Here is a 72,089-nt window from a genome sequence, read left to right on the forward strand (position 1 = left end):
ATTACAGAAATAACAAGTGTTTTTGGATAGGAGACTATCTCTTTGTTTTTTAAAATTATGATATGATGTATTTGAGATAAAACAAATAGATTGATTGAAAGATAAATAGATGATTGAAAAACATGTACATGATGCAACTGTTGGTGCAAAATACACAGCAACAAAATAAAATTTTGCAAATAAATGACAATCCAAACCATTCTTTCTTTCGCATTAATATTTTCCTCCAATTAGTTGTAATGGGGTTGTTCAACATTCTTTTCCAATTGGCTATAATGAGGTTGTTTGTTTTCCACGACTTTATTTTCTTTGGATCTTCTTGTTCGATTGTGATTAAGAAGAGAGCAATGGTGGCTAAAAATTTCTTAGATTCTTTTTGTATTTAAACGAAAAAGTGAATTAAGAAAAGATTTTTAAGTTTTTTGTTGATCCTGTGTTTTTTTTTTTACTAATGGGCATGTTGTGGTTAAGTGACAATATTTTATTTAAAATCCTTGACAATCTATCAATTACCCAAATCTATTAAACTACGAGGATGAAATGTATTCGCGTGAAACTTTAAGGATGAAATTACTCAAAATTATAAAATTACAAGGATGAAATATATTTTGCATGAAACTTTAAAGATGAAATTGGTTAACACCTTAAACATTAGGGATGAAAAGTGCATTTTTCCCTATTTTCTAATGACTATACTCTGTATTAAGTCTCTTAGTTGAATATTGGGATATGACTTTTATTCATATTATTCGTAGATAAAAATACATATAGTTTGATTAGAAATATGTTGAGGAGCAAGCTTAAAGAGCTTCGAAGGGTTAAACATTAAGAGTTCACCTACATAAAGCGATATTAAGAGTTCATCTATAAAAAACAACTGAAAAAATTACAAGCATTTCTAAGCGATAGAGATAAGTATGAAAATTTCTAAAATCAAGAAGATGGATCATTTTCTAGTTTATTTTTATTACTTAAGTCTTATGTCATTTAATATAAATTTTTTCAAATATTAATTAATAGCCTAGTTTATAAACTAATTAGAGATTTGATGCCTTAGCTATTATTGTCAGTACCAATTTCACGAGAAAATCTAGACACCAAAACATTAAAATTATATACGCTAAAGTAGTGAGTGGTTATGTTAAAAACTATTTTCCAGTAAATCTCTCCACATTTCAACATTTTTTGTAACTTCTACTTCACACTTTTATTTTTAAATCGTAAAATCACCGACCACTAAAAGTTTTCAAGAATTAGTTGTCATAATGGCTGGGTACCTCAATGGCAATTGCTTTATTAGATTGATTATTATAGATTAAGTGAAGGAAAATGATTTTCCATAAACAATATTTGACACCCTTTCTCTCCCCACTAAGATTTCCTTTTCTAGTCGCCCCTTTAGCCCCATTCTTACTTCTTACTAAAGATTCTACTTTTCCAATATACCAAAAGATATTCAATCTAGCCCATCTTCCAAAAGACACAGAAAAAGTGACAAAATTATGGTCTTGAACTAATGTAGTATTCAAATAAAAATAAACAAAAAAGGAGAGTTAATCATTTATCTTCAGGACGACGGTAAAATAGTTATCAATGCGCTATCATGAACACGTCAAGAATTGCATGATGTATTGATGGGCAGCCTTCATAATATATATATTTTTTACTACCAAATGGTGGAAATTATGCTATTTATGTAATTCTTACCAGATTTGGTGTGAAGTCATATGATTTGGTTTAATCTTTTTTTTTTGGGTCGCAAAGTTTGAGGCAAATACATCAAATTCTGGAAAGGAAAACTTGTGTTTGGATTGCAATTTTTTTAGATTTTTTGTAAAAAAATTACTGTAACGATTTGATATATGTGAGGTAAAAAGGTGATTGAGAAATGTGTTCACAGAAAACGTAACAATTTTTTTTTAAAAAAAAAATTGCTGTTCAAGCAAGGTACAATGATATCAAATCTTACAGGAATGATATTAACCTGATACAATTGTACCTGCTCTAATTCTCTTCTCCTACCCACCCATCTCAAACGAAGAAAATTATTCAAGTTCATAAAATCGATTTTTTTTTTTTTTGTAGAATTTACTAACGTGAAGAATTTTTTTGTGTTTTAATCCTCTGATCTCTTTCTACGTCCTTTCCACTGGGGTTGGTTCAGTGGTCAGTCAGGAAGAGTCAGGGAGGGATCAAGTTCAAGCGAAGAGCTTATCTCCAACAAGTAAAGCTGTGATTGTCTGCCATGTCGTTTAGAAGATGGTTGCAGAATTTTATTGTGGAAATGCAAAATTCATTGGATATGTCTCTTGATTCTTTAGCTGCCCAGACAGGATCCAATGTTTTGCAACGTTCAAAGCGCAATTAAGATCCAAGTTTAATGGATAGAAAAAGAAATATTGAGCAATCCAAGATCTTTATAGCAGAGGACATATATTTTATAGGGTTCTCCTAATTATGAATTACCAGCACCCATACACAAATAATTGTCCAACATATAAACAAAAGGAATTTCAAAGAAAACCGCAAGTTACGCTGCACTGCTCTAGTATTTGCAACATTGGCTTAAATGTTCTGTTTTATTTGCAAAGCTACACAAGCTTGTAAGTTGATTTTTGCTATCTTGTTTGAGCATAAATTTGAAATTTTTCACCCCGATTTAGTAATTAAGATTGAGATTCTAGAAATTAAAGACTCTGGATTCTAATCCTCCTACCTCCTTTCCACTTTTTAAATCCCACCCTTTCCCTATTAGATAGATAAATAAATAAAAAAAAAAAGTGAAATCTCAAATTTAAAGAATAATGAAATAAACTTTTCTTATGAAAAAAAGAATTGTTTAATTACTACATAGATGTGCAATTATTGATGAACAATTTGTCACTGTTAAAAGACATTGAACTAATTAAATTAAGATTAGCCTTAAACGTCTATATTTGAAAGAAAAATTATCTTAGCTCATAAATGCTCTCGAGCTAGGAATGGTGCATATAATTCCGTTAGAATATTTTTTCCTCACAATATCGTTTCCCTGTTTATAAGTAAACCTTTTTGTTTATAATCCAGGATAATTTGAGATTAAAATAACTTGGACTTCAATGATAGATCAATATGATATTCGGCCTATTACAAGATGCGCCCCTCAAAAAGTTTAGCTTATCACTTAGCCTTCTTCAATTGGATCTATTTTCTATTTAGCCTCTTCAATTTCTTCCAAGTTAACCATCGAGTTTTGGCTCAGTAGCCACCAAAAAGAGATTAAATTTCTCTTCGAATTGCAAGTTGAGAGTTCGAATGTCATCTGCAGTGAAAAAAATTCAAAAGAGATGTTATAACGCTCATTTGATCTTGTTGAGTTTGGATACTTGCTGATCTCTTATACAACCTCCTTTAAACTCTCTATTTAACTGTGCTATATGTGCATTGATGTGGGAAAAATTTTTATGGCATTCAAAAAATTTAAAGAAATCTTAAAAGTAAAGTAATTGGAGGGAACAAATTGAGAAAATTGTACTCTTTGATAAAAACATTGGCAATTAACCTCTATTATTATGAAGGGGAAGTCCCCATGACTTACAAGTATTAAAAAAGGGTAGTTTTGGGCAAAGCAGACAAAGGTATTTTTGGGAAAAAAAAAAGGTATTTTTGGGTCTGCAAACTCTGAGGTGATTTCACGTGAGCTGTAAGCCATGTGTCCGTGAGTGTTATGAGGAGCCAAAAGTTCGAAAAACGAGAGGAAAAGGAAAAATAAAGAAAGGACACGAGTGATTCAGTACCTGGCGCAGTTTCGGACTACAAAATAAGAAGAATTTATATATAATAATTTGAAATATTTTAATCTCACTTTACTTCTCGTTGACCGAACATTTATTATTATTTTTATTATATAATTTTTATGTATTAAATTATACGATGAAATAAATAATAGAAGTATAATTAATAAAAAGTAAAGTGTAATTAATATTTTTATTATAATTTATACTTCTGAAGTGTGTTCATGTCACACCCCTATTTCTTAGTTTTCTTTTTAAATTCCACGCTGTTTTTTACGTCCTTTCTTTTCACAACTTGCAGTTATAAGATTTAAACCCTAAATTTGACAATTCAGAAAATTCTAAAAGCTATGCCTTGACCATTGGGAGTTGGGACGACCCCAGTGGTTAATTTTTGTTAGTGATATACGTATGGTTTGTATATTGCATGAGAGCATAAATAAGTAAAGAAATGGAACTAAGAGTGACTACTTTTAACGGTGAAAGAAATATTTCTGGCAATACCATAAATAAGAAGGTCCCAATTCTTAACGGATGAGAGCATTACTGTTAATCGCTCTTTGGTGATGAGTGCCAACTATTCTTTGGATCTATCTATCAAATTATGTTTGCTTCATATTAAATTTGTCTTGTATTAATTGACTACAGTTGCTTGCTGGTGAAGTACGAGTTTAGAATTTAGAAGTAAAAGTAATATTGAATTATGGTCGTCATGAATAAACTTGAGTACGATAAGTTTGTGAAATAGTTAATGCCTGTTGCTTTTGTAACTTCTAGGGTGAAATATAGAAAAGTCCCTTGAGATTAAACGAGCGTACAAAAAAATCTCTATAGTTTTAAAGCATACATTTCGATATCTCATGATTTGAACCATTTTAAAAAAGCAACAGAAATCGTCTGAATTAATAGGTTTGAAATACATGCGCTTTTTTTTTTTAGAGTATTTGTATTGGAAACAAATAAATTGTTAGTTAATATACCTATTATACGCTTGGAGTTATAATACAGAAAAGTCCCTTATAGTTAAAGAAATTTAAAATTTTTTTAAATCATACAATTCAGTATCTCGTGGTTTGAACAAATGTGAAAAATTGACAAAAATCATTTATATTAACGAGTTTGAGGTTGTTTGACATGGAAAATAATTTTTTAAATCAACATTTTAGCTAATATACCTATTAAACCCCTTAGAACTCATAAAATTTTCAAAAACAACCCAAAACTCTCAAATATAACTCTCCTTATTTTTATACACAAAATAAGTAAATAAAAAATTTCAAATAAAACTCACATTATTTCTATACACAAAATAAATAAATAAAAACTTCTAAATATAACTTACTTTATTCCTATGCACAAAATAAATAAATAAAAGCAACATGTAACCATATGGGCCTTTTTCCGTGGGTTGCCTTAACCACAGGGAGTTTTTTTTGTAAATTTGCTTAATATGATCGTAATTAGAAAGTCTTTTATTGCTTATATATATATTAGGGTAATTATGTCATTTTGTCTGCCTTTGTTAGTTTTGACGATTTCCATTACTGCTTCAAATTAATTCAGATCATGATGGGTCAAAAATGTATGATTTAAAATCATAAAGGGTTTTTTCGCTAGTTAGCTTAACCACAGGATTTTTTTTTTTGTATTTTACCGTAACTTCTATAATAGGAAAGAAAATTCTATAATAGGAAAAAAGAGAGAAAGGAGTGTCTTCACCGTTATCAACTTTCTATAGTTGACTTACAAAAAGGCCTAAAAAAAAAAAACTTTAGTCGTGAATATTAAGGTTGAGCCATACCTAATTGATTCAAGTAAGATAAATTCATTAAAAGAATCCAACAATTGAGCAATCTCCTCAATTAATATCTTTCCTAAATATAGTGCACGTTCTACATAAAACATATATATATATATATCTCCTATCTTTTTATTTATTAAATTCCCTTAAAAGCCTATATAATAGTTTTTGAAATTAGAGAGTGATGTAACAATTCAAAATTTTGAACATTGTTGTGTAGATTTTTTAGCTCTCCAATAACATAAAATTGGAAAATGTAAAATGGCTAAAATAAAAGTGAATTTATCACATGCCTAACTGCCCATATACCATAACACATATTTTTGTTGCAACTAGTGTATTCTATAATTTATCTATATCACGTGTACCTGATAAACATTTGTTAGAAGACGTTTCACTTTTAGGAGTTAACTCCTTAAAAAAATAAAACTAAAAATAGAAAATTATAAGGAAAAATTATACCATTACGATGTATCACTTGTACGATAGAAACAAAATGAAAGATGACCCCCTCCTTTTATTGCAGGGATTTTCATGTCTGTATCTATCATTTTGTGATGTCGTAATCTTCAGTCTTCTTTATTAACTGGACCTTAATTATAAATACGTACATTCAAATACCAATTTGATATTCATTGAATGTATTATCCAGTGCTCAATACGTACCTATTGAAAAATAAAATATAGTTCAAGTGAACAGACAAGCACCATAAATTACAGCTATATTAACAGGGTATTGCCTTAGCAAGTTACAAGCAATTTAACACCGAGTACTTAGTACTCCTGAATCCAAAGAGTAATTGGAAACTTCACTTCTCCAGCAGCAAATGTTCATTGTTCTCTTTCCTTCTCAGTCTGTCACAATAGTCTCACTCTCACCGCTTCTGTCACGCTCTGTCCTGTACACTTTTGCCAGAATCAGAAGCAGCATTAGCTACTTCACTTCATGGTGTTTTCAATTCCTTCCACAGTGAGTAGATGCATTCCCATAAATTGCACCAGTGCTTAACTCGTGGCCCAAAATTAATTCCCTTCAACAAAAGGGGGAGAAATACCAAACCAACTGTTTTTGTCACGTTAATTTGGTCAAAACTCAGCCCCTGATAATGACACTACTAATTGGCGCCTTCCTCTTCACTTTATTGGCACCTTCTTCAGCCCCGACCCCAACCCCATACATTCTCAGTCCAGCACGCTCCATTTCTGCTTCTTCTGCTGCACTACTGTTTCTTGAATCTGCTTTCCCTAGATCTGAACTTTTTGGTATTGGTGATTCTCCACTTGATCATGGAAAATTCAAATCTAATCCCAAAAAGGGTCATGCCTCTTGGATCTTTTAGCTTCTCAGATTTGCTCGACAATCTTTTCCCCTGATGTTCAAGAACAAGAGCAGCCAGCAGTCAAAATGCAGTATTCATATGCCTCCATTTTCTCAAGGTACTCAGATTTTAACCTGTTGCTAATTTTCTTATCATTCCTCTCCCTTAGTTTTCTCCAAGCAAGATCAAGCGATGCTGAGGCGCTTTTGGCCTTAAAATCATCAATAGACCCAACCAACGTTCTTCAATGGGGTAGAGAATTTGTGCCTAATGTATGCTACTGGCAAGGAGTCAGAGAGTGCAAGAATGGGAGGGTCACGAAGCTGGTGGTGGAGAGGCTAAATTTAACAGGTATATTAGAAGAAAACAGCATGAACCAATTAGATCAGCTTCGAGTTTTAAGCTTCAAAGACAACTCCATTTCTGGCCAAATCCCAAATCTTTCCGGCCTAGTGAACCTCAAATCGTTGTACCTCAACAACAACAACTTTTCCGGCAGCTTCCCGTCCTCCCTATCGCTTCTGCACCGCCTCAAAGTGGTAGTTCTGGCCAACAACAAAATATCCGATAACATCCCGGAATCACTACTCAGACTTCCAAAATTGCATGTACTCTATTTAGAAAACAATCTCTTAACCGGTGAAATCCCTCCATTCAATCAAACTAGCTTGAAATTCTTTAACGTCTCAAACAACAATCTCTCCGGCGAAATCCCGGCTCACTCTTCCTTGGTTTATTTCAATGAGTCCTCATTTTCCAACAATGTTGATTTATGCGGCGAACAAATTCATAAACAATGTACTCCTTCCAATACTCCTGGTCCCTCCATTAGTCCTTCATACCCAATAATCCCAAAAAGTCAAGAAAACCATAGAAGGAAAAAGAAGCTTATTTTGATCCTTGTTCCCAGCATTCTTGGTGGGATTTTATTAGTCTGTATTAGTGTAGCAGCTTTGATTGTTTGTTTTAAGGGTAGAGCTAAGAAGACAAAGGACATCAAGAGTAAAAGCATGGACGAAGGGGAGGGAGAAGCAGGGGGCAATGGGGGTAGGGGTGATGATCATCATGATGATCTTGGAGGAGGGGGGAAACAAGGTGCATTTTCATGGGATCAGGGCGGTGAAGGACTAGGGACTCTGGTGTTCTGCGGACCAGGGGATCAGCAAATGAATTATAGCTTGGAGGATTTATTGAAGGCATCGGCGGAGACGTTGGGGAGAGGTACGATAGGAAGCACGTACAAAGCTGTGATGGAGTCCGGATACATCGTGACCGTTAAAAGGCTGAAGGAGGCTAGATATCCTAGGATTGAGGAGTTTCGGAGACACGTGGAAGTTATCGGACGGCTGAGGCACCCGAATCTGGTCCCGCTTAGAGCTTATTTCCAGGCTAAGGAGGAACGTCTGCTTGTATATGATTATTTCCCCAACGGCAGTCTCTTCTCGCTCATCCACGGTACGCAGTTTTCGTCGGTCACTAAACTTCCAGTATTAGAGTTCACTAATTATTTGACTAACTAATAATTAATTTATAGTTCATTAATTATTACTAATTATTGTGATAATTAATTATGATAGTCTTGTGAATGCATTAATCGCTTTTCGAATTTATATTGCAACATTTTGTCTTTTTTGGCTTGAAGTTGGTATATTGCGATATTTTAGTGCTTTTATGATAAATGGATTCTTGATTTGGTGATCTTTCAATATCAAGGTTCTGCCTACCGTTGTAGACATTAGTGCTAGATAGTCACTATTATGGAATTAATGTTTCATATGCTGTCTATATGAGGGGGTTTAGAAGTGCCATAAGTCATATTAATTTAGACCAGAACACGTGGCATGAATTTAGACCTGTTCGTGTAGAAAATGTATTTCATTGTCACTGGAAGGAGAATCAATATATTCAAATAACAACAAGAAAAGGAAGGAAAAATAAAGGAAAAAATCCACAATAATTTTTTTTGTGTAAGATATAAATTGTGTCTTGACATTTTTTATATATCTCAAAATCATAAATACTTCTATTTGGATTTTAAAATGAGTAAATCTTTCCTACATTGACGGTGTATATACTATCATCGTTGGATTCATGACATGTGTGCAAAAGTTGAATTTCAAATTCAAATTTTGCATAGTTGTTATTCATCCAACGCTGATAGTGTATACACTGTCAGTGTAGGAAAGATTAATCCTTTTAAAATTACATAGACTATTACTGTGAATTTTCTTTTTCCATTTTAGTACCTGGAACTATATAGGCCTCTCTCTCTTTGGATTTGCAAGGGTGAGTTTTGAGGGTTGAGCATCTCGTTACTATTTTCTCCAATTATCTGTTCATTTACTCATATATAAATAGAAAACAAATTTTGAAAATCACCAATTATGTCAATATTCAGTACTTAAGCATACTTAAAAATAATACCCATTTGAGAATGTTTTATCATTCAATTTGCAATGAAAGATTTTGATGGTGAAAAATATGGGTCATAGGTATCATGAATTGTTAATGATTCAACTAGTGGTAACACTTAATCAAATTTATTTCAATCTTTTGTATAACTTTTATAAGAAATCAAGCACATGATGAATTACTTTTGATAGTCACATATGGTTCAAAATCATTTCATTTGGGTGTAATTGAGAGCATTTTCTCCGATAAAATGGAGGGGAGTTTGGCCTGATTTTTTGAGGGTGCATCCCAAGATGGATAGCAACTTGGTAGGAGAGTGAACATTGACAAAAGGATCTTCTTGGTACATAATTTCATCTTTTAGTCTTTTACCCTTGAGCTATTTTAGTTCTTTAGGGCTTTTTTTTTTCTGAAACCACATTGATATATCAACAAAATTGTTCTTGTGTGCATATGTGTCATACATTGACAGGAAGACTTGATTTACTTACTGACCTTTTTCTTTTTAAAATCAAAAGTAGACTATGACCAGTGACTTAAATAGCTGCAATAACTGAATAATAGTGATTAAAGAGCAACAATCTGAAATAATTCTTTTACAAAAATGTAATGATCATATGGATTAACTTTCTGCCAATATGATCTCCACAAAAGTTCATCTGAGCTTAAATATAGACTTATGTGTTGAACTAATATGTCACACATACACTTCATGTGTTTCTGGGAAGTTCTGAAGTTTTAATAGGGAAGGAAATACAAAGATTCAGGTTCAAGATCTAAAAGTCAAACATATAGTTGAGGCACAAGGGCTTTTTCCAATGTTAGTTAGATTGGATACAGAAAATTCCGTCTCACGAATGATATACTTTCTTTCTATTCAGGTTATGCAGCACCAAGTTGTTGGTATCTTGATGACTTGTTTGATAATTCTAGGTAGGAAAAATTCAGGTACAAAGGATATAGAAAGTACCCTAAGAAAGATGTGGAGGAAGAAGAAAATTTTGGGAATCAGTTTAAGTAACCTTTAGGCATCACTCAAGGGTTAGGTGCAGTTCAGTCTTAAGAATGCTTCAAAATCTTCAGGTTCTTTTTTGATTTTTCATTTATATATAAGTTTCACTGTACCGGATTAAAAGGAGATGGGCGTTACTCCTATTAGATATTTTCTCATACCTACTGGGATCAACTTTTGAGTTAAAGTTACGAGTCTACTGCTAAGACTAAGCTAGATGAACAAAGATTACTCTATGATAAGACAGAAGGCATATTAAACAGTCAAAATTAATTCAAATTCCAGTTGACTTGAAATAGTCCTAGTTGCTTTACTTGAAAAAAAAAGAAACCAAACTCCCAAAAAGGGAAAAAAGAAGAAGAAGTTAGATTGACTACAATCAATTGTGCACACTCACATAAGGACTCTCAAATCAATTTGATTTTGGCTCCTGAGGAGGCCAGAGATATTTGAAGGTATGTTTAAAATTAACTTTGATCCATGTTCGAAAGTCTGATCAATTTGCACCTCTGTTAAGTCTTTGTTAGTTGCATCAATAAAGCATTAAGACCTAGAAACTCAATAACAAAATGTACTGCACAAAAGTAGCGAGACTTTTTTGTCTTGTGTGTGCAAAGAAACAGTTGATTACAATAATATTTGTCTATGATGCCTCTGTGTGAAGTACTTATGACCCCACTTAAAAGGTGGATAATTCCCTGCTTTAGTTTAAAAGCATGAACCAATGAACAGCCATAATTTTACTTGGACTTTGATTTTGAGAATTCAAGAACTATATTAGTCTATCATTATAAAAAAAAAAAGAACTATATTTGGAGTCCACTTAAAAGGTGGTATTTCCCTGCTTTAGTTTAGAAGCATGAATCAAATGAACAGCCTTAATTTTACTCAAAATTTGACTTTGAGCCCCTTGATTTTCATCGTTCATGAAGGAACTACAATGAGAGCTACTTTCTGGAAGAAAATGATAAAACTGAAAAATCCCAGTTATCAGCAATACATCACTAATAAAACTTGAAATCGATGTTAAGGTTCAATTGTTTCTTAGTTCATCCACTTTATAACTTTACTTGAAGAAATATATCTTCTTGTTGCGACTTTCTGCATAACTGCAGTTATTGCTTAATTGTGAATACAAAGCATTCCAAGATTTCAAGATGAATTTCCAAGCTAATTGATTTTGGTTAAAGAAGTGAGAAACATTTAAAAAGAAACAGTACAATGATGAGCTCCTTGAATGTGGTATTAACCTGATTCTTGTGATTGAGCATCATGATAACTGGAACAAATTATAGGATAATCACTATATCTATGGTGGAAGTAATGGATACATGGTGTTTGTGTCTACTTTTGTACACTTAGTCCTTGGCAGAATTGTAAGAAGAGAAGGTTAAGGTGAAACAAGGGAAGGTTGCCTGATAATCTAAGGGCTATCTGTTATATGTTTATGCAGTGCCTATAAACTAATTTCTGTCACAGTCGTCCGCATATGAAGTAAATATTTTGCTGTTAACAAAGAAAAATTGCTGTTAGACCATTTACTAGATACGACTTGGTTCAACCATTCTGGTTTTGTATGTTAAAGTTAAATGAATATTCCTCTGATCCTGAAGAGAACTTCATTATGAATCCATTATTGCCATGAGGAAAGATTATGTAAAGTTTTGTTCCCTGTGGTCCAACTTTCAAATGTTTTTTATGTTTGTCATATTTATTTTATGTTCGTACCACTTGTATAAATGGCAGTCGTCAAAATTTGTAGAATGGTGATGTCATGTTGTTATTTAGTTTGTTTTATGTAGCAGTTTCCATCAAATTCAACATGCAAAACTGAGTTAGTAGATATACTGAAAGTGCAAATGGTCTCTATTGTATAATTCTGTTTTAAACTTGGTTAAAGTTTTCAGTTCTTAGGTTTTTAAACTGTCTAATGTTGACTGGAGTTAATTGGGTTCAACAATTGTTGATATGCTGTTCATATGGATTAGCTATTTTTGGTGGTGTTTTTCAAAAAATTTACCGTAGCATTGTATATAAAAAATTTTACTTTAGATGTTTTTGGGGTATTTTTGAAAGTTTGTTTTGGGCTATATTTTGGGATATTTTTAGAATTTAAAATTTGTTTAGGGTATTTTTTTAAAATTGAACCAACCACCACCGCCCCCTCTCTTCTCCTCCTCCCTCCTCCCTCCCTCTCTTCCTGCCTCCCCTTCCCTTCTTCCTCCTTCCTCCCTCTTCCTCCTTCCTCCCCCCTCACCCCAGACCCCCCTCCCCTACCATAGCTACGATTGACCACGTCCTTCCGATCACAGCCAGCAGCTGTGAAAGGTTGAAGGTCGCGGCTGTGGGAGGGGAGGGGGGATCTGGGATGGCAAGGGAGGGAGGGAAGGGGAGGAGGAAGAAGGGGAGGGGAGGGAAGGAGAGAAAGAGAGAAAGGAGGGAGAGGGAGAGGGGGGGAGAGAGAGGAGGAGGAGGAAGAGGAGGGAGGGGGTGGTGGAAGAGGAAAATATGGTGACTTTTTTAAACTTTTTTTTTTGTGTATTTGTGAGTTGTTTTAGAGTTATTGTATGAATTAGGTGTTTTTGGAGCTATTTTTTGTTTGGTATATTATTGTAGCATTGTATTTGAAAACTAGCTAGCAGAAATAATATCTAGACTCAATCACTTTCAATCTTAAAAGTTTGTTCTTGTGACATTTTCTAAGTGGATTGGTTTTCCATGACACCCTGCCTTGACACAATTTGTTATTCCTTGTATGGAGAATACTTCTTTTGAAGCTCATGGAAAGGTCTCTACAAAATGAGCATAACTTTATTTCTCTGGAATGAGCAAAATGAGGTCAGGGCACATTTACCTGCTCAGAGCAGGAAACAAATATAAGACATTAAATCATTGGTTTGATTCTTGTCATTCATTATATTAAACTAGTGGTCGGCGAAGGATGCTACTAAACTTCTTTTGCTGCATCACCGATTGAACTCTGTGATTCATCATAACTATGATGACCTTGCTTCTATGAAGCTGTTAGATAGAATGTCTTTAGCAAAATTACTCTGAAAATGGTTTGACCAAGTAACCTTTGCTCATCTTTTGGCGCATACAAAACTATGCACTATTTATTAAAGTTCTTATTGCTTTCATAAAAATTAAGTATATCTTTTCATATATGGCTACGTTTGACAATAAAAACCATTTAAATCTGAATAATTGAATTCTGAGGTAGCTTCTTTGCATCACAAAGGAATTTCTACGTTGTGTGCTTGAAAATCACGTGAAAGTTATGTAGTGGAGTACATAAAGTTCAACGCGATGAGGTATAAATATCTATTGGCTGGATGCATGGGAGAGATCTGACAGCCAATGATGGTGAATGAGTCTGTTAAAGTTTGGAAGACTGGAAGAAAGACAAATAGACGAACTTTCTACTGAATAACTTCAAAACTAATTTCAGATAAAGTTTAGGACATGGTTCTGCACGTGCCACTGGTTTTGTTTTCCTGACTAATTTTTTTTGTACTTCTTTCGCAGGATCAAGAGCTTCTGGTGGTTCCAAACCTCTTCACTGGACGTCCTGCCTTAAGATAGCCGAGGACTTGGCCACAGGGCTGCTCTACATTCATCAGAATCCTGGCTTAACCCATGGCAACTTGAAGTCATCCAATGTACTCTTGGGTACTGATTTTGAGTCCTGCCTGACTGATTATGGGCTCGCTACTTTTAGAAACCCAGATTCCATTGAGGAATCCAGCGCTTCTTCCCTCTTCTACAGAGCTCCTGAATGCCGCGACATTCGAAGGCCTCTAACTCAACAAGCTGATGTCTACAGCTTTGGAGTTCTTCTTTTGGAGCTCCTCACTGGAAAGACTCCTTTCCAGGATCTTGTCCAAGAACACGGTTCAGACATCCCAAGGTGGGTACGATCAGTCAGGGAAGAAGAGACTGAATCTGGTGATGAGCCTGCCTCTAGCAATGAGGCCTCGGAGGAGAAACTTGGAGCTCTTTTGAACGTTGCCATGGCGTGTGTTGCACTTGCACCAGAGAATAGGCCCACAATGAGGGATGTTTTGCGGATGATCAGGGAGGCAAGGGCAGAAGCTCAGGTGTCTTCCAATAGTAGTGACCATTCACCAGGCAGATGGTCAGATACAGTTCAAAGTTTGCCCAGAGATGAACATTTGAGCATATGAGGAATATAAATTTTGGACTCCAGTTTTCATCATGTATTCTAGTTTTTCAAGTTTGATTTTTTTCAAAAAAATACTTGTAGAATGAATTCCGAGGCATTGATTGTAAAGAGTCTATTCTTGTAGAGACTTTCTAGTTGTCATTCTTTTATGGGGTGAGCAACTATTGCTTATCTAGCCATTTTAAAGTTAAATTCAACTCAGTGCTTAAAGCATTTCCCTTGACTTAGTAATAGTTTTTTTTTTTTGGTGTCAAAAGGAAGTCATATTTCATTTCTAACTTGTACCACAAGTTCTGTTACAAAAAGGGTTACCACCCAAGTAACCATTTTGTGCACTCTCATGGAGTCGCATGGGAAAATTCCCTATTCATTTTACATTTCTAACAAGTTTGACTGCAAATTTCGCTAGCTTGTGTGCATCCGTTCTCTATCCTATTAATAAAAGAAAAAGTACATTGGTCGAACAAGCCTTTCATTTTATCATTGTCATCCAGGATAACAGCAACTCTGGACTCCTTGACATTCTCCTACATGATCATGTCCACTAAAGCTTTGCAGTCTTATTGAATCTCCACTACCTTCCAATGTGCATCCCAGGCTCATCATCATTCGTATTCTGATTGCTGTAGCTTCCTCCACAAGTGGCTCATTGGATTTCTCCTCAGATCTTTGCCCATGCTTTCATTATTCTCCCTTTCCAGTCTCTTGTCACGACTCCCAATCCACTTCTGTCCGTTCGTTTTGAGAAAGCGGCATCTATATTGATCTTCACTACTCCTCTACCCGGTGGTTTCCAGTGTTCAGAAGTAGTTGAATGATTTGTTTGCTCAATGAACTTTCCTTCTCCACTGTTTTGGGCTTCTATGAATTCTATCCACTCTATCTCCTTCTCCTCCATTTACTGGTAAGCTGTGTAACAAGCATCTCCATACAAAATGTTCAAGTTTGTGCTTCATCTGCAAGGACCATAAGCTTTTCCACATTTTGGACTTCTACTGGGGGATAGTTGGTGCCTTCCCTATTTTCTCTTCCTCCTCCCTTTGATATTCTCCTACTTCTTCCATCTCTGCTGCATATGCAGACTTGACAGTGAATTGTCTAGATTTGCTATACTTCCAACATACTCTGTCCCTACCCCCTATCAAACTCAGAGGAATAGCTAAAATATTTTGAACGTCTACCTTCATGAACCATTTGTTTATTAGATCCTGATTCCACTCATCCTCCCTAATTAGTTCCTCCAATTTCTCTACATTGCAATCCTGCTTTCTTATCATTTTTACCTTTCCATCCTCATAACTTGGGATCCATTTGTTAGACCACACTTGTACAGTTCTTCCATCTCCCACTCTGTGCCTCATTCCTTTATTCAACTACTGCCTGGTTCCTATAATGCTTTTCCATACCCAAGAAGCCATCGTTGGAGGATCACTGTTCAAATCTTGCCCCTACTTAGATACCTAGTTTTCAACACTCTACTAACGAGCAGGTTTGAATAAGTGATGATTCTCCAAAGTTACTTAGCCAATAGGGCTTTTTAAAAGCACTCAAGGTCTCTGAAGCCCAATCCCCCTTTTCCTTTTATTTGAGTCATTTTACTCTAGTTAACCTAATGTATTTTCTTGACATTTTCCTCATTTCCCCGCTATAATTTTGCCACCATCTTGTATAGATCTTTGCATAGTTCTTTTGGAAGTTTGAAGCATGACATGGTGCACATTGGGAGTGTTATGACAACGGACTTAATCATCACCTTTATTCCTACATGATTGGATAAGTTCCTCTTCTAGTTCTGCATTTTATTCTGTAATCTCTCCTTTACGAATCCAAACGCTTGCGGCTTTGATCTCCCTATCATCATAGGCAAGTCTAAGTATTTTCCACTTAGTGCTTCTTTTATATTTCCTAATTCTGAGCAAATTTCCTTCCTTAAGTTCCTGCAACTGTTAGCACTAAAAAATACAACAGATTTTTCAAAATTTATGAGCTGTCCTGAGGCATTTTCAAAAATAGCAAGCAGATCTTTCTTTTGCTTTACTTCCTGCATACTGGCTTTACAACAAAACTCATCAGCCAAAAAAAGATGGGACACCATAGGACACCCCCTTCCTACTCTCACCCTTGTGATTAAGCTATTATTAATCATCTTGCTCATCAGGTTTGAGATTCCCTCAACACAAATTAAGAAGAGGTAAGGGGAGAAGGGGTCACCTTGTCTTAAACCTCTAGAGGGTTTCACATAGCCAATTTTCTGACCATTAACACTAAAAGAGTAGGAAGCAGTGGATGCACAATTAATTATTCATCTTATCCAAATAGGACAGAAACCCATTTTCATCATCATTCTCCCTAAAAACTACCACTCTACTCTGTCATAAGTTTTTGACATGTCAAACCTAAGCTCATAAAAGCATTCTTGCCTTTTCTCTTGTTTTTTGGAAAATGGAGGCCTCCATTGGTGGTTGTGCAGTTAGTGACTCGTTCCTGTCCTGTGCTTTGCATCATTTTCCATCTGCTCCTCTTGAAATTCTAACCATTCATTTTTTGCATTTTCTAATATGGACATGTGATCTCCATACTTCCCTTCATACTGTCGAGCATTTCTTGCTTTCCAAAGTTGCTAGATAATGTTTGCTATTAAGGTGATGTGATCTTCTCCTCTTGGTCTTTTCCTTGCCTGTAATATACCTTCCCACCACCTCCAGAAGTTTGATCTCCATTGAAGTAATCTGTCCCACAGTATTGGGGCCAGTTTCCATATAGGTTCATCATTGTTGCAAAAGAAGATCATATGTTCCACTGTTTCTTCCCCTTCCCCACAACATTTGCATAATGGAGAGCCTTTCCCTGTTCTTTTGTGTATCAACTCATTCACAGGAATGTTGTTGTGTAGGCATCTCCATATGAAATGTTTGATCTTTGGTTTCATTTTCAATCCCCATAAGCTCTTCCACACCTTTTCCTTATTCTGTGCATAGCTAGTTCCTCCCTCGCCTTGCCTTTCCTTGCTCCTTTTGCTTACCTCCTCTTTGTCTATTGCATATCCTGACTTCACTGTATATATTCTTGACTTTGAGTATTTCCAGTAGACCGTATCCTTCTTGGGAAACAAACTTAGAGGCATCCGTAAGATTTGTAAAGCTTCCTCCTCTGAGAAAGTTTCCTCAATTAGTTCCTTATTCCATTTCCTCTCTTTCATCAAATCTGCCACTGTTTGCAGACTACAAGCTGGAGGTTTCCGTGTTGCTATTTTCCCAGTTGGTGATTCCGTGATCCATTTGTCCCTCCATATGTTGATAGTAGTCCCATCTCCCACTCTTTTCCATATTCCCTTTTGCAGCACCGAGCTAGAACTGTATATACTTCTCCATACCCAAGATGCATTCTTTGGAGCTTCCCCTTCCCAGCCTGTTTGTGATATTTTGTACTTCGCTCCCAGCACCCTACTCACTAATAGGTCTGGCTGCATTAGTATCCTCCATAGCTGCTTTGCTAATAGAGCACTGTTAAAGTGCTCTAGGTCCCTAAATCCCAGTCCTCCATTTCCCTTTACCTGTGTGATTTTCTTCCAACTTATCCATTGCATCTTCCTTTCCTCTTCATTTTGGCCTCTCCAGAATTTTGCCATGTGGCCACATATTTCTGCACACAGTCCTTTAGGCAACCTGCAGCATGACATTGTGTAAGTGGGTAATGCCATAATAACCGACTTGAGGAGTACCTCTTTTCCTGCATAGCTGAGTAGATTGTGCTTCCATCCTTGCATTTTGGATCTTGCTTTATCAACAATGTAGGCGAAGACTTGCTTCTTTGATCCTGTTATCACTAGGAGGAGTCCCAAGTATTTGCCACTGTTTGCCTCTTTGATGTTGTTCATCTGCTCACAGCTCTGCCTCCTTTGTATAGCAGCAGATTTGTCATAGTTGACGCACTATCCTGAGGCTATTTCATACTTTGCAAGAATCCTTTGCATGGCTCTAGCTTCCTGTGGGTGTGCTTTACAGCAATTAAGGAGTCGTCTGCAAAGAATAAATGGGATAAAACAGGTCCATTCCTACTCACTTTGAGACCTGTGATCTGCCTATCTTCAATTGCCTTTGCCATGAGATTGGATAATCCTTCCGAACAGAACAAAAAAAGATAAGGGGACAAGGGATCTCCCTGTCTAATACCTCTACTAGGCTTCACATACCCTACCCTCTCCCCATTAAAATTGAAAGAATAGGTCATTGACAACATGCAGTTCATAATCCATCTTACAAATATAGGACAAAAATCCATTTTTAGCATCATTCTGCCCACAAATTTCCATTCCACTCGGTCATAAGCCTTTGACATGTCAAGTTTGAGGGTCATAAAAGCAGTATTACTCGTCCTTTTGCTTTTTAAAAAATGCATGATTTCATGGGCCAAAATGATATTATCCACAATCTATCTACCAAGTACGAAAGCTGACTGAGAATAGCTAATGCATAAGGCGATAACTTTTTTCAGTCTATTGGCCAAAATTTTTGCTATGATTCTATAGAGCACATTACTAAGACTGATTGGCCTATAGTTTGGTAGAGATATAGCATTATCTACCTTAGGAATGAGGGTTATACTAGTCTCATTTATGCTCTTCAAAAGATGGCCATTACTCAAAAAGTTTTGAATAGCGGACACCACATCAGTTTTAATAGTATGCCAATATCTTTGAAAAAATAAGGGTGTCATACCATCAGGTCCAGGTGCTTTATTTGGGTGCATGGAGAACACAGCTGCTCTAACCTCATTTTCGTCCACAGGTTGTATCAAATTCTGATTTAGCCTGCTTGTAATTGATACAGGCACCCCTTCTAACACTTCTTCCATATTTTGTGGCTGAGATGTGGTGTACATGTCTTCATAGTACCTGTAAATCTCCTGGATGATTTGTTGGTTATCAGTACACCATTCGCCATTTCCTTTCTGCAAGCTGGTTATTTTATTTCTTTTCCTTCTTGTCTTCACGCAAGCATGAAAGTAAGCTGTATTCTTGTCTTCTTCCTTGAGCCATCTGCTCCTTGCCTTTTGTGCCTAGAAGATTTCCTCAGCTTTGTAAGCACTGGGCGACCAAGTTCCTGGGCAAGCTCAAATGAGTTTGAGCAAGTTGTTCTTTATATGGTCAATTAAGGGTCCAGCTAGACCTAGTGGCTGTCCAGATCGTGTAGTTCATTGCTGGGTCGGATCGGGTTTAATAAGGGCACTCCATGTTACTCCTTTTTTGAGAGAGAGTGAGCAATTGAGATGAGCAAATCCTCTAATGGAAAGATCAAGACATCGTGCTACAGTGCAGGTCTGTGACTATGTGAAAATAAAAAAAAAAGTCATTAATATAGCAACCATTGAAAGTGATGAAAATGATTGAAAATTTCAATAGTCCTTTTTAGGTATTTTTTGTATTTTTTAATCATTTGTTTAATTTGTTTAAATGTAAGTAAAAGGGATTGAACTAAGACTTCTCACTTACATTTCCTCCCTCGAAACATCCAACCTATCACTCTCCCACCTTTTTAGGTACTTTACCTATGATTATAATCTAATTGTCTCTTAACTCTTGCCACATTATTCAATGATTAAACTTTTAATGTCATCCAAAGGGTGACAAATTCCTTTTATATATCTAACAGCGAAATTAAACTTACGGTTATAACATCCAAAAGGAACTATAAAACTCCTCGAAAATACTATAATGTAATTACTAAATCCAACCTGATAAGGAACCCGGTAAAGGGATTGGGTCACTGGGTCACTGATTCAATCAGTGGATCATTCATTGAACTTGTAAGTATTGATTTAATATTTATAAATATAAAATAGTAATTTTAATACACGTGAAATATCTAATAAAGCGCTTTTAGATACTAATTATTGAATTTAAAAAAAAGATAATGAATATATAGATATTAATAGAGGATTTAATTTCATTTTACCATACTTTTACATAAATAAATAATATAGTCAAATATAAAACAAAATTGTATCACTTGTTTTAAAAAAGGGAAAAATGCATTTTTCATCCCTAATGTTTAAGGTGTTAACAAATTTCGTCCCTAAAGTTTCATGCAAAACATATTTCATCCTTGTAATTTTATAATTTTGACTAATTTCATCCTTAAAATTTCACACAAACACATTTCATCCTCATAGTTTAATAGATTTGGCTAATTGAGGACAATTGATGGATTGTCAAGGATTTTAAATAGAATATAGTCACTTGAACATAGCATGCCCATTAGTAAAAAAAAAAAAAACACTGGATCAACAAAGAGTTTAAAAATCTTTTCTTAATTCACTTTCTTGTTTTAGTACCAAAAAAACCTAAGAAATTTTTAGCCACCATTATTTTCTTCTTAATCACAATCGAACAAGAAGATCTAAAGAAAAAGAAGTGGAAAACAAACAACCTCACTGTAGCCAATTGGAAAAAAATGTCGAACAATCCCATTACAACTAATTGGAAAAAATATTAATGTGAAAGAAATAATGGTTAGGATTGTCATTTATTTGCAAAATTTTGTTTTATTGCTATGTATTTTGCACCAACAGTTGCATCATGTACACATTTTTCAATCATCTATTTATCTTTCAATCTATTTGTTTTATCTCAAATACATCATATCATAATTTTTAAAAACAAAGAGATAATCTCCTATAAAAAACACTTGTTATTTTTATAATTTAATCAATAACTGAATTAAGTATGAATAATACAATTACTAATGGGACATGTGATCATATTATGTACAAATTGGTTAACAATCATTTAATTGTCCTCAATTGATAGAAATTATGAAATTATGAGGATGAAATGTGTTTTACATAAACTTTAGGGACAAAATTGGTCAAAATTATAAAACTATGAGGATGAAATAGATTTGGAATGAAACTTTAGGGATGAAATTGGTTAACACCTTAAATATTGAGGATGAAAAGTGTATTTTTTCCTATTAAAAAAATATAACATTATTTTTTCATTATTTTATTTTTGTTTAAAAATAAAGTAATTTTTTAACTATTCAAATATTGTCATTTTGAAAGTTAAAAGGATTAATTGAATAATTAAAAAGGTAAGAAAATGTATTTAAAAAACATTTAGTTATCAAATAAATCTAAGGAAGTGGTAAAGTCTTATGTACATTTAAATGATGATCCAATATTCAAATCTTATCAAAAGCATATATACACTTTGTTTCAAAAACTAGATATGTTAACAAAGACCCACAATTGTGGAGAGAGAGAGAGAGAGAGAGAGTCAATTGGAAAATCGAACGATTCCTAGTTTAACTATCGGGTTAAATAGGTTTGTTTGGATTTGATCGGATTAATTCCTTATTTGATCAAACTAGAGACCTAGTCCAGTCTGATGCCCAAGTCACTGGGTCAAGTCGGGTTTAATAACTTATGGTGTATTATGTAATTTCCCGTCCATTCTACCCGTTAAAAAATCACATTCGTGTTGCATCAATAAATTTCCAGCTAGAAGCCAGATTAAACATACCGAACATGAATACATGAGATAAAGGATAAGCCATGAAGAATGATTCCTAAGTGTTAATGGTAAGTTGCAAGCATCTTGTGCTGTAAAATATTTTGATAGACAATCATCCATACGAAATTTAACGCTTTTTGAATTTCAGAAGAAGTCAAACAGTCTGATTGCTTAAAAGCTATACTGTGCTTGAGCGAAAGGCTGATACGTACTACGTAGTGCATGTACTTGAGCTAAGAGCATCTCCAATGGGGGTGTAATGGCTCCCCAATACACCCCTCCATGACACGGCTCCCCATTGGAGCCGTGTCATGCGGAATATGATGCGTGTAATCCGTTGATTCTTCTTCCCATGGCAACGGTAATATAACATTCCAACGGCACAATTTTCTTCCGATTGAATTTAACATTCCAACGGCATTATTTTTTAGAATTCTATATAAATACACAACACTTTTTACTAAAACATATCCCAATATTCTACTCTATTATTTCTTTTATTCTCTCACACACTTCTACTCTCTCACTCATTTAATTCATTTTTTGTGATTATGGATGAAAATTGGAGTAGTTTTACAAATATGTTAAATGCTCCAAATATAGAAAATTCATCATCCTCACAAAATCAAATGAAGGAATGACAGGTCGGAATATTATGTAATATTATGTTATGGAGTTCAACTAATTACATTCCGAATTATTAATTAAGTATGGATTATTATGATATCTTCGCATTTGAAGTATCAAATATTTGTTTAATTTCCTACATAATTATTTTTAAAAAAATAACAATATATTATTTTTGAAACATAGAAAAAAATATATTATTCAAACTTAAAAATTAATAATATCATTTTTAGAAAATAAAAAAATTCAAAATGTACAAAATTTAACGAAAGTTAGTACTTTATTTTTTAAAAATAACAAAATTAGTTTTAAAAATTACTTTATTTATTTATGGGATATGAGTTATGCATTATTAAAATAAATATTTGATTAATTGTGGACCCATGCTATTACACCTTGTGGAGTGTAATCCATTGTGAGTGAAAGTGTAATAAAAGAGGAGAAAGTGGAATGCTGACGTGGCATGTGGATTACACTCCATAAAGTGTAATCCATTGTGGATGCTCTAAGTATAGAAAAGAAATATAGGATAAGCAGCAAAAAATGACGAATCCGAAGCACTAAGGGTCCGTTTGGTTGGACTGAAATTCTTTTCCCCCTCTTTAGATTGTAGCTGGGGCCCCAAATGTAATAGTTTAGGTCTCTATTTGCTTTATTTGTTTCGTGTGTTTTGCATTCCTCAAAAATCACTTCCTTCCCCATAATTTTCTTGTATTTGATTATTAAGTGAAAATATTTTTCAAATTCCTTTTTCATAATTTTCCAGTGTTTGGTTTGTCAATAAAAATATTTTCTAATTTGTTTGTTAATATGTTACAAATATTTTTCTACTCTCAAAACATTTATTTCATTACAAGTTAATTTTAGTTTCTATCCATTATAATCATATTATCATTTCTATAAAATATTTATTTATATTACACCATGAATTCTTAAATGGAATTATTACTGATACTAATGAATAGGCTGGGAAAGAAGAGTTAAAAATCAAAAGAAAACTAGCTGTATTATATAACCTGCATCATAAGATAATTAGCAATTCTAGCATCCATAATAAGTCTCACAATCATAATACAATTCCAAGAATCCAACCAAATTTGATAATTAGACAATGAAACATCAGCCTTGCATATTTGATTACAAGAGAAAGGGACTAAACTACCCAACTAATTACTCAAACTAAAGTTCACACACATGCAATCTCTTTCCTGGCTCTAACAAGGCCAAACACGATGATAGTCATCTTCATATATACAGCATCACCCTCTGCAAAATGTAAAACACAGACGGGTAAGTGACTTTTCATGCAGTAAGTAGTCTTCATAGGAGCTATGCTTTATGCAATCTCTTGCAGATGTTGCAAAATGAATAATCTACTGTACTCCCAAGTGACAATCTTGGGATCAACACTTATCTTTAGCTTCAGCAAGGAATACTGATAAAATAAGGTTTTTATCAATCTTCGTGGAAGATGATTACTTGGGCTACACATAATACCGAAATAGGAACAATGGAAGTGAAATCCAGTGGAATTATTGATTCAGAACTTTAAGTGCAATTACAGGTTCTGTAATATACCATTTGCAATAACAGGTAATTCTAGAAAAAAAGACTTCTTCCCAAACTCCACATGTTTGAACCCAGGATCATATATATCACCACCATCACTGCTTTCTGAGTGCTAGTTCCAATTGGCTCAGCCTCACGAAGACAAATCCAAGTAGCTTTATGCCTTTAACTATCAACTAATGAAATGATGGTGGAAAGAGAGAATGCAAAATTGGCAGACGCTGTACTGTCAGTAGAAGAATGTTCAGCAATCATGATTGAGAAAACCTCAGCCATCTAAACTTCCCTAGAAGGTAACGACTTTACAAAAGGATAAGGACTTTACTTACTGGATGAGTTTCAAGACTATGACAAAATCTGATGAAAATAATCCTAATAATGCTGGACTTGCTTCTTCAACTCTACATAGCATTGAAACTTGGAACTAGATTCACCGACCACATCAGACAGGTGCATGTATACACTCAGACAACCACAAAATTTCAGGACAAATCTACAGAGAGTTTATTCAATTTATGCACGGAATGACATGGAAAACAGACTGGAGAAACAAGGTGGCGATTGTTTACAATTATTGATGGGTTAGTCTGACAGATGCCTATCTATTTGAAGTCTAAAATGATGTTGTCAGCAAACAGTGTACTCATTGCTTCTCTTTTTTCATATCTTCTTTTTCATAAAGCATAGCTCCTATCAAACACAATTTGTGGTCTTACAAACTGTCATAATGGATTTAAGCAGCTAATAGTTGAGTCGTGGAAGACAATGGAATCTTTTTTATAAAAAGTTTACTGCTCTCTGGGATGAGCACAAGCAAACTGTTTTCCTCCCTAATCAGATTTTGTCAACTATTTACAAATGGTCTCACCAGATTGTAAGAAAAACACTACCAGCAGTCGAAGAATAAAGTCTCAAAAAACCAGAGAAGAATTCACAAGAGAAGAATAGACAAATGAAATTATACAGAGAAGGCTGCACTTCAAGCTCGCCCAAAAGGAATCCAAGACAGAATTCCTCCATATCCCAATCAGCAACATGAAACACAATCATCACTGGGGCAAATGGGAAGTAAATAATGGCACTTGTTATCAGCGGGTGTTTACCCAAAAGCAGAAAACTCAAGCTAGTTATTGAAATCAATCTAATTCCAACATCAAAAGGGGTACAGGAACTTCAACCAAAAAAGAAAAAGTATCCAATTGTCTTCTAGTGGTACCCCAGCGAAATCTTGTCACAAATGGTCTCACCAGATTGTAAGAAAAACACTACCCTACCCTACCCGGATTCTGATTCCAAGAATCATAAAACCCCCAAAACTCAGCAGCCAAATTAATTCATTAGCATCAATCAAATCAGATTTAACCCTAATCAGGTAAGAACAAACTAAAACAAAAGCAACCCACAAAATGTCATTCAAATCCAACTTCGAAAGGAAACAGACGAAATTTGTGTGCAATTGTATATACAGACACAGTGAAGGTGTTTGTGCGTGAAGACGAGAAACTGAAAGTTAAAAAAAACCTGTCGAATGAAAATGACTTGTGAGTGTATAGATTATGTGGTGGTAGCCGCTGAGATAGTGTCGCCGGAGGAGGTGATCGCCACCGAGGACTGACGCCGGAGGAAGCGGGAATGGGGGTTCTTCGGGAATGAAAGGAAAAAAAATGAGAGAGAGAGAGAGAGAGAGATGCCGGAGTAGTTTACCTGATGAGATGCTGGGAATGAAAGGTATTTTCCCTCGGATTGGTTTGCTGATGTCAAAAATCCTTATGTGAAAAGAAGGCTGAGGAAAATAACTTCACAATGATAAATAAGGAAATTATATTCCTCCCATGAATGTAATTTATTTTCTGCCAGAGATTATTTTCTTAAATTAATTGACAATCAAACAACGAAAAATATGAAAAATGTTTCCCAGAAAACCTTTTCCACCCAAACAAACAGACCCTAAGTTGACAAAATTTATCTTGCCTTAAGAAAAAGGAGAAACTTTAAGACATTTCAGTTGTTGACTTGTAAAAATATCCCAAAATTTCTTTCGTTAACATAGTCTTAAACAATCTCAATTCTCGAACACTAAAAGTTTGGAAGAAGTAAACTTATCATTTTATTTGACCACCCAAGGAAAGATTTATATTAAAACCAATGATCTTGAGCATTATGAGCATCCTTCCTAGAAGCCAAAAAAAAAAAATCAATCCCCATCTATTTTTTAAAAAAAAAAAATATTTTCATGTAATTGTTCAGTCAACAAACGTAAGTATGAGCTCCAGTAAATTTTCTTTTAAAATAATTATGCATATGATTGTAGAACTGCAACTTAACACACATGCTGAATAATATAATACAGGATTTGGGCCTTTGCACGAGTACTAAAATGTTATTAATACTACATTTTAAGTGTTCCTAGCCAGATAAGATCTCATTGTGACCATGCCCATTTCAGCAAGTCAAAGGGATAACAGAGGCACAATAAAGATTAGATTACAATATTAATTTCAAGTGATACTAATGACCCTTTAATGATCTTTAAAAGAGTAATCCTAAAATAAAAGGTACTTCCAATGATCTTTTTTCCTACATATATTCCTTATTTCACTTGAGGTGAGAGAATTTAGAATTTCAAAAAGAATTGGGATCCAAAAAAAAAAAAAAAAGAGCAAAAGGAATATCTACAATCTCTATGACCATGACTAGTTATTGTGAAAGCAATCCCCACTTATGTGAAACAATTCCCTCCTGACGGAGAAACATACAGAATACAATTGACACTGAAATATTGCAAATCCAACTCATCATTTAGATCATATTGCAGACAAGTTATTGTGGAGGGGAAACTGCAGAGTAAGTGTCAAAATCATTCTAGCAAGCAGTCCCAGTGTATAATCCAACAAAGTCCCAACTCCAAATAGATTTTTCAAATCTATGAAATATACTCAGGCAGAGTATGTAGCACAGAGTTGACTGATCTGAAGCATAATTTAAACTGAAGCAGATGATAAACTGATAAATATATGATATGTACAAGAGGCCATGTGAAATCTCTTCAGAGCCTATATCTAAAGATCAGTTAAACAAGGAATGAGACAGCTGTAGACCAGAGTTCCTTAGAATTTGAGCAAATTGTGACAACTTCGTATCCAATTAAAAAATGATCAATCACAAAGTACAAAAAGCTTTGAACTCTTACACCACTCAGTGTTGGCGCAGCTGCCCTCATGACATCATCTTCCATCATCTTCCGTTCAGATAAGAAGATTCACACCCTATAGGGAGTCTTCTGATGGATTGGTAGGAAAGTTACCACTCAAGCATTTCAGATGTGCCAACTTAGAACCCTTCAGACAAATGCTTCTCAATTCGATCGGGCTATATTTCTTTGAAAGGGCTGGCAAGCCTCATTTGCAGCATTTGTCATCTAAATGGAGACAAACAAGGTGATAAGGCATTTTGATCATCACTAGGTTAAGAGCAATAATAATTACACTCCAAAAATTGAAAGCAGCTGATTCAGAAGTATATGCATGATTATAAGAGTAAGGACATATGATGACTTAAAAATCCAACCAGGAGTTTTCCCATGTATTGGCTTATCCATCTGTCTGTTCATTACCTTGTAATTTACCTTGTAAACAATGGGATTCACAATTTCATACAAGTTTAAAATAAATGGCAATCATGAAGACCTCTTTGATTCTATTGATTATGAAAATTTGATGGAATCATGAATAAATCAGAAGTGGCGGTGAAAATCAAATAAATTTTCTTGAATCAGTATAACTTCATCACAAAGAGAAGTACCTCATGAGTGAAAATCCCTGCAGCCAGCTAGAATCATCTTTCATGCAGCTTCTGCAAGAGCTCTAAGCCTCAAGAAACTCTATCTGTCCTCCTCATACATTTTCCAGGGACTCACCAATGTGAATGTAGACTCTCAAACTAGACTTAGGATTGCCTTTGACCATATGAAGAAATGACATCAGACAATGAGTTGCACAATGAGAATAAACCGATGCAGAAAGCATTGCACTCACACAGACTTGTAACTTAACCTTCTCATTTTGGAATTAAAGTGCAAGAGTCATCCTTTTGAGAGAGCCCAGACAGATCCCCCCAAGTAAAAAAGTTTTCCTACTTTTTCTAGTCCAGCTGCAAATGATGACTTGAACTGGGCCAATTTAAGACCTAAATCTTGGGATCCATATCCTCATTGCATAATCTTAGATAATATAGCAAAGGTTCCTCAAAAGATGCCTTGCCTTAGCTATTCACAGTGTGTCTTGTGAGCAAAAAACAGTGGGCTACCATCAGGCCTTAGTCAACAGCATTTCCAATTCCACGTTACTGATTTTATGCCAAGCCTTGCTGAGTCCAAAGCACAGCAAATATGAATAATGTACAGCATAAAAAGAGTTAGTAAAATTCAATTCTTAGAAGATAATAACATCAATCAATGCTTGATTTTTAAAGGAATGAAATGGTAGAATTAGTTCTTGAGAAGTTAATACTAACATAAGAGTGCAAGTAGCTTAGGTGGAACCCAGCATCTCAAGTTACTGCCACTGGAAAACCTTTTGCACCTGCAATATAGCCCAAGTCAAATTTCATTCAAGGGATCGAGCCATCTTAAACGATGTATCTAGACTTTCGATCTTGTTCAGATCCCTCAAATATTATAAGAAAACTGGTTTCAATAGGAATAGTCCTTACATTCTTTTTTTTTTTTTTTACTTGTTTGTTGTTTTTCTAATTTTAGTTTGTTTGCAAGTACCATCAAGGTATTTGACTTGCCCATTTAAAGGACTTAAGGATTTTTGCAGAGTTCGACAAAAAACTCCAAGAAATTTGCATGGACAGTCCTTTTCACTAGGAGATTGCCATCCACATGAACTGTATTGCCAATGGGGTAGATCCTTCCCCTCAAAAATTCAGTACCTGATTGAAAGATATGTATTACATATTCATTTATAGTTTTAGCGTCAAACATTACCTCTCCTACATCAAAAAATTTGGCCTTCTCCAGGTAGAGTCCATTACCCTGATTTGTTTTAAAGACACAAAATAAGAAATATCTTAAGATAGACTCGAGAAATTTATGCAACCTTGAGATACTAACCATGTAATCTAGCTTTTACATCAACCTCGTAATAGCCCGAAGCTTGGGAGAATAGCTTATGCGTAGAGACTTCATCAGATCTATAGCACTAGAGCAACTGTCTGACAAACCACAGTTGCATTAGGGAATTAACAGCATAAAAGAATGTAATCTCGTAGCTAGTAACATAGTTCAACAGACAAGTATAGCCCAGTAGGGGATAAAAACTATCTCCAAAACTAAGGCATGCACAACCTCAAAGTATTATGGTTTGCTAACTATAGAAAAACAAGTAATATCAGCATTCAGCTGCAAGAAGGAAGATATGAAACTTCATCGTTCAATCACTGCATACCCAGTAAAATTTAAAATACCAGATTGCCTGTTATTTCACCTGGAAGTTCCATTTGGAAGATATATGAAGAAATTGCTTTAGGGCACTACTTGACTGTTCAACCATAAGACAAGCTTGACTATTTGTTGATAATTCTTGATATTTAAGGCACTAATAAGTGAAAAAGTTTTGAATGAATGGCAACTTTACGGGTGATTTCCCTGTCTATTTTCCACTTTACAGAATACTACAGGGGGTTAAGTGAATAATATTAAACAATAGGAGCATTATGGTGCGGTCAAATGCAAAACCATGGGTAATAGTAATTTCCCTCAGAATATTGAAAGACAAGCCAAGATAGTCTTGATTGCTAACAAGTTCTAGTACTTTGTTTTAGCTAAAAGCGATTTACTTGCCTAGAAGTTTCGCTCCTGGATACAATCCAGAACTGAATTTAAAATTAAAAAAAAAAAAAATCAGAGTAGGACAAACAAAAGTCCAGAACTGAATTTAAAGATGTCCTGGATATAAACCAGGACTGGATATGCAATATATCTACTAAGTGCATAAGCAGGGAAGAAAGAAAACAAGATGAGCAAAATTGAAGAAACTTCATGTTGCTCGGAAAAATTGAACTTTCAAAAATTTCAGCTGCAATTCACAACATAGCCATAATTTATAAATCACATCATTATTTAAGTGATGAAAAAGGAAACACGAAAACGTATCCTGCAAAAAATACATCTGATCTCCCAAAATCTCAGTTCTTGGGCAGCCACAAGTAAACGTAGGAGGGAAAAGAGTTATTTGGCAGAGCAGGACACCATGTAAAGTCCACAAATGAATAGTCATCCGGAAAAATAAAATATTAATCTCTCTCTCTCACACATACAATTGTTTAGCAGCAAGCAAGATCTTTTGCAGCAATTGTTTAGCAGAAAGAGTTTGAGGAGGAAATGGTGAAAGAAACTTATATAAATAGAGAAATTCAGAGGATCTTTAACTGGGAAATTTACATTATCATGAACTTTACATAGAGACTCCTTCAATTTGCTAGTGATTTCAGGAATATGGGAGATCTTGGACCACTCAGAATTGGGGTCGTTGCTGCTGCAGCTGCTCTCTGGATTGCATCTTTCCTGTAGAAGGTGACAACCTTCAATCCGCAGCCATCTTTGTTTGGTGAGGCTTCTCATTGATTGGTTGGAAGGTAAACTCTCTAGCCTTTCACAATAGTCGAGCCCGACTTGTACAAGTCACGAAAGCTTCCCAAACCAATCAGGCAATGATTTTACTGCAAAAACTTCTAAATCAAGAATTTCAAAGGAGGATATGTGCTGAAGTTTTCATACAAACTTAAATGCCAAAGGGAGGGCAAGTGGTGGTGTGGTCGGCTAGGAACGAATGCAGATCCATGATTTCTGAGAAGGGTCCAATTTCCAACCCTCTTAACCTTGTAAGAGAACCAAGATTCCCTCTGGGGGAAATTAATTCATTTGTCACATTGACGTATGTGTTGGAGAAATATGGGAATTACAAGTGTATGAACCTACTGCAAAGTTATTACAAGAATAATATCAACAACTTGACTAAACTAATTTTTGGGAAGTTCAAGAGAATTTTCAAGTCTTGCTAATCGGGTTGATATGGTAAATTACCTCTAAGATACAATGGAAACGAAAACTAGCCTATAGCAAGTTTAAGTTTAGTTTTCACAAGAGAAGGATGTAAGAAGTTGGTTTTGCAAATCTAAAATAACTTAAGCACAAGTTGCCACAAGAGAGGTTAAACTACCTCTATTTATAGGCAATACAAGAGTTAAAGTACGTGAATCTCATTTAATGTCCATTTATGAATATAGTACACCAATATATGAACTAATAAATTTGAGAAGATACAACAATATATCTTCACTTAATGTCTATTCATGAATTTAGTACTTTAAATACATTAATTGAGTAGTTTGATGAACTAATGAACATGAGAAGATACATCAGTGTGAAGATGTATTTTCACTTAATATCTATTTATGAATTTAGTACACCAAGTACATGAATTAAGTGGTTCCATAAATGAACTAATAAACTTGAGAAGATACATCAAAATACCAATGAACTTTATAGGAAATTCATGAATCAAACTCCTAGACATGATAAGAAAAATCATGTCACAAGTCTAGATCAATTTTCATACTACAAACTAATTTCCAATAGTATGTCTAGAATAGAGAAGGAAGGTGTTCGGTCTAAATCTACTGGAAAGGATATAAAATTCGAGCACCAAAATACGGAAATTTCCTCCCTTTTTACTAAGAAGATTTGTGAATTAATAGTGACCTAAGACCAACCAAATACGGAAATCTTGAGAATACGGAAATCTACGGAATAACACTGGTCTCTAGTATATTCTCAAATACGGAAATCTACTGGTCTCTAGTGAGCTAAGACCAACCAGATCTTGAGAATTAATATTGTCAACATTACTATATGATTGGTTCAACTCGGGTACTATTTGGCAGTTTTGGATTTGAACACGAGAGCTGAAATCCAACAACTGTTCCAAATCATGGCAATTGTACAACTTGAAAAATGCAATATTCAGATTGTTTTGGAATAACACATTTGATAGCTTGGTGAGCTCTTTGACATTCCAAATTGACAGACTGTTAAAAGCGCTGACTCGACTGCAAATATTTGCTATTATGGTTGATCCATGATTGATGTCCTTGGCATGAAATTCCTTGAGAATCAGAAAATGACTTGGAGCAATGGCTAATTGCGTACAATTCTTAATCTCTAACTTCTCAAGAACAGGAAATACCATCATCTTTTTCATCATGAAATGCTGCTTCCATCCATTCCATTAGATTCAAAATGTTTGAGAAAATGAGATGCTCAAGTGCTTGCAGACAAGAATAATGTCGTAACGTACCTGAAACTCTCATGCAAAGGAAATGGTATTTCTTCGTCACTTTTCTCCGTTGCAAGATACCGAGTAGAAAGGGTCTCGTCGTAATACGTTCTAGTTCCTTTCAACCTTAAGGGTTTATAATTGAAGATGGATACTGCCAAATCATACACAAGATCATGCACTTTGCAATTCAAGACATTCCTGTACTCATCCTTCACAGCATCTTGCAACAAGTTAGTATCCAACAAAATCGAAAAAAACATTTCTCCAACTTCCTCCATCTCCATATTGTTTCTTGGATTTGAATGAAGAAATCTTTCTGCTGCCCAAAGTTAGAAGTAGCTGACTCCTATTTATTTCAATGTCTTTGGGAAAAATTGAACAATACGCAAAGCAGTTTTTCAGCGATGGAGATGGAAGATGATGAACACTCAACTTTTCATCTCCACCTAAATTTTGAAGGCCAGTCTCCAAAATTGAAAGCCTTTCATCACTTCCCTTGTTGCGCAATATGCTGCCGGGTACACTTGCAGCTAATGGTACACCTTGGTATTTTTTTGCAATCTCGCATCCTATGTCTTGCATTCCATCCGGCACTTTCCCAGCACCAAATGCATTTTCTTTGAGAATGAGCCAGCATTCATCATCTGGCAATTTTTTCAAAGAACATGGAGAAGAAGAAATTCTTGTCATGGCTGCCACTTGTTGCTGACGGGTGGTCATAAGAATGGAATTCCCCTTGGATGAGCTGATACCTTTCAAAGACCCAAGAAAATCATTTCATAGTGTGGCTTGCTCATTCCACACATCATCAAGAACCATTAGATACTTTTTGCCATCCAATAATTCTTTTAGCAGCTTGACTCTGGCCTTTTTATCCTCAGCTTCGGGTTTTTGGACTTGCAATGATTTTATAATCGAACTAAAAAGCCTATTGATATCAAAATCTTTTGATACACATACCCATATTCTCTTGTCAAAAATATGATTTTCAATCTTTAAATCATTAAAAGCTTTTCGAGCCAAGGTGGTCTTTCCAATCCCGCCCATGCCAACTATAGGAAGAACCAGGACTATTTCATTTTTAATCGCAGCAGTCAACCCTGTCACTATTATCGAGAGGTCATCATCTCTTCCAACAAAGCTTGAATCAATAGTAACAGAGTTAGTCTCTCTGTTCTTCATTAATCCTCCATTTTGTGACTGGAGGCCAAAGCCCTTTGCTTCTTCATTAATTCTTTTCAATTCCATAGTGACTGTTCGAATTCTATTTGCCGTTTTGAAACGAAATCTGATGGGATTGAAGAGTGAGAAGGAGAAGTATACCTTCCTCTTCACCTGTTTCTGAATCTCAACTTTGCGCAGAATCATTTCATAATTGAGATCATCCAACAAATTATCAGCATCAAAAGCCACGTCTTCAAGTTCCTTCAGCCAAAGCTTCGCGTACTCGAGGGTGACTTGCTTTTGCTCTGCATCATGAAAAACAGCTTGGATCTTGGCAAGTGTTTTCTTCAGCTTCGGCAAATCTTTCTTAAAGGCTAAAGAAAGGCTAATCTGCTGGGAAGCCAAGGTTATTGCTTTCCCCTCTAGAAACTGTATAGTGGCACCAAGAAATGCATCCGCCATTGGGTCTTCCTTTGCAAAGACGGAGAGTGTGTGAGAAAGATTTCTCTACGGTGGAAGAGATTTGTTGCTAGGTTGGTACTACTACTGCTGAATGGCAATTGTTTTGAGCAATGGCGGTGGGGTCAATGCTTTTTCGATCCCACGTGCTTACACGTAATTGTGTTAATTCAAAATATGACATTTGTGAGATATTAAAATTCTTTGTAAAATTTTGATCATGAGCTTTAGAATAGAATAATTCTTTTTTTTTTTCAATTCCTTTAATCAATTTTTGTAAAAACAATTCTAAATTTGGAACTCTTATACAGCCCATAATACTCATGGTGCATTTGATAAAACTAAAATCTAAAATCTAAAGTTTTTCATATAGTTTTTGAAAAATAACCCCAAAAATAACTAATTCAAACGGACTTGTATTTGAAAAACGAAATGCTATAGTGCTGTTTTTGAAAAACAACCCCACCCTTAGTATTTTAGTCAAATCTGCTTTTCCTTTTTTTAAGGGTTTAAGTTTGACGTTTCCAATTCAAACTTTAGCTGGAGTGAGTTTGTCAGGAGTAGGATGAAGAGAGAAATGGGTTAATCACATACTTCAAGTTTAACTAATTTGACACTTTATCCCCTAACATATTTTTCACTTTATCCCATAAACCGTTAGTCAACTCCAACATTGTGTAATGAAAATGTCAAAAAGACATTTATACCCCAAAGGATTAATTCCAATAAATCCCTTTAAGGTACAGCATGTTTCGCATTTTACCATCTAATATTATTTTTCTCTTAATTTGTTTGTTTGTTTCTAAAACCACTCAAGACAGATAATATTTAAAAAATCAGTATCCCTAACATAATAATAAAAATTATTGTATATTTATGAATATAGGTCTTGTTAAATTTTATCTCCATAATTACAGGTTTTTAGATAGACGTAAAATATCTTGCTCATTTTACATATATAAGGGAAAAATAAAAATTATTAGTGAAATAATAAACAATAAAAATATTATTAAAGGTCTATAGATTGGGTTTGTTTGGACTGAAGATTAGGGAAAATGGCCACTTTAGTCCCTATACTTTCATACTTGTGTCGATTTAGTCCCTTTATTTTATTCTTGGCCAATTAGATATCTTAACTTCATATGCAAGTCCAATTGAGGCCCTTCGTGGCGGCACCACCAGAAAATGTCAAGCGGGAGTGAAATTGACCACATAGAGAAGGCTACTTTTGGAATATCACTTATGGGGATTTAATAAAGCCAACTAATTCATATGGTAACAAAACTAAAATAAAAGTGAGGAGCTTTCACTGTTCAAAGTTTCTCCCCCACCTAATTCGCCATCGACCACCACCGCTTTTCAAAATGTAGACACGCGTAACTATGGTATCAAAATCCTTCCCATTAGGCCAAAAAATATCCTGCCCTCCCTGAGGTTTGAGCTATTCAAAGTTTCCCCCACTTACCACCACTCTGCCCAGCATCATAAAGAGATTCAAACCCAAGTAAAAGAAAAAAGAAACAAAAAATGGACAAGTTGGAGAAACTAAAAATGGCTTCATCCTCGTTCGGCGAGAGATTAAAAATTGGCGGAGCCCAAATGAGCCGAATCATAAGCTTAAAGATGAAGGAAATTCTCCAAGCCCCAGCTCCCAAATCTAAGATAGTAGATGAGGCTGCAATGGAGACAATGGAAGAACCTAACTTGGAGACGAGATTGCATGTTACTACTATGTTTTTTTGCATATTCTTTTGGGTGTTTTCTACCCTCGGGGATGTGAAAGTTTCTACCTTATGAATTAGTTGGCTTTATTAAAGCCCCATAAGTGATATTCCGAAAGTAGCCCAACAGTCAATTCACTCCTGCTTGACATTTCCTGGTGGCGCCACCGCAAAGGGCCTCAATTAGACTTGCATCTTAAGTTAAGGTATCTAATTGGCCAAGAATAAAATAAAGAGACGAAATCGGCATAAGTATGAAAGTATGGGGACTAAATTGGCCATTTTTCCCTGAAGATTATTTGAAAATTTTTTAAAAATAATATTGTAATACTTTTTGCAATTTGATATTTGTGAAATAAAAATATGATTAAAAAAAAGATGATTAAAAAACGTGCTTATGATGCAACAAAAATTTTTAGAAATTCAAATAATTTTTAATAGCGTCTAATCATGCTATATTAAAAAACGATCCTAAAAATTTTGAAAGCCAAATCAACCATGCTTCTCCATTTTTTAAGTATTACTAACAAAAAATGTATACACCCATATAAAGAAAATATCTAACTATTAAAATAAAAGCAAAACTATATGCATATTCATAAAGAGAAATAGATAATATGCAAGCATTTTTAAACTTTTCATTATAATTTCACATATTAATTTTTCAAATAACAAATTTTGTTATTTTTCTCATTATTACATGAAATTAGTAAGATGTTTCTCTCAATCTAAAAGAGGTGGGATGAAATTTACTAGGACCACATCTATAAATATAGTGTGTTTGGATAGTGGTTTATGTGCTAAATTTTTTTTTATTGCATCACAAACATATTTTCTAACTATTTTTTAAAATCTTTTTAACCATATTTTTATCTCACATACATCACATTAAAAACACTGCTACAATATTTTTTCAAAATATTATTCCAAATAATCTCCTATCCAAACACATAATTTTTTCATACTATGCTAGGGATATTGATTTTTTAGACATTATTTGTCCTCATGTTATAAAATATTGGAGTTGACTAAAGATTTTAGTGACAAATAAACAAATTGAGAAAAAATAGTGACTAACATAAAATGTAAAATAAGATAGGAGAATTACTGCATTTAACTATTAAGGGTATAAATATCCTTTTGACATTACCATCACACAACATAGGAGTCAATTAACAGTTTAGGAGATGAAGTGAAAAAAAATAATGTTGTGGGCAAAGTCAAAAATAGATATACTTTAGGGGGAGTTTTTAAATTGACCCTAATATGATAGTTGAGTTTAAATTACATAATTAATATAAACAAACTCATTTGCTCTTATTCCTTTTAAAATTGATGTTACATTTTACCCTTTATATAGTTTAATTATAATGATATTAAAAGTGTACAATAACTTTGATATAACATGATTGCATTGATATTTGTTTGTCACAATTAAAAAATATAAATTCTCTAAAGGCAAAAAAAAGTCAAATTATGACTTTAATGCATTCAACATAATTGGTTAACAATCAAAATATTGAAATATTATAGTATGCAATTGACAATCAAAATTAAGAAAAAATTTAATAGCTAACAGTACTATATTTTAGGGTGATAAAATTGTGTGCAAAGCACGCGAAATATTACTAGTAATGCAAGGTGGGACACAAGAGTTAATGAGAGTGCTTGGATAGAGTATTATTTGAAATATTATTTAGAATAAATACTGTAATATTTTTTATGATATAATATATGCTGTCGCGCCCCACTTTTCGAATGAATTGTGAACTGTGTGTTGGTGATGTGTGGTGTGTGGTGTGAACGTGTGCAAAATGAAAAGTAAAAAGGCCATGGGACTTTGGAAAGCGACGATTTGGCCAAATGAAATTTTAAAAAGGGTTTTTAAATATGAAAAACGGAGTCGCCACTTGGTATAGACTTGGGGTGTACCAAGTCACCCAAAAAAGTGTTTTTTAAAGACAAAGTAGTAAAACCCTTTTTAAAACGACTCCTAGTCCACGTAAGCCAAAGAAAAAGGTTCGGGGGTCACGTTTGACAAAGGGGAAGGCAAGGATAAAAATCCAAGGCACCCCTTCGACCTAGCCAAGGCTAGTTGCGTGACTTAAACCAATTTTTCCTAATTTTTCTACCCATGGTATGTATCGCATATTGGATATGTCTATATGAATGCAAAACCCTAGACCTAGGGGGATTGGGGGAAATTTCTCTTCAAAGGTTGAGTGGTGCCAATCACATTAATTGTGAAGCCCAATAATGATCCTTTTGGAGAGGTCACACCTAAACCTAAATGACGTGAAAAATGAGTGGAATGCATGCCATGTGAAAGTGTGAGTTTATGTGAAGTGAAAAAATGATAAAAGTAATAAGATAAGAGTGAAGGTGTGCAAATGTAGATGAAAGTACTCGTATGCGAGTGAAGATAAAAGTGTTCGTGTGCAAGTGAAAGTGATAAAAGGGTGCATGTGTGCAAATGAGACAAAAGTGAAAGTGTAATGATAGAGTGGATTGAGAATGCATGAGCCTAGGGAATTCATGCATATTGGGTACGGGGAGACCTAAATCGTGACTTGATTTTCCCTTTGATTAGAAGGCGAAACTAGCGTGCTAAGGCTATCGAGTAGCCACACTCGCTCGTTTCCCTTATCGGAAGGGGACACTCAAGCAAAATGAACCCTATAGCTAGTATGGGATGCAAAACCTAAAATGAGGGGAAAGGGGTTCGAGGATCATGCCAAATGATAAAACTAAGGAAAATGCGTGATATGTAGTGAACAGGCAAATAATGCATTAATGAAAAACCAAAGGAAAAATCCTATTGGGTCTAGCGTTGGACTAGCCCTTTCTATGAATTCCTAATAATAAAAAAAAAGCCACAACTAGCATTAGGCTAGTGTGGTGACGTACATTCATCCATTCCATTCATTCATGGTTATGAAAGCAAGTAGACATGCCAAAACGCTCGTAAACACGTAGCACGTAGCACTTAGCATGCTCGACTAGATGCAAGAGCCTACTAAAGCAATTTAACATGTAACAACAAAAACAAGCAACCAAGGGGAAGGGGAAATGGACCAGATGCTCTACGAGCACTATCTATTACAAGCCAAGAGGTGTACACATACCCCATAAAAGCATAAAGGGGAAGGGAAAATGGACCAAATGCTCTTCGAGCCCTATCTATTACAAGCCAAGAGGTGTACACATACCCCATAAAAGCATAAAGGGGAAGGGGAAATGGACAGATGCTCTCCGAGCCCTATCTATTACAAGCCAAGAGGTGTACACATACCCCATAAAACTTAAATAAAAGTAAAAAAGCAAGTAAATGCATGCAAGGAGGTAAGGAAAGCGGAGTAGACAGGCATATTCACATAACACGTAGGAGCACATAGGGTCAAATGAAGTGCAAAATGAGGGATAGAGTGTAACTCCCTTGAAGCGACGCCCTAACGTAGTGAAATTACTAATTTACCCTCCAAAATAATAAACAGGTCAAGGTACCACTTAAATTATCAAATAATCACATAAAACAACCATTAAACACAAACAAATGGAAATTAAGCATGAAACAAAAATTAAATATGGAATGGACCATGCATGTGCAAGCAAAACTCGGTCTCAAATAAAAAGTCTCAAGAATCTAAATTGGAGTGCTAAATTGAAATGCTGAAGGTGGAATCTATCGCAATCAAGTGCAAAAAATCACGAAAGGAAGAAATGGAAAATTATTAAAGTTTTAGAAACAAGATTAGCTAAGCAAAATTTAAATCAAACAAAATCAAGACCACCAATGCTTCCAAGTTACCAAACTTTCATGATTTGATCCTAGAAATCTATTAACATTGTCCACAATTCACATGAAAAAACATATCAAGGCACAATCACACAAAAGAGATCCAATTGCGAAAATTAATCAACCATGCAAGCCCAATCAAAACATTCAAGGAACTTTAAAGGGTCAAATAGCAAAGAAAAAGTCAAGCCATGGTTCCAATTGCAACTATCCTAGGATCTAATTGCAAGAAATTTGAATGTAATTGGGCCTTAGTAAATCAAGAGGGGATTTGGGGGGTTGAAGTGAAATTTTCAAAAATAGTTTCATGCAAAATCATGCAAAGCTACGTAAACATTGCCTGCAACAAGACATTGCTGCTGCAAGCTTTCTACAACAAAACAAGATGCAACCGCAGCTTTCATTTCCTTTCTTGTATGCGGACTTCACACTTTGATCGAAAACTTTTAACCCCAAACATCAAGGCCTGAATCTAAAGTCAGACAAGCAGCAACACTCAGCGTTCAACCATGCAAAGCTTAAGTTGAGATCATACAAAAAATGCAAATTTCCTTAAAAAGCTGTTTTCTTTGCTTCTGATTCTCTACCGCAGCTTAGCAGTTTTTTATCCCCCATCCCTAATCTATAAACCAACCAAACATTGGCCAACTTATCACCATAAAAGGCAAGGTGATCAAGTCAACACCCACTCAAAACCCCAAGCAGAAACGTCCAAAGTTTTCGACAAAAAAAAAATCAGAACTCAACTGGGAGACAAGCTTCTTGAACAAACAGTGAATTAGAGAGAAAGAAAATGGAGAAACGAAAATGCAATGAAAATCTCAAACAAGCTTAGCCCAGAGGGCCTGAATCTAGTCAACTTTCACGTACTATCTTCCCATTTACAACCAAAAACAGATTGAACGTAGTGAATTATAGCCACAAGCGTTCAACAAACAGAAAAATGCAGCAGGGTTCAAATTTTGCTTTTCTATTGCTGATTTCTGGGTTTTTATTGTGCATGCGTAAGTTTTCCTTTGCTATAACTAAAAATCTGGATCAAACATTTTAATTTCAAGCAAACGAAATTACAGCAACTCGACATTCACATGCACACAGACACATTCTGCGGCAAATTCATCCACCTCCAATCGAAATTCAGCAACAGCGCAAGGAAGTATAGACATTTGCTGACCCTAACTCAGAAATTCAGGACAGAATTTTAAAGCCCAAGGATGACAAACAAAACTCACAACTCACTGCTCCCTACCTGAAAAACGGAAAAAGCTGATGGCTTTTGGTTCGCAAGCTCTCAGTCATGTGAATTCAAAACATGACTAAGGTAGCCGAAAGACTTAGCCTTTTTACCCACAAACAAAGCCAGAGATTCATAGTGAACATGGAACAAAAAAGGGAAGGAAAATGGACAATAAAATAGTAGACATCCCATAGACAAAGATGCTGAATACATGCTTCAACAGACTCGAGCATCTGCGCGTGAGTATATGCTGAAATTTGAAGGACAAGACAAACTTACAGTGCTCGTGCTCTCTCTCTCGGCGGAGATCTATGACTGATGATGGCGTGATGAAGTGATCAGGCTCCTCGCGTGAGAGGCGGCTCCCATTTTCCTTCGCCCTTTTTCCCCTCAAGCTGCCTGCTTCAGTTCCTCTTCTCAGCTTTTTGTTCACTCTCCGTTTCTCTTTTTTTAGCCCAAAACCCCCTTCTATCCTCCCTACTCCGTCATTGTTTTCTTTTTCTTTTCCAGTTGCGGCCGCCAATCGATCTCTCTCTCTCTCTCCCCCCCCTCTCGGCTTTCTAGCTTTCAGCCGTTGTTTCTCTTTCTTGCGGCTCCCCAAAAAACTTCCCCCAGATCCTCTCTCCCTTGCGGCTGTTCTTTTTTTCTTTTTGTACCATCTCCCAATCCCCTAAAACCCTTCCTTGAATGGCGAGGATGAAGGCTAGCCTCTCCCTTCATCCTGCCCCTTCATGGCACGCATGAAAAAATGCCCTTTGCAAGCTGCCAAAAATGCAGCTTGCAAACCGCGATCCTTTTTTTTTTTTTTAAATAGTTTTAATTGATTAACATTGATAACTAATTAACAAAATACATAATAATAAAAGAAAACTAATGAATAAAAGCTAAATTAAAATGAAATGCTAACGCTAATTATTCTTTTTCTTTTCCTTTTCTTTTTCTCTTGTTTTTTTCCAAATTAAAAGACGAAATGGTAAAATAAAGTAAAAAAACAGTAATTTAATTAATTGTCAAGTGAAAATGAATAAACTAAAAATAAAAAGCGGCAAAACTGCTATTTTCTACTTTTCGCTTTCATTTTTTTATTTTTCACTTTTTCTTTTTTTTCCTTTTTCAAAATAACTTAATAAAAACAACTAAAATGCAAAAGGGTTGAATTTAAAGAAATAAAAATATTTTTGTGAACAAATTTCCCTTTTTCTTTTTTATGATTTTTCTTTCCTTTCCTCTTTTTTTGAATTTTTCTTTTCAAGAAAGCATTGAATAAAAACAAAATGACTACAACATATTTTTGATGTTTTCCTTTTCTTCTTTTTTTCTAAAAACTCTACGCTAATTTTAAACTTAAAAGCTAAAACTAAAAATTAAAACTAAAAGTAAACAACGAATGCAAGCAATCTAAAAAGAAAATCATGAAATAGATGCCACATAAAATTATTCAAAATTTGGTGTCTACAGTTTGCCCCTCTTTGTCTGAGTTTTGAAAAAACTTGAGACAAAGAAGTAGACACCAAATTCTTACCAGTGTTATTTGGTTGCAAAAATGATCTGAACGGACAGGAATTTTAAAATGGGACTAACCCAAACATAAAATTAAAAACGGGACTGACCCGAACAGAGAACGTAAAATGGGATAGACCCGAACAGAGAATGTAAAATGGGATAGACCCGAACAGAAACGTAAATGGGATAGACCCACGGGATAGACCCGAACAGAAATTTAAAATTGGGATAGACCCACGGGATAGACCCGAACAGAAATTTTAAAATTGGGATAGACCCACGGGATAGACCCGGACAGAAATTTAAATTGGGATAGACCCACGGGATAGACCCGGACAGAAATTTAAAATTGGGATAGACCCACGGGATAGACCCGAAAAAAAAATTTTTTTAAAATTGGGATAGACCCACGGGATAGACCCGGACAGATATGTAAAATTGGGATAGACCCACGGGATAGACCCGAACAGAAATTTAAAATTGGGATAGACCCGGACAGAAATTTAAACTTGGGATAGACCCACGGGATAGACCCGGACAGAAATGTAAAATTGGGATAGACCCACGGGATAGACCCGAACAGAAATTTAAAATTGGGATAGACCCGGACAGAAATTTAAACTTGGGATAGACCCACGGGATAGACCCGGACAGAAATTTAAACTTGGGATAGACCCACGGGATAGACCCGGACAGAAATGTAAAATTGGGATAGACCCACGGGATTTTTAAACAATGAATTGAGTTCTTACCTGAGAGTAGTTCAAACTTTTGTACCAAGAGGGAGATTTGGCTAGAACGATAGCTGATGTTGTTCCTTATGACCCAATCTTTGCCAAACTATCATTCCGTCTTTGTTTACTGGGGAGTTTTTTCTGACGTCGATTTCGGTGCGAAAAGAAGTGTGGTCGTCTGTGTTTGTAAATGCAATGTTCCTGCAAGACAAGAAGAAATAATGGACTTGCCACCATCATTCGATCCGGCTTGCCTTGAGAATCGTGTAAACATGAGTCTTTTGATGCCTTTGCCAACTTTTGCTGCGGCATCTGCCTTGGTTGAATTTGTAATTTTGAAACCTTTCGATTCCGGAGACCAATAAAGTGCGCATTTACCATGTCACCAAATCCATGTAGCAGCTTGTTTGCATTTTACTCACTTTAAAAGATGATTGAATCCCATATTCTTGCGCAAACCTTAGGGTTTATCATTCATCCGAATCCAATGGTAAAAGAATGATGCATGAAAAATCAATGCAAAATGATTTCCTATGTTATGCAGGAATGCCAAAGAATGTAAAACACCACCAACTGTGCTTAATCCTACAAAATGCCATGAATACAAGCTAATGAGAAAAGATGAATTTCATAAGAATGTATTTAGAAAAGAATATTTTTACAAAACGACACAGTTTTGGCCAACAGATGTCATACTCAAATCTCTGGAAATCTTTGTTCTGGAATTTAATATTGGCAGAAGTATGACAAAAATGAGAAGAAATCCAAATGAACCAAGTCACCAGCTGTTCCTCCTCGTGCTTGCTCGTTGCAAAAAACTTTCCTTGGCGCCCTTTCGGGTTTTCACCAAGGTTGCCCCCACCCTTTTTGTTTTTGTTTTGTTTTGTCTTTTCTTTCTTTCTCTCTTTCTTTTCCTTTTTCCTTTCTTTTCCTTCCTTCTTCGAGGCGCCCTTTCGGGTTTTCACCTAAAGAAAAACGAAATATCTCGACCATGATCGACTCAGAAATGCGAGTTAGAGATTTCAGGCATCAGTAAAATGCACTTCCCCTGTAAGATTAGGCGAAGGCCTTATGAACATCACTTGCCAGTTGATTAGCAAAATTCCTAATAGAAATACAACAAGTGACGAAAGCCAGGACTTTGGGCTTTTGTAATGAGGTCAGGTGGGGTGTTTTCAAGAAAAGTTGAGGCTTGAAAGCAAATTTGATGAGAGGTGTGAAATAACCTGATATTGCATCATTTTGAGATCATCTCCGAATTTTGAATAAAACTGAGGAAATTTGCCCCAGTTTAACTGAATTCTTCTCTTTGTGCTTTTCATTGCATTTTTCACTTTTGCATTTTTCTTCAAAAACTAAATTTGCCCCAGTGTGGGGGTCTCTTTTCCTTCTGATCATTTTTCAAAATGAATTTGCCCCAGTGTGGGGTTGGCAATTCTCAGGGGTTATCAAACGAAATTTGTCAATTCTGATGGCTCAAAGGGGACAAGTAGAGATAAAATGTTTTTAGTGTAAAAGAAGATGGCCTGACTTGCATTTCGCCATTTGCATGAATTCCTAAAGAAAATTTGAATGATCAAATGAAAAACTTTTTGCACATATCTGAGTTGATGGGTTGAGGGAATGCTCGTCCATCCATTTCTGCTAAAATAAGGGCTCCGCCAGGTAATACCTTTTGGACAATGAACGGCCCTTGCCAGTTTGGAGCAAATTTGCCTTTAGCTTCATCTTGCATCGACAAAATTCGCTTTAGCACTTTGTCACCTTCTTCAAATGCCCGCCGATGGACCTTTTTGTTGTAAGCCCGGGCCACACGCTTTTGATAACACTGACCATGACAGATAGCGTTGAATCGCCTTTCATCGATCAACGTCAATTGCTCATGGCGCTGCTTTATCCAGTCAGCCTCCTCCAATTTAGCCTCCATAAGGATTCGCAACGAAGGAATTTCAACTTCGGCTGGTAATACAGCTTCCATTCCATACATTAGTGAATAAGGTGTTGCCCCAGTTGATGTCCGAATAGAAGTCCGGTACGCCATCAGTGCATAAGGCAACTTTTCATGCCAATCGCGATGCCTTTCAGTCATTTTGCGGATAATCTTTTTCAAATTCTTGTTCGTGGCTTCTACGGCTCCGTTCATCTGAGGCCTATAAATGGCGGAGTTGCGGTGTCTGATCTTGAATTGCTCGCATAGTCCATCCACCATGTCATTGTTCAGATTTTTGGCATTGTCAGTGATAAGCGTTTCAGGCACCCCAAATCGACAGATGATGTGATCTCTCAAGAAATTGGCAACTACCTTCTTCGTCACATGTTTGAATGATTCCGCCTCAACCCATTTAGTAAAGTACTCAATCGCCACCAATATAAATCGATGCCCATTTGAAGCAGGAGGATCGATTGTACCAATCACGTCCATACCCCACATTGAACAGGGCCACGGGGCAGTCATGCTATGCAACTCAGTGGGTGGAGCGCGTATAATGTCACCGTGCATTTGGCATTTTATACATCTCCGGACAAAGTCTATACAATCATGCTCCATAGTAAGCCAGAAGTATCCGGTTCTCATGATTTTCTTCGCTAGCAAATGGCCATTCATGTGAGGTCCACAAACGCCACTATGCACTTCTTTCATCATATACTGAGCTTCGTTTTCATCAACGCACCTTAAAAAGTTCAAATCCGAGGTTCTTTTGTACAACACTTCACCATTTAAGAAAAATTTGGAAACCATTCTACGCAGAAAACTCTTGTCTTTTGTACCAGCATGCAGAGGGTAGGACCCAGTTTTAAGAAACTCCTTAAGATCATTATACCAAGGAACTTTGTCGGAGGACTTGTCTACAACCAAACAGTGAGCAGGTTTGTCTTGAAATTGAATCTGGATCGGTTCGATCTTCAACTCATCTGGATACTGAATCATAGAAGCTAAAGTAGCCAAAGCATCGGCAAATGCGTTTCGGGCTCGTGGGAGATGTCTGAACTCCAAATTTTGAAATTGCTTGGCCAGAGTGAGCAAACTACAATGGTAGGGCAGAATTTTTGAATCTTTGGTTATCCACTGCTTCAAGGTTTGGTGCACGAGTAAATCGGAGTCACTGAAAGCTACCAACTCCTTGATTTCCATTTCTAAAGCCATTTTGAGACCGAAAATGCAGGCTTCATATTCAGCCATGTTGTTAGTACAAGCAAATTGCAATTTGGCAGCGGCAGGGTAGTGTTTTCCTTCAGGCGAAACCAGAACGGCTCCAATTCCAGCTCCGAGCGAATTTGAAGCTCCGTCGAAGAAAAGCCTCCATTCACGGCATTGCTCACTTATATCGTCCGTGGCGCCTACAAATAAGATCTTTTCATCAGGGAAATAGGTGTGAAGTGGCAGATAATCATTGTCCCTTGGGTTTTCCGCCAGATGATCAGCTATAGCTTGCCCCTTGACGGCCTTCTGAGAAGTGAAAACAATGTCGAACTCTGAGAGGATTATCTGCCACTTAGCTAGACGTCCAGTTAGCATTGGCTTTTCCAAGAGATACTTCAAAGGATCAGATCTGGAAATAAGATAAGTGGTATGGCTCAACAGGTAATGTCTCAGCTTTTGAGCCGCCCAGGCCAACGCACAGCAGCTCTTCTCAATGAACGAATAATTAGCCTCGTACTGCGTGAACTTCTTGCTTAGATAATAAATGGCTTGTTCTTTCCTTCCCGAGTCATCGTGTTGCCCGAGAACGCAACCAACTGCTCCGTCGAGCACAGATAGGTACATGATCAGCGGTCGGCCCGGTTTGGGTGGCACTAGGACCGGAGGCTGCAGCAAATAATCTTTAATCTTGTCGAAAGCTTGTTGGCACTCCTCATTCCAGTATAACGGCACATTCTTTCTCAATAATCTGAACAACGGCTCACATGTGGCCGTTAATTGGGCAATGAACCTCCCAATGAAGTTGATCTTTCCTAAGAAGCTTTTCACGTCTTTCTGAGTCTTTGGCACTGGCATATCTCGAATCGCCTTGATTTTTGCTGGATCTATCTCTATGCCTCTCTTGCTCACGATGAAACCCAACAATTTACCAGCTGGTGCCCCAAAGGCGCATTTCGCAGGATTTAACTTCAAATTGTATTTTCGCAGCCTTTCAAATAGCTTCCTCAAATCATCCAAGTGGTCCTCCGTCCTTTTAGACTTGATTATGATGTCATCCACGTAGACCTCCATCTCCCGGTGGATCATATCATGAAATAGGGTTGTCATGGTCCTCTGATACGTTGCTCCAGCATTCTTTAAACCGAAAGGCATGACTCGGTAGCAAAAGGTACCCCAAGGGGTAATGAAAGCAGTTTTCTCCCTATCTTCTTCTGCCATCAAAATTTGGTGGTAGCCAGCAAAACAATCGCAAAAGGATTCAATCTCATGTCCGGCAGTATTGTCTAAGAGAATGTGAATATTTGGTAGAGGGAAATCATCTTTAGGACTGGCTTTATTAAGGTCTCTATAGTCAACACAAACTCTCACCTCTCCACTCTTTTTTGGAACAGGGACTGGGTTTGAAAGCCAAATAGGGTAATGGGAAACAATGATAATGTTGGTTTGGAGTTGTTTTTCAATTTGTTCTTTTATTTTGAGGCTTATATCTGGTTTGAATTTTCTGGGTTTTTGCTTTACGGGTGGAAAAGAGGGGTCTGTGGGTAACCTGTGCACCACCACGTCAGTTGAAATGCCAGTCATATCATCATAGGACCACGCAAATACATCCTGGAACATAGTCAAGAACTCGAGCATCTCCTTTTTCTGGCTCTTATTCAAATGAATACTAATCTGTACCTCCTTAATTTCATCCTCAGTTCCAATGTTAACATTTTCTGTTTCTTCCAGGTTCGGTTTCGGTTTTTCCTCATATTGTTCAAGATCCTTTGCAAACGAATCGGATACTTCCTCATTATCACTCTCGCTTTGGAGTTCGGATTCACAAACCTCCAAGTCGTGAGTGATATAGAGATTGCCATTATCGAATTCCAGAATTGTGATATCCAAAGGATCAAATAATTTTATTTTTGGCCATCTGAAAGAATTAACGAATGGGGGATAATAAGCAAACAAACACACAACCAACAAACGGACAAGCAATATGAATATAAACAAACGAATAAACAACACAACAATGACAAGAACAACTTGTGCATTTTCATAAAGACCTTTGATTGAAAGCAAATGGAAATGAAAACTTAACAATATTTACATGCGCAGACGTTAGTCAAAAAGGAAATTGTTTTCATTGGCTATTTACAGATGCAAAAGCATTTTCATGAATTCACATGAATGATAAACCCCTTTCATTTTACCGAAACTCCTTCCGAACGGGCAGGGACTCGGCTGTCCAATTGAGAATTGATCCTTCAGGAATGTCAGGAAATTCAGCTTCGCCCGGAACAATATCTTCAAATGTTGCCCCAACGAACAATTGAGCCAAACTCGCTTCAATTCCGTCAACTGGGTTGATTTCTGACATGATCACCTCAGCTGGTCGTGGGAAAGTATAACGCAGTGGTGGAATGTCAAGAACCCCTTGCCTTCCTTCTTTCTCCGCTCTCTTGCGCTCCTTCATCTCCTTGAAATCCTTGGCGGTTGGTCTGAAACCCAAACCGAAGGTATCCCTCTTTTCTACTATCTTCACTGGCTTCAGGATCCCTTGCAGTTCACGCCCCAACCCCTTGTCGAATTTGTATCCTCCACGAATCATTTCTCTGGCCATCATTACACAGGCCTTTGAGAGAGTTTGTTCCTCCGTGGTTATCCAACTTACGGAGACTATATCGGATGTGCTGTGAGGGGACATGGTAACACTTTGACTACCCTCTTCTTTAACTCCAGAGTCAGTGATCACCAGGCAGTCCTCTTCAGCAAAGATAGTGATTAGTTTGTCATTTACCACGAACTTGAGTAATTGGTGCAACGAAGACGGCACAGCCCCCGACTTATGAATCCATGGCCTTCCAAGTAAGATATTGTAAATGCTCGGGAAGTTCATGACTTGGCAAGTTATTTGAAATTGGGCCAGCCCCATCTCGATTACTAAATCTGCCTCCCCTATTGGCTCCCTCTGCGCTCCATCAAACCCTCTAACAATAGTCCCTGAAGGCCTCAGCTTGATGTCTTGCAATCCTAGTTTCTCTAAGGTACTCCAAGGACAGATATTCAGCGCGGATCCATTATCGATTAACACCTTAGGCAGCATTTTTCCGTTGCACCTCACTGTTATGTACAACGCCCTATTATGTCCGATGCCCTCCGTCGGCAATTCATCGTCAGAAAAAGCAATTTGCTTGTTGAACAATACGCTCCCAACCACGTTTGAAAAATTATCAACAGAAATGTCCCTCGGAATTTGAGCTCTTGTTAATATGTCAATCAATGCATCCCTATGCACGTCCGAAGAGAAAAGTAGGTCCAACATGGTTATCTGGGCAGGTGATTTGCTTAGCTTTTCCACTATGTTGTATTCACTTCTCTGGAGTCGTTTAAGGAAATCCACGGCTTCTTTCTCGGTGATTGTTGGTTTGATGGGTGGCTCAGAACTATTGGCTTGAATTGGAGTAATAGTCTCAAATGGATTTACAGTCTTCCCCGATCTGGTAACTACTGACACTTCCTTCTTTGCGGTTGAATTTTCCCCGATCTGTATGCTAGGCTCATCGTAATTCCACGGCACTTGTTGCAGACTTAATACGGGCTCCTGCTTCGGGAATTCGATGACTACTGGTTTCAAAGCTTCATTCTCCGCTGGCGTGAGATCTAAGACAAAAGGCTTGTTATCTTCTTCGAATGGCAACTCTATGACAAACGGTTGATCCGTGACCCCAAACACTTCAGCTTCTATTGCCAATTTCTTGATTTGTTCCTCGTACTCCGCATCGTCCATAATAACCCCAACATGCTCTGGTAAGGGGTTTTGATTTACGTTTGGCCCTTGTGGCTCCCTTTTTCTGATCACGATTTCTCCAGACTCAACCATATCCTGAACTTTATGCTTAAGCGCCTTGCAATCCAAAGTTGCATGCCCAGGTGCCCCCGAATGATACGCGCAAACAGCTTGCGGGTTATACCAAACGGGCATGCCATACGGGTAGGTAGGAGGTGGTACTGTACCAATTTTTCCAGAAGCCCTTAACTGGTCATACAGTTGGTCTAAAGGCCTACCTAAATTGGTAAAAGTACGGCTTGGGGGTCGGTTGTAAGGTTCATGAGGTTGAGGATGATTGTAAGCAGGTCTGTTTGGAGGCGGAAATCTTGGGTTATATGGAGGGCGTGGTCGGTTTTGAGGTGGATTTGGTTGAGAAATTTGAAAAGGGGCTGAAGGTGGGTTAGGATAGCTTGGGCGAGGTCTAGGGTGCTGGATATTAGTGGCATATACAGGGTACGGGTTTGGATAATAAGGGTAATGGGTTTGGTAGATTGGGCTGTGTTGGTATCGAGGTCTGGGTGAAGGATTTTGGTTCCAAACAAAGGTTGCATCCTCCTCCTTCTTTTTGAACGGTGGCTTTTTCACATTGCTTCCTTGACCTTGTAAAGCATCCAACTGAGATTTAAGGGCGGAAACATTGACAATCTTCCCAGCCCTCACAAAGTCATCAAACTTCTCAAGTTTATTTACAATTGCAGCAAACGAACATCCGGTCATACGGAAAATCTCTTCGAAGTACGGCGGATCATGGGTTTTGATGAATGTGCGAATAATTTCTTCCTCAGTCATCGGTGGTTCCACCTTCGCAGCTACTTTTCTCCACCTCTTGGCATAGGTCTTGTGGTCCTCAGAAGGCTTCCTTTTCGTTCCTTCCAGAGTAGTCCGGGTTGGCGCTAGCTCACAGTTATACTCATATTGTCGAATGAAGGCATTGGACAGATCGAGCCAGGTCTTCACTTCCTCTGGCTTTAGGTTGGAGTACCAATCGAGAGCATCTCCTTCTAAGCTTTCTGGAAATAATCTCAACGGCAAATTCTCGTCATCCACTGGCTTGCCCAACTTGTTAGCAAACAAGCGCAAGTGCGTCTTCGGGTTGCCCGTGCCATCATATTTGTTGAACTTCGGAGTCTTGAACCCCTCCGGCAGTTGTACGTTTGGAAATAGGCACAAATCATCGTAGTCCAGCACCCCTTGCTTAAACCTTGGCTTTTCCGGATAAATTCATCAAAACGATCCAAGCGTTTAAGTAACTTCATATCAATCTGGGCAGACGAATCTCCCATTTCTGGCTTATTTTGAAAAACGTGCTCTGGCACAACGGGCTCTGCGGTAGTCTGAAAGAAAGTTGGTGGAGTTACATGCATGTTTGGATCACCCTGAGGCTGGAATCCTTGCCCATAAGGGGGATAAAAAGGAGGATTTTGAGTATAAGCATATTGCGGATTGAAAGTTCCCTCAAACGTGGTTTGAAACGGAGGAATAACAAATGGTTCGGATTGTGGTTGTGTAGCGGGTACAGGTTCAGGTCGCACTCCGCTACTGACGAGCTCGTCAATCAATTTCTTCTGAGCGGCCATTTCAGATGCCATCTCCCCAAATTTTGTGAGTAACTCAGTCAACTGAACCCCAGGACTTGCGGCTTCCGGCTGGGTAGTTGCAACGAACTTTTCGGATGATTCTGGTTGAGTACTCATGTCTACACGATTCCTTTGGGTCTTACTTCGGGATCGCGTTATAATGGGGCTTCGTCGAGAAGCTATGTTTAAAATTTTACCTGAGAATGCAAAAGACTTCTTTAGATAAACCAATTGTTATTAGATTTTCTGCAATTTGTTCAAAAGGGAAAAAGAAAAAGGCATGAGTTAGTAATTATTTAAACAACTCGGATGCATGTCCTACGGGGGGACCCTTTTTGTGCCAAGGGTAGGCCTAGCATGATGCAACCTTCGGGATAAAATCCCATTTTCAAACCTGTAAGTGAATATAGAAACAGGAATTCTCATTAAAAAATGGACAAACTCAGTCCTTCTTTACAATTTCATTGATGGTTCGACCAACCATTCTTACAAAGTCTTCATGTCTAGCTAGTTTAGTATGTTGGGATTCCCTAGAACTCCCTATACTGAGTTTCCGAATTTCATCTTGGATTTTACCAAATGCACTCAATGCCTTTTCCAATTTCTCGGTCTTTTTGGCCTCTTTCTTCAATTGTAAGCGGGCGTCTTCCAATGCTTGATCGGCTACCATGATCTGCAACTGATGATTCTCCAACTCTTTCCTCAACTTTTCATTCTGCTCCTCAAGACTAAGGGGGACCAACGATGCCCTTTCTCTTCCTTGTTCCATCATTGATTTGATCCATTCGTTGTACTCTAAGACGACCTTAGGCTCTGCTTTATCCACTTGGTCCAAATGCAGGTTGTCCAGACTACACAGATTCCCCCAAGCTTCCAGCACCATGGTCTGGCATTCGGTGACTGTATTGAGTTCGATGTTCCCCATCCTTTGTATGGTCGGCACTCGCTGCGGATACCCAAACTGTCTCATAACTCGTTGTGGTACATACGCAATCAATCCCCCAGTGCTTGCCAACGGGATAAAATCAAGTTGTGTTGTCCTAAAAGCTGGATCCCTTACTTTCGTCCAATCAAGAACCCATTGTATCTGATCCGAAGTCAAAGCATTAAATTCCTGAATAAACAAACTCGGAGACTCTGTTCGATAGTATTTTCTAACCCTCTCTCGGTGCGACTCAACCCAATTTGCTGTTGGAAGGCATGATCCCAACGGATTCAGTGTTCTTTTTGACAGATGTTCCATGGCCCACATTTGAAGTACTAGGTTGGATGCATAGAAAAACCCCCTCTTCTTTTGGCATTCAGTAATAGCGGCGAAAATGTCAGCAATGATAACGGGTACTAGGGTAGGAGTTTTCCCTCTAATTCCCAAAAACACACTCTGAACCATGTTGACCGTTGAAAACGTAACTTTCCCATGCTTTTTCGGAAACAGGAGTAGATTAATCAGAGTTATCCCAAAAGCTAGTACTCGTTTCTCTTCCCACTGTTCTCTACTAACGAAAAAATCCCCGTGGTGATGATCATAGGATTCCTTTTCCCCGAATCGCTTGTATAAGAACTCCAGCGGGCATGATCTCACGTCCGGGTGTTGACTCATGCTACACTGTTTCAACCCTAAGAACTTACAAAATTGTTCTCTGGTGCCATTCATTGGGTATACCATAGGGTGACCCTTCCCAGGCACTTGTAACAATCCTTCTATCTCCTCCAGGGTTGGTGTCAATTCGCACCCTCCAAATCGGAAAACAGAGCTGTCCGGGTCCCAGAACTCGAGCAAAGCTTGGACAATGGCTACATTCGGAATTATGTTCAAGAGACTAGGTAAATGTCCTATACACGGGAAAAGTCTGTTCACTTCATGCGCCATGTTGTTCTTCCAATCCACTAGCTCACGAGGTATCTGATTGAGCATTCTACACGGAGCCATCTGGGGAAGAAATTCACTTTAGTACCTTACCTCAGGATTTTACCCCTTAGGTAATACAGAAATAGTAAACGTGTAAGTCCCATTGGATTAAATATCCGGGACATGTGGCGGATTATTCCTAAACACGGGATTCCCTACGTGGCATTCCCTTTCTATGGTTTATGCATGATGCCAGTTATTAAAGCGATGTAAATATGCGATAAATATGACCTAAAAGACATGAATAATGCATCGGGGGAAAAAGGTCTAAAAATGAAATGTATTTATTGAAAATCAAATGCAATAACTGAAATTTAAACATGTAAGTTAACCAGTGGGTAAGTCACTAAAAGAGTGCCAAAAGGCCTCTTATTGCTAAGACACATGAATGCAATCCAAGAAAACAAAAGAATGGTTAGTGCAATCGATAGTACACATAACACATTGGGAGCAATTAAGGAAAAGAAATACAATAAAGCAGGTAAAAGGGGTGGAACCCCTTCCCTCGTGCCTAATGTGCTTAAGAAAAGGTGAGGCCGACTCTACCCTAGGTTATTCTAATATGGATGCATGAGGTTTGGTTCACTAATGCCTAGACTCGATAAAACTTCGGTTCCCAAGCCTTCAGACCTAAAGGCGAAGGGTCATCACTCCCAGGGCCTTTGATCGGTGGCTCGAGTGATCCCTTAGGTAGCGCTATGGGCGCAGAGCACACCAGCCGCCTACCCAAGGCAATCGATCCTAATCCTACAAGGCGGTGTGGGAAACGCCCACGAAAATAAAAATAAAATGGGATAAAGCAAGTAAACATGCACGTATGAAGTGTTCCCTATTTTGAGGGAAGGGGTTGAGAACCACGCGAGGCTCTAAAGGTGACACACACCCCCCCAAATGCAATGCAAGCGCGAGATAATCAAGTAAATAACATCCAATCAACCAATCACACATACGTGAGTGAGGGAAAAGTTTGATACGCGCGCGAGGTGAAAAAGTCCTAAAATAAAAATGCAACCCTAATATCCAAATGCAATGCATAAAAAGGGTAGAAAAAGGAAACGAATGGTTAAGTCAAAATGCTTGGACCCACTTAGGAATTCCCCAGTGGAGTCGCCAACTGTCGCGCCCCACTTTTCGAATGAATTGTGAACTGTGTGTTGGTGATGTGTGGTGTGTGGTGTGAACGTGTGCAAAATGAAAAGTAAAAAGGCCATGGGACTTTGGAAAGCGACGATTTGGCCAAATGAAATTTTAAAAAGGGTTTTTAAATATGAAAAACGGAGTCGCCACTTGGTATAGATTTGGGGTGTACCAAGTCACCCAAAAAAGTGTTTTTTAAAGACAAAGTAGTAAAACCCTTTTTAAAACGACTCCTAGTCCACGTAAGCCAAAGAAAAAGGTTCGGGGGTCACGTTTGACAAAGGGGAAGGCAAGGATAAAAATCCAAGGCACCCCTTCGACCTAACCAAGGCTAGTTGCGTGACTTAAACCAATTTTTCCTAATTTTTCTACCCATGGTATGTATCGCATATTGGATATGTCTATATGAATGCAAAACCCTAGACCTAGGGGGATTGGGGGAAATTTCTCTTCAAAGGTTGAGTGGTGCCAATCACATTAATTGTGAAGCCCAATAATGATCCTTTTGGAGAGGTCACACCTAAACCTAAATGACGTGAAAAATGAGTGGAATGCATGCCATGTGAAAGTGTGAGTTTATGTGAAGTGAAAAAATGATAAAAGTAATAAGATAAGAGTGAAGGTGTGCAAATGTAGATGAAAGTACTCGTGTGCGAGTGAAGATAAAAGTGTTCGTGTGCAAGTGAAAGTGATAAAAGGGTGCATGTGTGCAAATGAGACAAAAGTGAAAGTGTAATGATAGAGTGGATTGAGAATGCATGAGCCTAGGGAATTCATGCATATTGGGTACGGGGAGACCTAAATCGTGACTTGATTTTCCCTTTGATTAGAAGGCGAAACTAGCGTGCTAAGGCTATCGAGTAGCCACACTCGCTCGTTTCCCTTATCGGAAGGGGACACTCAAGCAAAATGAACCCTATAGCTAGTATGGGATGCAAAACCTAAAATGAGGGGAAAGGGGTTCGAGGATCATGCCAAATGATAAAACTAAGGAAAATGCGTGATATGTAGTGAACAGGCAAATAATGCATTAATGAAAAACCAAAGGAAAAATCCTATTGGGTCTAGCGTTGGACTAGCCCTTTCTATGAATTCCTAATAATAAAAAAAAAGCCACAACTAGCATTAGGCTAGTGTGGTGACGTACATTCATCCATTCCATTCATTCATGGTTATGAAAGCAAGTAGACATGCCAAAACGCTCGTAAACACGTAGCACGTAGCACTTAGCATGCTCGACTAGATGCAAGAGCCTACTAAAGCAATTTAACATGTAACAACAAAAACAAGCAACCAAGGGGAAGGGGAAATGGACCAGATGCTCTACGAGCACTATCTATTACAAGCCAAGAGGTGTACACATACCCCATAAAAGCATAAAGGGGAAGGGAAAATGGACCAAATGCTCTTCGAGCCCTATCTATTACAAGCCAAGAGGTGTACACATACCCCATAAAAGCATAAAGGGGAAGGGGAAATGGACAGATGCTCTCCGAGCCCTATCTATTACAAGCCAAGAGGTGTACACATACCCCATAAAACTTAAATAAAAGTAAAAAAGCAAGTAAATGCATGCAAGGAGGTAAGGAAAGCGGAGTAGACAGGCATATTCACATAACACGTAGGAGCACATAGGGTCAAATGAAGTGCAAAATGAGGGATAGAGTGTACCTCCCTTGAAGCGACGCCCTAACGTAGTGAAATTACTAATTTACCCTCCAAAATAATAAACAGGTCAAGGTACCACTTAAATTATCAAATAATCACATAAAACAACCATTAAACACAAACAAATGGAAATTAAGCATGAAACAAAAATTAAATATGGAATGGACCATGCATGTGCAAGCAAAACTCGGTCTCAAATAAAAAGTCTCAAGAATCTAAATTGGAGTGCTAAATTGAAATGCTGAAGGTGGAATCTATCGCAATCAAGTGCAAAAAATCACGAAAGGAAGAAATGGAAAATTATTAAAGTTTTAGAAACAAGATTAGCTAAGCAAAATTTAAATCAAACAAAATCAAGACCACCAATGCTTCCAAGTTACCAAACTTTCATGATTTGATCCTAGAAATCTATTAACATTGTCCACAATTCACATGAAAAAACATATCAAGGCACAATCACACAAAAGAGATCCAATTGCGAAAATTAATCAACCATGCAAGCCCAATCAAAACATTCAAGGAACTTTAAAGGGTCAAATAGCAAAGAAAAAGTCAAGCCATGGTTCCAATTGCAACTATCCTAGGATCTAATTGCAAGAAATTTGAATGTAATTGGGCCTTAGTAAATCAAGAGGGGATTTGGGGGGTTGAAGTGAAATTTTCAAAAATAGTTTCATGCAAAATCATGCAAAGCTACGTAAACATTGCCTGCAACAAGACATTGCTGCTGCAAGCTTTCTACAACAAAACAAGATGCAACCGCAGCTTTCATTTCCTTTCTTGTATGCGGACTTCACACTTTGATCGAAAACTTTTAACCCCAAACATCAAGGCCTGAATCTAAAGTCAGACAAGCAGCAACACTCAGCGTTCAACCATGCAAAGCTTAAGTTGAGATCATACAAAAAATGCAAATTTCCTTAAAAAGCTGTTTTCTTTGCTTCTGATTCTCTACCGCAGCTTAGCAGTTTTTTATCCCCCATCCCTAATCTATAAACCAACCAAACATTGGCCAACTTATCACCATAAAAGGCAAGGTGATCAAGTCAACACCCACTCAAAACCCCAAGCAGAAACGTCCAAAGTTTTCGACAAAAAAAAATCAGAACTCAACTGGGAGACAAGCTTCTTGAACAAACAGTGAATTAGAGAGAAAGAAAATGGAGAAACGAAAATGCAATGAAAATCTCAAACAAGCTTAGCCCAGAGGGCCTGAATCTAGTCAACTTTCACGTACTATCTTCCCATTTACAACCAAAAACAGATTGAACGTAGTGAATTATAGCCACAAGCGTTCAACAAACAGAAAAATGCAGCAGGGTTCAAATTTTGCTTTTCTATTGCTGATTTCTGGGTTTTTATTGTGCATGCGTAAGTTTTCCTTTGCTATAACTAAAAATCTGGATCAAACATTTTAATTTCAAGCAAACGAAATTACAGCAACTCGACATTCACATGCACACAGACACATTCTGCGGCAAATTCATCCACCTCCAATCGAAATTCAGCAACAGCGCAAGGAAGTATAGACATTTGCTGACCCTAACTCAGAAATTCAGGACAGAATTTTAAAGCCCAAGGATGACAAACAAAACTCACAACTCACTGCTCCCTACCTGAAAAACGGAAAAAGCTGATGGCTTTTGGTTCGCAAGCTCTCAGTCATGTGAATTCAAAACATGACTAAGGTAGCCGAAAGACTTAGCCTTTTTACCCACAAACAAAGCCAGAGATTCATAGTGAACATGGAACAAAAAAGGGAAGGAAAATGGACAATAAAATAGTAGACATCCCATAGACAAAGATGCTGAATACATGCTTCAACAGACTCGAGCATCTGCGCGTGAGTATATGCTGAAATTTGAAGGACAAGACAAACTTACAGTGCTCGTGCTCTCTCTCTCGGCGGAGATCTATGACTGATGATGGCGTGATGAAGTGATCAGGCTCCTCGCGTGAGAGGCGGCTCCCATTTTCCTTCGCCCTTTTTCCCCTCAAGCTGCCTGCTTCAGTTCCTCTTCTCAGCTTTTTGTTCACTCTCCGTTTCTCTTTTTTTAGCCCAAAACCCCCTTCTATCCTCCCTACTCCGTCATTGTTTTCTTTTTCTTTTCCAGTTGCGGCCGCCAATCGATCTCTCTCTCTCTCTCCCCCCCCTCTCGGCTTTCTAGCTTTCAGCCGTTGTTTCTCTTTCTTGCGGCTCCCCAAAAAACTTCCCCCAGATCCTCTCTCCCTTGCGGCTGTTCTTTTTTTCTTTTTGTACCATCTCCCAATCCCCTAAAACCCTTCCTTGAATGGCGAGGATGAAGGCTAGCCTCTCCCTTCATCCTGCCCCTTCATGGCACGCATGAAAAAATGCCCTTTGCAAGCTGCCAAAAATGCAGCTTGCAAACCGCGATCCTTTTTTTTTTTTTTAAATAGTTTTAATTGATTAACATTGATAACTAATTAACAAAATACATAATAATAAAAGAAAACTAATGAATAAAAGCTAAATTAAAATGAAATGCTAACGCTAATTATTCTTTTTCTTTTCCTTTTCTTTTTCTCTTGTTTTTTTCCAAATTAAAAGACGAAATGGTAAAATAAAGTAAAAAAACAGTAATTTAATTAATTGTCAAGTGAAAATGAATAAACTAAAAATAAAAAGCGGCAAAACTGCTATTTTCTACTTTTCGCTTTCATTTTTTTATTTTTCACTTTTTCTTTTTTTTCCTTTTTCAAAATAACTTAATAAAAACAACTAAAATGCAAAAGGGTTGAATTTAAAGAAATAAAAATATTTTTGTGAACAAATTTCCCTTTTTCTTTTTTATGATTTTTCTTTCCTTTCCTCTTTTTTTGAATTTTTCTTTTCAAGAAAGCATTGAATAAAAACAAAATGACTACAACATATTTTTGATGTTTTCCTTTTCTTCTTTTTTTCTAAAAACTCTACGCTAATTTTAAACTTAAAAGCTAAAACTAAAAATTAAAACTAAAAGTAAACAACGAATGCAAGCAATCTAAAAAGAAAATCATGAAATAGATGCCACATAAAATTATTCAAAATTTGGTGTCTACATATGCGACATAAAAAGATGGTTTGAAAATATATTTAAGAAACAAGCGAAATATTATTTGGCAAAATATAGCTATATAAACAAACACACAAGTTGCACAGTACTTAAGACATCAACCAATCTTCAGGAGCCGAAAACTCTCCTCATATTAGGGTTCCGTTTGGCAAGTGAGTTTTTTTGGTATTTGTCTAAAATTTTACTATAGCTTACTGTAGAGGCTTTTAAAAAAAATTTTGAAATTTGTAAATTTTTGAATATTTTGAAATGTATTGTTTAAAAACTTTGAGAAATTTTTTGATATTATTGTAGCTAAAATTTTTAAAAAACTTGTAACAAATAAACTTGGAAAAAAACTTGTCTGCCAAACAAGGCCATAGGTCCTACCCCTATATAATCTCGCACTTAGGCTGTTATGAATAATGTAGAAGACAATAAAATAATCCTAGCAATGTGGGCTACTGGATACACGAGGAATGAAGATCACATCTAGAAACCTCTAAACTATAGGGTCGATGCTCTATCTACATGCATCGGAATGTAAGCACCTTTCTTCTAGAACATGCAACCAAAATCTTTTTTGTTGTAGGATGATTTAGAATTTCATCATAATTGTGGAAATTTCTCCTTTGCCCATGGTATAGCCGCATAATTACGGCACTCTGATTTCTGGCATTTCTTTGTCCATCTCCCGCCTTTGTTTCATTCTATTTTTCAAGTTGTTGCCACACGTTCTATTGAAACTAACAGAAGATAGTTTTGGCCCGCAACGGATCTTCTGTCTTATACTATGTATCACTCTCTGTCCCACTTTTTATTAAATTGCTATTTCTCCTATATAAATATCATGTTTTAGTTCTTTTTTGTTTCCTTAAGATCCAATAACTATTAATTGAGTAAAAAATAAATACAGCAGCTTCAAAAAAGCAATATATAATAGAAAATTAAAAAATATAGCAGAAAATTCATAAAAAATCTCATTTTTAATGCATTTTGATTTTTTGAGTATGTTAAATTTTGCGTATTACTCAATTAATAGTTATTGGATCTTAAGGAAACAAAAAAGAACTAAAACATGATATTTATGTACGAGAAATAGCAATATAATAAAAAGTGGGGTAGAGAGTGACACAAGATATGAGACAGAAGATCCGTTGCGGTTTTGGCCTCACTCTCTGAAGTTAAAACCTCTCATGCTTTTGTGATATCCATGTTTTCTTTTTAGGGTCTTAAGTAAAGAATTAGAAGTTTGAGGGTGAAATTGATAAGCTTAGGAAAGTTGTGGGGTTGAACTATAGTTAAATAAAATATTGAAAGATAATAGCGTAGTAGAATTTGACTATCGAGAAACTTTTCCAATTGTTTCGTATTCTCTCTCTCTCTCTCCCTCTCTCTTCCAATCAAGGTGTGATTTTGGGGTGATTTTAATCAACAAGATAAAGGAGGGTTTGCATGCTAAACTCAACAACTAATCAAGGAAAGATTTAGTTGCTTGGTTTCAGTTTTGGTTTACTTGGTTTGGAGAGATTGAGCTCATGACTTGGGTTGGATTAATTAGATTCTTGGCTCGATCTGATGCATCTTTTGACTTTACAGTTGTAATTGATTTTGATTTAGTTAGATATTGTATTTTTCATGATCAAATGCTAAAATTATGATTATGAAGTGAATGATGCCTAAATTATGAGGTTGATTTCATGTTGGGATAAGCTTTACTTTTGTATTTGTTCTCTCCTCATTCATCTTTAAAACCCGGCCGGGAACTTCTCAATTTCAATTGGTCCCGCTCATTACTTCATTACTTGATTAGTGTTCTGGTTCTTGAATTTTTTTCTTACTTCAAATATTTGCTTTCGTATTTTTTGTGAAGCTGATATGGTGTACATAGGTCAGTAGAAAATCAATAATTAAAAAAATGAAGCTAATATGGTGTAAATAGGTCAGTAGAAAACCAATAATTATAAAAATGCTATGATTGGACTGTCTTATGGAATAGTCATGTTCATGTCCCACATAAACAGAAATTATTAAACATAATTACTGAAAAGCAATAATTAAAAAATGCTATGATTAGACTGTCCTATGGAATAGTCATGTTCATGTCCCATACAAACAGAAATTATTAAATATAAATCTTTATCAAGCCTTTTCATGAGAGTTCTAGAAAGGATTCATAGAATTCCAAAAAGAAAAAAATAGGAGTAGAAAGCATTTGTTGAATTAAGAAGTTACCAATGCTGCTAAGCTGGTTATATTTTTCCTAATAAACAATTCAAACACGCAATACTTGCAACCCTCATGCACAATTTTATGGGGTTAGGATTCAAGGGCGTACCGAACTCTACACCTGAGTTCTAAGCTTGCAAAGAAAGCGAAAGATTGTATGGTCAAAATGAGCCCCTCAGTCCATTCCTTCACTTGGCTTAGCCCAAAAGAGGAACTATTTTAAGATATGTAGAATACCAAATATACTATTAGTACTTAACAAGCTAAGAGGACAATGAAATGCTCCATTCCTCCCTGCCTCCAAAGATACATGGACTGCTCTATGGGTGTTACTCTCTTGCTTGGTAACTAATAAAGTGCACCATACTCTACCATCATAGTATGCAGGCTGTCAAGGTGTTGTTCCGCTGGCTCTATTGCCTTCTTGATGCATGCTATTTTAATTAGGCATAGCAGAAGTGCACAGAAATCAATGATAGCTTGATGAATGCTATTGATGCATGCTTTGTATTTTATGTATTTTCCAAAGATATCTCATTCAATAAAGATATGCACTTTCAGATTTTCTAGGGCTATCAAGTATCAAGACGAATTATAACAGAATGCAACTAAAATTGAAACTTTATGTGTCATCCATCTACTTTCAAAATTTTCAGGATACAATGCATAGCAAATCGCCCATCCAGAATATACAAGTCACAATAAAAAATACAATTAAAATAAGAAAAAAAGCTAAAGGACTCTTTCGTTTCATAATACTTCACCAAGCTGAACTGAAAAGTGGAAAAAATCCTTTCTGCTTGTGAAGTACACAGTACAATAGATCCCGTGCCGCAAAAACAAAGATACAACAGAATTCTAATAACACCATACATGGAGAACTATATCTGATCCTGTTAGGAAATAAACGCCATATTCCCCTACATCTGTGAAATGTGTCATCACTATATTGAGGACAGGGACACTAAAACAAAATTCTGTCCCCTGTTTGTTTTTGTCTCATGAAAGTGGAAATCAGTTAAAAGACCAATCAACAAAACCATATAATGAGTTACAAAAATAGCAACAAAACTCTTACCAGCTAACTTATGATAGCTTAGTTTTCTCTTTCAAATAAGAGAAATTTCTTTGAAAATCCAAGACCGCCCAAACCAAATGCCAAAGACCAATCTCTGGCCAAAGTATAGGGGGTGCATATAAAAGGCAGTTAGCACTTTGCCACAAAAGAAAGTTACTCAATCGAGTCTCACCAGAAGTACGTATAATTATATCAGGATCAGGTGCAACTGCAGCATACATATGTTTCTCTAAATCCTTGACTACGATTGAAGGCTTGATCTTGCCATTCTCATTTCCTTTCAGAAAAACTAAGCCATTTCCAGCTCCTTTTGACTCCAATGCACTTCCTTCATCCCATTTTTCTCCACAACACTCTTGAACAGCATGCAAAATTTCATCTGAGGAAGTGTAGGCAAGACAAATTGACAGCACAGATTTTGAATTCCCAGAAGTAGCAACCATGGCCCTCTCTGCGGCCAACCTTACTGGCTTGCTCAAAAGTTTAAGGCTGCCTAGAAAGTAAATCCTAACGCCGTACTGATTGACCATGCTCTCCTCCTTAATCAAATCTTCAATTTTCTCTAGTATCAACTGCATAGTGGACTGAACTTCTTCAGGACGTCTTCTAAAATTGTCAATGCTGAAGGCGTAAATTGTAGCATACTTCACACCTAACTCATAACAGTATTTTAGCATGTTCATGAGAGCTAAATACCCAGACCTATGGCCAGCACCATCTAACAAATTCCTCTTCTTAGCATATCTTCGATTTCCATCCATAATAAATGCAATGTGATCAGGAACAGGTCCAACCGAAAGAACTGAAAAAATACATTTTCTCAAGAAACTCCCAAAATATTCGAACATTTTGCCAGCTTGATCACCAATTTTTTTTGTCATCTCCAAAGAACTGCACTACTATATAAATCACTGCAGCAAATTAACCTGTTCATGATTGAAAGAAAAGATAATGTTTTACTCATTTTTTTAAGGCCCAAAAATAATTAACCCAAAAAATTACTAATTACTGCTTCTTTTATCTGATTTGTTGTTCTTTAGTATTTCACCAAATCGTCCAAGTCTGAGTTGACTCAACTCAGACGAGACACAATAGATGATCAGTGGGAATCGGACTCACCCTGAGTCTAACCCGAGTCTCCTTTAGTCAATTCAGGAATCAGAATCTCCTCTTTTTCTTTTTCTTTTTTTGACAAAAGATTGCAAGAAACAATGAGAAACCACCTAAAGCTGTATTCATCGATTATTTAATTTTATGCATCGTTTATTACCCATAGGAAAAAAAACAGAGAGAATCCAAGAATCCAACACGCAATCCGATAAATACCAATAAAATAAAGCAAATTTAATAGCCAGAAACTAACCTTCTCAAAAGCTAGAGTACGAGAAGACCCGCATGCAAATTTGCCAGCAAAATTGGACAAATTTATGAGGATGCTCTTCTACTCTATGATCGCAGATTGAATAAGTCATCATTCATGGCTGAAAAGGTTTTGAATGAAGCCATTAAACACACAAGAGGAGAAAACTGAATTGATATCACAAAAATCATGTCAGTTCAGTCACTTATTCTGAAAATTTTTGGGTAAAAATCTAAATTGAAGATGCAATTTTTGGAGAGAAAATAAGAGATCCTCTAATCAGTAACACATCCACCAATTGATTGAGATTCTAGAAGGGTGTTTCCAAGTTCAATAACAGAAGGAAGAAGTAAAAAATCGAGGAAGGAACATCACGAGACAGGAAACTATCCACCTGGTCCCTAAACTATTCCTATTGCCCTCTTTGGCTCCTTAATAACATATTATCATTTTGACAAAAAAAAAACATATTAACGCAAATAAACCCCTCAACGAAAAAAGAGTCAAGACTTTGGTCAAATATAACTGTTAGTGCGAGCGAAAATAAGGGTAAAATTCCTATTGCACTCCTTTTTATAAGATAGTACTTGTCTAAAATTGAAAAAAAAAAAAAAAACTTTTGCCTAATCTAATGGTGTTTTGCATAATTATGACTCACATAAATTAAGACAAGTGTCTTGGGGTACTTGAAGACCCCCAGTCTTGTAAGAGCATCTTCAAGAACACAAGAGTCGTGTGCTGATCTTTCCCAACCAGCAAGCACGTATGAAAACTTGAGGCCGAAAGAAATAACAGCTAACACATTTTAAGTGTGGTAACCCTTTCGACCTCAAAATCTTTCTTGAATTCCAAGGGGTACACTTGCAACAAAATGTATCCCATCTACAGCCCCTACACAGTACTATTTATGATTTAAATTAGATATAAAATAGTTTCTATTATCTGAGTTAATTAATTTTTATACAAAGAACAGAACTTACAGCAAACCAGGGGTAGTATCTTCGACTATTACGGATCTCTCGTGGAGTTGCACCATTTGGCAATTGTATTAAATCTGGATATAGTTTCAATATGGCATCAAGTACAATGGAAAAGTAGCAGTGTATGGTTGCAGTTGACCTATACAAGTACCCCCCCCCCAAAAAAAAACACCCCCAACCACTCAAAACCTCAAATTATAGGCAACTATTTGCAGAAACATTAACAACTGCTCTCTTACTGACATATGAATGGTAGGCTGTAACAATCCTCTAATGGTGAGAGCATTTAGTAACTGGAAAAATGTATTTTGGTCCATTCTAATTTGGTCTATACAATAGGAACTACTTCGATATAATATGCTATCCATGTAATCCTCCCTAGCTCGCTCTCTATTAACAAAAGGTGGTTTAGGTATTACAACTGGAGTTTTATAGGCTTCAAAAGCTGCGTATCCTGCAGCTAGGACAGAAGTCGCAGCACCAATTACAATAGTATTCTCATCATCATCACTACTGGGATTCATCTATGAAAATTTAATATAATTATTAATTGATTGCATGCATATAATCATTAATTAAGTAAACTGTGGCAATTAAAGATAGTAAATTAAAGTTACAACTGTGAGAATCAGAACACTCATACATCAAAAGAGAGAAAGACAGAAAGAAAAGCAGGAGGAAGGGGGGGGGGGGGGGGCAAAGAAAAGCGCGATAGGCCTTGTTTCAGCATCTAGATTGATTAAATGGTTCACCAAGTTAGTGGCAGATAAATTACCATCAGTATACTCTGGAACTAATACTAGATAATAGATTAGTGAAATTCCTCATGACATAGCACAAATTAATATGTACTCTGTACGTGTATAGTTTGTGATACATCATACACATAATCAATATGTTTAATAAAATAGTAATATGTACAGTTCTTAACTATTACAGGTGTATCTTGCTGAGTTTAGCCACAAATATTGAGTTCCCTCCGTCATCAAAAGAAAACGAAACTAGTGCATTTCTTGATACATTTCTAGATGAATTCCTATTCTTGATCATGAACAAAGAAAAAATGGGTAAAAAAAAAGGAAGCTAGCTAATCATAGGGTTCTATTAAAGTTAAATCCAGTGGAGTGGTTGAAGCATTATATAAAGTGATGAATGTAGCTGGGACATTAATGGACAATATTACCACACCTCTGAGAAAGAAATAGACATCATATGTAAAAGCAAAGATGGTTGCATGGCCATCTCCATCATTTTAGTTACTGCTAACACAAGTGCAGTCCCACCCCCACCTGTCTTATCTTTACCATAGACAAATTATCCACTACTTTTCTTTTCTTTTGCTTTGCTTTTCCTTTATTTAAAGCAAAGCCAGACTAACCAGCCATGCACTTTGTTACTAACTTGATAGAGCTGCTGGCTATCAACTCCAGAACTCAAGTAAGTTTACAAGTTGTAATTTCTGTCAATTATTTTTGTTCTATGCAACACTAATAACATATAATACAACATTTTTTTTTTCTTTGCTTTAAGTTAAAGAAAAAAAGAAGAGAAAAATGGAGGGAGAAGTGATACATAAAAAGAATTTGAAGGTGGAAATTCCAGGAGAAAGTGAAATGGCTTTTCCGGGGGTGGACAAGCTATGGAATCTACCAGTAGTTTAAAGATACATCATGTACCCATAACAGAATACTTGTCACTTTCTACCACTTTCATTCCCCTATTTTGTTTGTACACAAGGCTTAAATCACCTCATTCATCACAATCTTCTATAAATATTTCTGTTTTTTGGTTCACAAGTAATGCCATGAACTAATAGTCGCTCCCCCGTAAGAGAGACAGACAATGTCAGTACTCCTCCTTCCATGAAGTAAGAATATTAGCTATCTAACTGGGCAAAAAGATCATGGCATAGTTTTCTAATAACTTTTACTTCAATATTTTTGACAGGTGTCTGGCATAAAAATAAATGATTTTGAAGAAGAGGAAGTACAGAATGTGAAAGTAAAAACTGTTACATTGAGGACTACATAGAATGGTGCAAGGATTAAATCATGGGTTAGGCCAAGCAAACGTTTTGTCAGGGATGTTTTGTTCCAGCATGCCATTATGATCAATGTCCAAAACCCCATCATTATTGACCAGAACTATTGCCCAGATAACATCAACTGTCCTGGTCAAGTAAACTTCTACATATATAAATTATTTACTAGGCATTATTGATATTGAATGTATTTGACATTTCTATCCAAGGAATAATTAAAGTAAACATAGAAAGCTTGAAAGTCTGTCTAGTTTCACTTCCTAGCTAAAGATAATGAAGAATTTGTGTTAATCCTTTTTCCATTTGAACAAAAGAAAGTAAAGCATGAAGATGGACAATTAAGTAAAAATCTCTTTCTGCATATTTCAAAATACACAAAATTTTCTGATAACTTGTACTTCAATATTTTTGAAAGGTGTCTAAGTCTATATTGAAGATTTGACTTGCGTTTTAGAGGATTTGGTGGTAACGTTAAGTTTAGGGTCTGGATTTGATTTGGTCTTAAGTGCAGGTTGATGAAATTGGAACTTGAAATCATGGAATTCCATTATTTGCGCACACATGCAACTAATAATCAGGGCCTGATCAGTCGAAACCTCATAATATGTTCTCTATATCTTGCTGTAAATTCTCTCACACACAAAGAAAACAGCTATGATCTAATGCCCCAATCTATTGCTAACTCTCAGTTTCTTTAGTGTCTGGAATCTTACTCTAGGAAGTAACAAGCAACTGCATGGCACTAAATACTAATTACAGTAGCAACGACAACCACAGTTGAAGGTTTCAGATGCCGAAAATACACTTGTTCCTTGCCTGCCAAAGAAAGTAGATTGTCATAGGAAAAGCAAACCTTTTAACCGTGTGACCAAAGGAGTTTGTGCTGCAGTGTTTGCACCACCACTGAACCTCCTCTGTCAAAGTGATTGTGCCTAAATAAAGTAAACAAAGATTTTGAACCTTGTCCAACACTGCTCTAGAAAATTTGCAGTCTAAATACTTCAAGGACTAGGTATCCGAAAAATAGAACAAAGTTCGCTTCCTAACTCCTCACAAACACAGCAAGAAACACATTATACCCTTGAAAATTAGGTCAAATACCAAATAAACCTTCAAACTCTAAGATAGTGTCCTTAAGTGCCCCAAAAAAATGTGAAGTTGACATACAAAAATCAACCAGCCAAATTATCTTGTTCCAATGCTACTGGAACAACATCACAGTCCATCCCTCGCAGCTTGCGCATATTAATTTGTCAGTCAAGAATCATAAAACCCCCAAAACTCAGCAGCCAAATTAATTCACTGGCATCAATCAAATCAAATGTAACCCTAATCAGGTAAGAACAAACTAAAACAAAAGCAACCCACAAAGATTCATTCCAATCCAACTTCAAGAATCTACACCAGTAATGCTAGACAATTTTTCAAAGGAAAACGGAGGGAAAAAAAAATAATAAGAGACCATCATACCTCTGGAAATACTTGAGGAGTCTTCGTCCATGTTGGAGATGCTGTTGCAGGAATGGGGATGAGATGTCGCTACCAGAGTGGGGATGAAACGTTGATATTGGCTGCTTTTAAAGGGAAAAAAATTAGAGAGGGAGAGAGAGAGAGAGATGATAATTTAGCTGATTTTTAAAAAGAGAATAACCTAATTGAAAGAGTAGCCTACCTCTGGAAGTGGGACTTCGCCGGAGCTGGAGATGCTGCCAGCGAAGAAGGGATTAGTTTGCCGATGGGTTTTCAAGCAATGGTCTTCAATCGTTTGAAGGCTGGGAAAAGAAGAGGCAGTGATTTTAAGAAAGGAAAATAACTTCAATGATAGATAAGGAAATTTTTGGATAGCAAATTTTTCCAAAAATATTTTTCGTTTGTATCATAAACACATTTTTCAATTCGCCTTTTTATATTCCCAACTAGCTCTTTATCTCACATTTATTACATCACAAAAAGTACTACAGTAATTATTCTAAATAATTATTTAGAATAATACTCTATCCAAACAAAGTCGGAAGTTATTTCCCTCTCGGTGTAAGTTATTTTCTGTCAGAAATCATTTTTCCAAATCAAATTGTATCCAAACAGTGGAAAATTAGGAAAACGTTTTTGAGAAAATGTTTCCCGTCCAACCAAACAGACTTTAAATGTTGGATTTGTCTCGGCTAGGGGGGCACATGATTGATCAATATTAAGTTCGAGTTGGCTGAGTCAAACTCGAACTCGAACTCAAGTTCAAAATATTAAGCTCGTTAGCTCGCGAGCATACATACATATATATTTATTTATTTTAATCATAAAATTACATATGTATCCTTAATATTTTATTATTTATTAAGAAAAAATATTATTTTATTTATTTTTATAAAAATAAAATAATTATTTTTATTTTTTTCAAGTCGAGTTTGGTTAAAATTGAGTCAAACTCGAACTCAAACTTCAAAATTGTCAGGTCGTCAAGTTCAAGTTCGATAAAACTAAGGCAAGACTCGATTCGATTACGCCAAAATCCGACTCGACTCGGTTTGTTTACAGTCCTAGTCTTGACAACAATTGTAATAATTATACAACTAATGAATGTAATTCAATAATAGACAAAATGCACAGTACACGAAATGCCAAAAACAAAACCAAAACTACAAAAATGGGACCTATAAATGTGTTTGAATAAACCACCACATCAAAGTAAAAAATTAATCTGATCCCACGTGAATGCGACACTACATTGGAAGGCTTGGGTGAGCATGCAAGGGCATAATAGAAATTTCACCATCATTATAAGCTTCTCTACTAGTAGCCGTTACCAAACAATGAGTATCTTCACTTAAAGCGAATAGAGTGATTAAGCAGTAACAAAATCTTCCACCACATAAAAGTATAAATTTGTCAATTCATTCACATTTATAACTTCACCTGCTTGTACAGATTGCACAAATATATCCACCCACAAATAAAAATACCTGGATAGCCCCAAAGATACCTGCCCCAAAACAAAGGCAGAATGAGTCCACACAGCAGAACAAATACACAAATTTATCCCAACTCTTAAAATTAACAACTTGCACCACATGCAGCGTTTATTTCCTGCCAAAATTTCAATTTAACTCCAAAATCAAGTAGTCAAAAGAGCCTAAATTCACAACACAAATGACCCCAAACTCCATCTTATATGAGCATACGATATTCACTCGAAGCTGTCCAACTGGTTCCAATAAATCGATGCCAAAATGAAGTTCTGGCATATGGTCAAAGACTCAAGCAACTCGCCATACGAGATCTGGTCATTAGGTGAAACATCACTTGCTAGTTTGACTCCAAGTCTGAGGTTCAAACCTATATACTTGTAGTAAAATTCAAAGGGTGTGTAGTAGTGCATCCCTTTAGTCAAGAGACGGGATCCTCTGCCTCTAGCCTCCCATGACCAAGTTGAGTCCTCTCCAAGTGTTAGTTTAGGAATAATAATGTAGAATAAAATCCAAGTATGCAATAATACACCCCTTTGGTCAAAAGATGGGATCCTCTACTTCTAACCTCCCATTGCCTAGTTGAGTCCTCCTTATTGTTTGTTAGAGTAGGAATAATGTAGATATTGCCTATTATAAAAAATAAAAATATATATAGTCAAGACTAACTCAAATTCTTGGTCAAATGTTGTGAAAAAATCATTAATTGGGAAAAAAGGGTAAATTTGGATTTAAGAAGCCTGGAGCAGTTACCTGTAGGCTGCTACATTATAGCTGTTAGCTATTTTGTGTTTGGGGATCGTACCCCACCCCCGCCGTGGGGGAGGGGATTCAAATTCTATTGGTATTTGAAAGGAAATTCAGACAAATTCTCAAGGGTTTAGGTAACAAAGGTGTACCTCAATTATAGTGCGTAATTTTATTGTAAACTTCAAAATAACATTTGGCTTTTCATAATTAAAACTTGAAATACACACACACACATCTGATGACCCAAAACTTTAGCAATGCTTCAACCTGCTATCACCATTGTTTTCCCCATTCTCTACATTTTTCTAAAATACAACCAAGAACATCAACAAATTGCGCGCATGGTGCAATATCTGTCAAAGATGCCAAATCAAAAATTGTTCACGAAAATCCTCTAGAGACAGAGGTTGGATCACACAGATAAATGCATGTATAGTAAGCCATGATTGTTTCCACCACCAATTTCTTGCTTATCTCTTTTAATGAAGGTACGCACATAAATTACTATATGCTTGACATGAATAATGCCACGTTTTTTTGGAGGAAGAGGTGATTGTTCCTGGTCGAGGTACAATGTGTTGTTTAAGGCACAATGGTCACTTAAAAATGTGGTTTCCAAGAAACAACATTAAGAAGGAGATGATGATGAAGACGACGATGACGATGACGGTGGTTATGGTAGCAGTAGCAGTGAGAGTGACTACTACTGGATCACCTCTGATGAAAGCTTATATGATGATAATTATGATGGTGATGAGTTAATTGAGAACAACAATGTTTGGAAAATTCCTTATGTGAGGTTCATCCACCAAACTTGAATGACTCTGAGAATAGGACTGTCAATGGGGCTGGGCCAGCCCGAGCTCGGCTCATTCGGCCCGACAGAAAGCCCGATGAGCCCGATCATTTAGTGAGCCGGTCTGAGTTTGAGCCTAAAAATTAGGCTCAAATTAAATGTGAGCCGAGCTTGGGCCTTATTAGACTCAAACCCGATATAGGTCCGACCCTTTAATTACCTATATATATAATATTTATATTTTGATATTATGTATAATTATATATCCAAATATATTTTTACTAAATACTAAATATATATATAAATTACAAAAAACAAAAATACATCTAAAGACTCTTTCATGAGCTTTCTTGAGAGCCAATATTAGTAATGCATAACTAAATCTCTAATTTTTCTTATTGGTTGAGTAAATTTTTGTATTAGCATA

General features: G+C 36.5%; 5 protein-coding genes across 6 annotated transcripts; 1 reads left to right on the forward strand and 4 right to left on the reverse strand.

Annotated features, from left to right (window-relative positions):
- Positions 1 to 6,444: 6,444 nt before the first annotated feature.
- On the forward strand, positions 6,445 to 14,700 carry LOC113753546 (inactive leucine-rich repeat receptor-like serine/threonine-protein kinase At1g60630). Its single transcript, XM_027297726.1, has 2 exons — positions 6,445 to 8,348; positions 13,846 to 14,700. The coding sequence occupies exons 1-2, from the start codon at positions 6,980 to 6,982 to the stop codon at positions 14,502 to 14,504; spliced, it is 2,028 nt and encodes a 675-aa protein (XP_027153527.1). The 5' UTR covers positions 6,445 to 6,979; the 3' UTR covers positions 14,505 to 14,700.
- Positions 14,701 to 29,016: 14,316 nt separating this feature from the next.
- Positions 29,017 to 33,244, reverse strand: LOC113752116 (putative disease resistance protein RGA3). Its single transcript, XM_027296254.1, has 4 exons — positions 32,824 to 33,244; positions 32,573 to 32,705; positions 29,329 to 29,408; positions 29,017 to 29,147 (listed from the first exon to the last, which is right to left on the reverse strand). Exons 1-4 carry the CDS (start codon positions 33,242 to 33,244, stop codon positions 29,017 to 29,019), a joined length of 765 nt encoding a protein of 254 aa, XP_027152055.1.
- LOC113751353 (putative disease resistance protein RGA4) lies at positions 30,478 to 34,202 on the reverse strand. The gene is made up of 2 exons (XM_027295332.1): positions 32,573 to 34,202; positions 30,478 to 30,935 (listed from the first exon to the last, which is right to left on the reverse strand). The coding sequence occupies exon 1, from the start codon at positions 34,178 to 34,180 to the stop codon at positions 33,332 to 33,334; it is 849 nt and encodes a 282-aa protein (XP_027151133.1). The 5' UTR covers positions 34,181 to 34,202; the 3' UTR covers positions 30,478 to 30,935; positions 32,573 to 33,331.
- A 17,941-nt stretch (positions 34,203 to 52,143) lies between these two features.
- On the reverse strand, positions 52,144 to 53,571 carry LOC113752117. The gene has a single exon (XM_027296255.1). The coding sequence runs from the start codon at positions 53,569 to 53,571 to the stop codon at positions 52,144 to 52,146; it is 1,428 nt and encodes a 475-aa protein (XP_027152056.1).
- An 8,816-nt stretch (positions 53,572 to 62,387) lies between these two features.
- Positions 62,388 to 71,854, reverse strand: LOC113751623 (dehydrodolichyl diphosphate synthase 6-like). 2 transcript variants are annotated; one of them, XM_027295691.1, is made up of 5 exons: positions 70,067 to 71,836; positions 68,829 to 68,928; positions 68,627 to 68,727; positions 64,139 to 64,256; positions 62,388 to 63,701 (listed from the first exon to the last, which is right to left on the reverse strand). In XM_027295691.1, the coding sequence occupies exon 5, from the start codon at positions 63,654 to 63,656 to the stop codon at positions 62,784 to 62,786; it is 873 nt and encodes a 290-aa protein (XP_027151492.1). In that variant the 5' UTR covers positions 63,657 to 63,701; positions 64,139 to 64,256; positions 68,627 to 68,727; positions 68,829 to 68,928; positions 70,067 to 71,836; the 3' UTR covers positions 62,388 to 62,783. The 2 variants fall into 2 exon arrangements, with proteins under 2 accessions (XP_027151492.1, XP_027151493.1); XM_027295692.1 differs by lacking the exon at positions 62,388 to 63,701 and adding an exon at positions 68,010 to 68,088 and having other exon boundaries at positions 64,141 to 64,256; positions 70,114 to 71,854.
- Between the last annotated feature and the right edge of the window lie 235 nt (positions 71,855 to 72,089).

This window comes from Coffea eugenioides, chromosome 11 (assembly GCF_003713205.1).
Source record: "Coffea eugenioides isolate CCC68of chromosome 11, Ceug_1.0, whole genome shotgun sequence".
Taxonomy (NCBI): Eukaryota; Viridiplantae; Streptophyta; class Magnoliopsida; order Gentianales; family Rubiaceae; genus Coffea; species Coffea eugenioides.

Bases quoted from the DNA above. Each gene is read 5' to 3' on its own strand.
- LOC113753546 (XM_027297726.1), top strand. From the start codon at position 6,980: ATGCAGTATTCATATGCCTCCATTTTCTCAAGGTACTCAGATTTTAAC. The intron at 8,349-13,845 runs GTACGCAGTTTT...CTTCTTTCGCAG, and splicing joins TCTCTTCTCGCTCATCCACG to GATCAAGAGCTTCTGGTGGT.
- LOC113751623 (XM_027295691.1), bottom strand. From the start codon at position 63,656: ATGACAAAAAAAATTGGTGATCAAGCTGGCAAAATGTTCGAATATTTT.
- LOC113752117 (XM_027296255.1), bottom strand. From the start codon at position 53,571: ATGGCGCATGAAGTGAACAGACTTTTCCCGTGTATAGGACATTTACCT.
- LOC113752116 (XM_027296254.1), bottom strand. From the start codon at position 33,244: ATGACAAGAATTTCTTCTTCTCCATGTTCTTTGAAAAAATTGCCAGAT. The intron at 32,706-32,823 runs GTTGGAGAAATG...ATGATTTGGCAG, and splicing joins ACAATATGGAGATGGAGGAA to TATCCATCTTCAATTATAAA. The intron at 29,409-32,572 runs GTACGTTACGAC...CTAGTGCTATAG, and splicing joins CCTTTGCATGAGAGTTTCAG to ATCTGATGAAGTCTCTACGC.
- LOC113751353 (XM_027295332.1), bottom strand. From the start codon at position 34,180: ATGGCGGATGCATTTCTTGGTGCCACTATACAGTTTCTAGAGGGGAAA.